This window comes from Populus trichocarpa, chromosome 11 (assembly GCF_000002775.5).
Source record: "Populus trichocarpa isolate Nisqually-1 chromosome 11, P.trichocarpa_v4.1, whole genome shotgun sequence".
Taxonomy (NCBI): domain Eukaryota; kingdom Viridiplantae; phylum Streptophyta; class Magnoliopsida; order Malpighiales; family Salicaceae; genus Populus; species Populus trichocarpa.
This window is the reverse complement of record NC_037295.2, coordinates 9748126-9820214: the sequence shown is the minus strand read 5'-3', so window position 1 is coordinate 9820214 and position 72089 is coordinate 9748126. Positions and strand designations below refer to the sequence as shown.

Genomic DNA, 72089 nt, shown 5'->3' with positions numbered 1-72089 from the left:
TCTGTGTAGATTGAAGATTTCAGCGTCAGCCGTAAAACTAGGTTTCGAGGATGAATTTTGGGACAGCAGGGGCTCAGTTTTCATCAACGGTTTGTCTGTCAGGAGTAGTCTATGTACAATGAAGATTTCAGAGTCAGCGATAGAACTGGGTTTCGAGGATGAATTTTGGAATAGCAGGGACTCAGTTTCGTGACCTATTTTTCTGTTAGGAGTAGTTTATGTGCATAGTAGATGTCAGCGTCAGCCGTATAACTCGGCTTGTTGGACGATTTTTGGGTCCCAGGGACCTAGTTTTTGTCAACGGTTTCTGAGGCAGCAGTAGTCTGTTTAGATTGAAGATTTCAGCGTCAGCCGTAGAACTGGGTTTCGAGGATGATTTTTGTGACACCAGGGACTCAGTTTTCGTCAACGGTTTGTCTGTCACGAGTATTTTATTTGCGCAAAAGATGCAGCGTCAGCCGTAGAACTGGGCTTCTTGGATGATTTTTTGGTTCCGAGGGTCCTAGTTTTCGTCAACGGTTTCTGAGGGAGCAGTAGTCTGTGTAGATTGAAGATTTCAGCGTCAGCCGTAGAACTGCGTTTTGAGGATGAATTTTGGGACACGAAGAACTCATTTTTCGTCAACGGTTTGTCTGCTAGAAGTAGTCTATATGCGCAGAAGATGTCAGCGTCAGCCATAGAACTAGGCTTCTTGGATGATTTTTTGTGTTCGATGGTCCTAGTTTTCATTAACGATTTTTGAGCATGCAGTAGCCTGTGTAGATTGAAGATTTCAGATTCAGCCGTAGAACTGGGTTTCGAGGATGATTTTTGGGACACCATGGACTCAGTTTTCATTAACGGTTTGTCTGTCAGGAGTAGTTTATTTGCGCAGAAGATAGCAGCGTCAGCCGTAGAACTGGGCTTCTTCGATGATTTTTTGGGTCCGGGTGTCCTAGTTTTCGTCAACGGTTTCTGAGCCAGCAGTAGTATATGTACAATGAAGATTTCAGCGTCAGCGATAAAACTGGGTTTCGAGGATGAATTTTGGGACTGCAGGGGCTCAGTTTTCATCAACGGTTTGCCTGTCAGGAGTAGTTTATTTTTCAGAAGATGTCAGCGTCAGCCGTAGAACTGGGCTTGTTGGATGATTTTTGGGTCCCAGGGACCTAGTTTTCGTCAACGGTTTCTGAGGCAGCAGTAGTCTGTGTAGATTGAAGATTTCAGCGTCAGCCGTAGAACAACGTTTCGAGGATGAATTTTGGGATAGCAGGGACTCAGTTTCGTGACCTATTTTTCTGTTAGGAGTAGTTTATGTGCATAGTAGATGTCAACGTCAGCCGTAGAACTGGGCTTGTTGGATGATTTTTGGGTCTCAGGGACGTAGTTTTCGTCAACGGTTTCTGAGGGAGCAGTAGTCTGTGTAGATTGAAGATTTCAGCGTCAGCCGTAAAACTGGGTTTCGAGGATGATTTTTGGGACACCAGGGACTCAGTTTTCGTCAACGGTTTGTCTGTCACGAGTATTTTATTTGCGCAATAGATGTCAGCGTCAGCCGTAGAACTGGGCTTCTTGGATGATTTTTTGGTTCCGTGGGTCCTAGTTTTTGTCAACGGTTTCTGAGGGAGCAGTAGTCTGTGTACATTGAAGATTTCAGCGTCCGCCGTAGAACTGGGTTTCGAGGATGATTTTTGGGACACCAGGGACTCAGTTTTCGTCAACGGTTTGTCTGTCACGAGTATTTTATATGCGCAATAGATGTCAGCGTCAGCCGTAGAACTGGGCTTCTTGGATGATTTTTTGGTTCCGTGGGTCCTAGTTTTTGTCAACGGTTTCTGAGGGAGCAGTAGTCTGTGTACATTGAAGATTTCAGCGTCCGCCGTAGAACTGGGTTTCGAGGATGATTTTTGGGACACCAGGGACTCAGTTTTCGTCAACGGTTTGTCTGTCACGAGTATTTTATTTGCGCAATAGATGTCAGCGTCAGCCGTAGAACTGGGCTTCTTGGATGATTTTTTGGTTCCGTGGGTCCTAGTTTTTGTCAACGGTTTCTGAGGGAGCAGTAGTCTGTGTACATTGAAGATTTCAGCGTCCGCCGTAGAACTGGGTTTCGAGGATGATTTTTGGGACACCAGGGACTCAGTTTTCGTCAACGGTTTGTCTGTCACGAGTATTTTATATGCGCAATAGATGTCAGCGTCAGCCGTAGAACTGGGCTTCTTGGATGATTTTTTGGTTCCGTGGGTCCTAGTTTTTGTCAACGGTTTCTGAGGGAGCAGTAGTCTGTGTACATTGAAGATTTCAGCGTCCGCCGTAGAACTGGGTTTCGAGGATGATTTTTGGGACACCAGGGACTCAGTTTTCATCAACGGTTTGTCTGTCAGGAGTATTTTATTTTCGCAAAAGATGGCAGCGTCAGCCGTAGGACTGGGCTTATTGGATGATTATTTGGGTCCGAGGTTCCTAGTTTTCGTCAACGGTTTCTGAGGCAGCAGTAGTCTGTGTAGATTGAAGATTTCAGCGTCAGCCGTAGAACAACGTTTCGAGGATGAATTTTGGGATAGCAGGGACTCAGTTTCGTGACCTATTTTTCTGTTGGGAGTAGTTTATGTGCATAGTAGATGTCAACGTCAGCCGTAGAACTGGGCTTGTTGGATGATTTTTGGGTCTCAGGGACCTAGTTTTCGTCAACGGTTTCTAAGGCAGCAGTAGTCTGTGTAGATTGAAGATTTCAGCGTCAGCCGTAGAACAACGTTTCGAGGATGAATTTTGGGATAGCAGGGACTCAGTTTCGTGACCTATTTTTCTGTTGGGAGTAGTTTATGTGCATAGTAGATGTCAACGTCAGCCGTAGAACTGGGCTTGTTGGATTATTTTTGGGTCTCAGGGACCTAGTTTTCGTCAACGGTTTCTGAGGGAGCAGTAGTCTGTGTAGATTGAAGATTTCAGCGTCAGCCGTAGAACTGGGTTTCGAGGATGATTTTTGGGACACCAGGGACTCAGTTTTCGTCAACGGTTTGTCTGTCACGAGTATTTTATTTGCGCAATAGATGTCAGCGTCAGCCGTAGAACTGGGCTTCTTGGATGATTTTTTGGTTCCGTGGGTCCTAGTTTTTGTCAACGGTTTCTGAGGGAGCAGTAGTCTGTGTACATTGAAGATTTCAGCGTCCGCCGTAGAACTGGGTTTCGAGGATGATTTTTGGGACACCAGGGACTCAGTTTTCGTCAACGGTTTGTCTGTCACGAGTATTTTATTTGCGCAATAGATGTCAGCGTCAGCCGTAGAACTGGGCTTCTTGGATGATTTTTTGGTTCCGTGGGTCCTAGTTTTTGTCAACGGTTTCTGAGGGAGCAGTAGTCTGTGTACATTGAAGATTTCAGCATCCGCCGTAGAACTGGGTTTCGAGGATGATTTTTGGGACACCAGGGACTCAGTTTTCATCAACGGTTTGTCTGTCAGGAGTATTTTATTTTCGCAAAAGATGGCAGCGTCAGCCGTAGGACTGGGCTTATTGGATGATTATTTGGGTCCGAGGTTCCTAGTTTTTGTCAACGGTTTCTGAGCCAGAAGTAGTCTATGTACATTGAAGATTTCAGCGTCAGCCGTAGAACTGCGTTTTGAGGATGAATTTTGAGACAGCAGGGACTCAGTTTTCATCAACGGTTTGTCTGTCAGGAGTATTTTATTTGCGCAAAAGATGTCAGCGTCAGCCGTAGAACTGGGCTTCTTGGATGATTTTTTGTGTTCGATGGTCCTAGTTTTCATTAACGATTTTTGAGCATGCAAGAGTCTGTGTAGATTGAAGATTGCAGATTCAGCCGTAGAACTGGGTTTCGAGGATGATTTTTGGGACACCAGGGACTCAGTTTTCATCAACGGTTTGTCTGTCAGGAGTATTTTATTTGCACAAAAGATGTCAGCGTCAGCCGTAGAACTGGGCTTCTTGGATGATTTTTTGTATTCGATGGTCCTAGTTTTCATTAACGATTTTTAAGCATGCAGTAGTCTGTGTACATTGAAGATTTCAGCGTCAGCCGTAGAACTGGGTTTCGAGGATGATTTTTGGGACACCAGGGACTCAGTTTTCGTCAACGGTTTGTCTGTCACGAGTATTTTATTTGCGCAATAGATGTCAGCGTCAGCCGTAGAACTGGGCTTCTTGGATTATTTTTTGGTTCCGTGGGTCCTAGTTTTTGTCAATGGTTTATGAGGGAGCAGTAGTCTGTGTACATTGAAGATTTCAGCGTCCGCCGTAGAACTGGGTTTCGTGGATGATTTTTGGGACACCAGGGACTCAGTTTTCGTCAACGGTTTGTCTGTCACGAGAATTTTATTTGCGCAATATATGTCAGCGTCAGCTGTAGAACTGGGCTTCTTGGATGATTTTTTGGTTCCGTGGGTCCTAGTTTTTGTCAACGGTTTTTGAGGGAGCAGTAGTCTGTGTACATTGAAGATTTCAGCGTCCGCCGTAGAACTGGGTTTCGAGGATGATTTTTGGGACACCAGGGACTCAGTTTTCCTCAACGGTTTGTCTGTCAGGAATAATTTATTTAAGCAGATGATGTCAGCGTCAGCCGTAGAACTGGGCTTCTTGGATGATTTTTGGGTCCCAATGACCTAGTTTTCGTCAACAGTTTCTGAGGCAGCAATAGTCTGTGTAGATTGAAGATTTTTGGGACAGAGGGACTTAGTTTTTGACAACTATTTTTCTTTTAGGGGTAGTCTATCTGCGTAGAAGATTTCAGCGTCAGCGTCAGCGGTAGAACTGGGTTTCGAGGATGATTTTTGGGACAGCAGGGACTCAGTTTTCATCAACGGTTTGTCTGTCAGGAGTATTTTATTTGCTCAGAAGACGTCAGCGTCAGCCGTAGAACTAGGCTTCTTGGATGATTTTTGGGGTCCGAGGGTCCTAGTTTTCGTCAACGGTTTCTGAGCTAGCAGTAGTCTATGTACAGTGAAGATGTCAGCGTCAGCCGTAGAATTGCGTTTCGAGGATGTATTTTGGGACAGCAGGGACTCAGTTTCATGACCTCTTTTCTGTCAGGAGTAGTCTATGTGCGTAGTAGATGTCAGCGTGAGCCGTAGAACTAGGATTTTTGGATGATTTTTGGGTCGCAGGGACCTAGATTTTGTGAACGGTTTCTGAGGCAGCAGTAGCTAGTGTAGATTGAAGATTTCAGCGTCAGCCGTAGAACTGGGTTTCGAGGATGATTTTTGGGACACCAGGGACTCAGTTTTCATCAACGGTTTGTCTGTCAGGAGTATTTTATTTGCGCAAAAGATGCCAGCGTCAGCCGTAGAACTGGGCTTCTTGGATGATTTTTTGGTTCCGAGGGTGCTAGTTTTCGTCAACGGTTTCTGAGGGAGCAGTAGTCTGTGTAGATTGAAGATTTCAGCGTCAGCCGTAGAACTGGGTTTCGAGGATGATTTTTGGGACACCAGGGACTCAGTTTTCATCAACGGTTTGTCTTTCAGGAGTATTTTATTTGCGCAAAAGATGCCAGCGTCAGCCGTAGAACTGGGCTTCTTGGATGATTTTTTGGGTGTGAGGGTCCTAGTTTTCGTCAACGGTTTCTCAACCAGCAGTAGTCTATGTATATTGAAGATTTCAGCATCAGCGATAGAACTGGGTTTCGAGGTTGATATTTGGGACAGTAGGGACTCAGTTTTCCTCAACGGTTTGTCTGTCAGGAATAATTTATTTAAGCAGATGATGTCAGCGTCAGCCGTAGAACTGGGCTTCTTGGATGATTTTTGGGTCCCAATGACCTAGTTTTCGTCAACAGTTTCTGAGGCAGCAATAGTCTGTGTAGATTGAAGATTTCAGCGTCAGCGGTAGAACTGGGTTTCGAGGACGATTTTTGGGACAGAGGGACTTAGTTTTTGACAACTATTTTTCTTTTAGGGGTAGTCTATCTGCGTAGAAGATTTCAGCGTCAGCGTCAGCGGTAGAACTGGGTTTCGAGGATGATTTTTGGGACAGCAGGGACTCAGTTTTCATCAACGGTTTGTCTGTCAGGAGTATTTTATTTGCTCAGAAGACGTCAGCGTCAGCCGTAGAACTAGGCTTCTTGGATGATTTTTGGGGTCCGAGGGTCCTAGTTTTCGTCAACGGTTTCTGAGCTAGCAGTAGTCTATGTACAGTGAAGATGTCAGCGTCAGCCGTAGAATTGCGTTTCGAGGATGTATTTTGGGACAGCAGGGACTCAGTTTCATGACCTCTTTTCTGTCAGGAGTAGTCTATGTGCGTAGTAGATGTCAGCGTGAGCCGTAGAACTAGGATTTTTGGATGATTTTTGGGTCGCAGGGACCTAGATTTTGTGAACGGTTTCTGAGGCAGCAGTAGCTAGTGTAGATTGAAGATTTCAGCGTCAGCCGTAGAACTGGGTTTCGAGGATGATTTTTGGGACACCAGGGACTCAGTTTTCATCAACGGTTTGTCTGTCAGGAGTATTTTATTTGCGCAAAAGATGCCAGCGTCAGCCGTAGAACTGGGCTTCTTGGATGATTTTTTGGTTCCGAGGGTGCTAGTTTTCGTCAACGGTTTCTGAGGGAGCAGTAGTCTGTGTAGATTGAAGATTTCAGCGTCAGCCGTAGAACTGGGTTTCGAGGATGATTTTTGGGACACCAGGGACTCAGTTTTCATCAACGGTTTGTCTTTCAGGAGTATTTTATTTGCGCAAAAGATGCCAGCGTCAGCCGTAGAACTGGGCTTCTTGGATGATTTTTTGGGTGTGAGGGTCCTAGTTTTCGTCAACGGTTTCTCAACCAGCAGTAGTCTATGTATATTGAAGATTTCAGCATCAGCGATAGAACTGGGTTTCGAGGTTGATATTTGGGACAGTAGGGACTCAGTTTTCCTCAACGGTTTGTCTGTCAGGAATAATTTATTTAAGCAGATGATGTCAGCGTCAGCCGTAGAACTGGGCTTCTTGGATGATTTTTGGGTCCCAATGACCTAGTTTTCGTCAACAGTTTCTGAGGCAGCAATAGTCTGTGTAGATTGAAGATTTCAGCGTCAGCGGTAGAACTGGGTTTCGAGGACGATTTTTGGGACAGAGGGACTCAGTTTTTGACAACTATTTTTCTTTTAGGGGTAGTCTATCTGCGTAGAAGATTTCAGCGTCAGCGTCAGCGGTAGAACTGGGTTTCGAGGATGATTTTTGGGACAGCAGGGACTCAGTTTTCATCAACGGTTTGTCTGTCAGGAGTATTTTATTTGCGCAGAAGACGTCAGCGTCAGCCGTAGAACTAGGCTTCTTGGATGATTTTTGGGGTCCGAGGGTCCTAGTTTTCGTCAACGGTTTCTGAGCTAGCAGTAGTCTATGTACAGTGAAGATGTCAGCGTCAGCCGTAGAATTGCGTTTCGAGGATGTATTTTGGGACAGCAGGGACTCAGTTTCATGACCTCTTTTCTGTCAGGAGTAGTCTATGTGCGTAGTAGATGTCAGCGTGAGCCGTAGAACTAGGATTTTTGGATGATTTTTGGGTCGCAGGGACCTAGATTTTGTGAACGGTTTCTGAGGCAGCAGTAGCTAGTGTAGATTGAAGATTTCAGCGTCAGCCGTAGAACTGGGTTTCGAGGATGATTTTTGGGACACCAGGGACTCAGTTTTCATCAACGGTTTGTCTGTCAGGAGTATTTTATTTGCGCAAAAGATGCCAGCGTCAGCCGTAGAACTGGGCTTCTTGGATGATTTTTTGGTTCCGAGGGTGCTAGTTTTCGTCAACGGTTTCTGAGGGAGCAGTAGTCTGTGTAGATTGAAGATTTCAGCGTCAGCCGTAGAACTGGGTTTCGAGGATGATTTTTGGGACACCAGGGACTCAGTTTTCATCAACGGTTTGTCTTTCAGGAGTATTTTATTTGCGCAAAAGATGCCAGCGTCAGCCGTAGAACTGGGCTTCTTGGATGATTTTTTGGGTGTGAGGGTCCTAGTTTTCGTCAACGGTTTCTCAACCAGCAGTAGTCTATGTATATTGAAGATTTCAGCATCAGCGATAGAACTGGGTTTCGAGGTTGATATTTGGGACAGTAGGGACTCAGTTTTCCTCAACGGTTTGTCTGTCAGGAATAATTTATTTAAGCAGATGATGTCAGCGTCAGCCGTAGAACTGGGCTTCTTGGATGATTTTTGGGTCCCAATGACCTAGTTTTCGTCAACAGTTTCTGAGGCAGCAATAGTCTGTGTAGATTGAAGATTTCAGCGTCAGCGGTAGAACTGGGTTTCGAGGACGATTTTTGGGACAGAGGGACTCAGTTTTTGACAACTATTTTTCTTTTAGGGGTAGTCTATCTGCGTAGAAGATTTCAGCGTCAGCGTCAGCGGTAGAACTGGGTTTCGAGGATGATTTTTGGGACAGCAGGGACTCAGTTTTCATCAACGGTTTGTCTGTCAGGAGTATTTTATTTGCGCAGAAGACGTCAGCGTCAGCCGTAGAACTAGGCTTCTTGGATGATTTTTGGGGTCCGAGGGTCCTAGTTTTCGTCAACGGTTTCTGAGCTAGCAGTAGTCTATGTACAGTGAAGATGTCAGCGTCAGCCGTAGAATTGCGTTTCGAGGATGTATTTTGGGACAGCAGGGACTCAGTTTCATGACCTCTTTTCTGTCAGGAGTAGTCTATGTGCGTAGTAGATGTCAGCGTGAGCCGTAGAACTAGGATTTTTGGATGATTTTTGGGTCGCAGGGACCTAGATTTTGTGAACGGTTTCTGAGGCAGCAGTAGCTAGTGTAGATTGAAGATTTCAGCGTCAGCCGTAGAACTGGGTTTCGAGGATGATTTTTGGGACACCAGGGACTCAGTTTTCATCAACGGTTTGTCTGTCAGGAGTATTTTATTTGCGCAAAAGATGCCAGCGTCAGCCGTAGAACTGGGCTTCTTGGATGATTTTTTGGTTCCGAGGGTGCTAGTTTTCGTCAACGGTTTCTGAGGGAGCAGTAGTCTGTGTAGATTGAAGATTTCAGCGTCAGCCGTAGAACTGGGTTTCGAGGATGATTTTTGGGACACCAGGGACTCAGTTTTCATCAACGGTTTGTCTTTCAGGAGTATTTTATTTGCGCAAAAGATGCCAGCGTCAGCCGTAGAACTGGGCTTCTTGGATGATTTTTTGGGTGTGAGGGTCCTAGTTTTCGTCAACGGTTTCTCAACCAGCAGTAGTCTATGTATATTGAAGATTTCAGCATCAGCGATAGAACTGGGTTTCGAGGTTGATATTTGGGACAGTAGGGACTCAGTTTTCCTCAACGGTTTGTCTGTCAGGAATAATTTATTTAAGCAGATGATGTCAGCGTCAGCCGTAGAACTGGGCTTCTTGGATGATTTTTGGGTCCCAATGACCTAGTTTTCGTCAACAGTTTCTGAGGCAGCAATAGTCTGTGTAGATTGAAGATTTCAGCGTCAGCGGTAGAACTGGGTTTCGAGGACGATTTTTGGGACAGAGGGACTTAGTTTTTGACAACTATTTTTCTTTTAGGGGTAGTCTATCTGCGTAGAAGATTTCAGCGTCAGCGTCAGCGGTAGAACTGGGTTTCGAGGATGATTTTTGGGACAGCAGGGACTCAGTTTTCATCAACGGTTTGTCTGTCAGGAGTATTTTATTTGCGCAGAAGACGTCAGCGTCAGCCGTAGAACTAGGCTTCTTGGATGATTTTTGGGGTCCGAGGGTCCTAGTTTTCGTCAACGGTTTCTGAGCTAGCAGTAGTCTATGTACAGTGAAGATGTCAGCGTCAGCCGTAGAATTGCGTTTCGAGGATGTATTTTGGGACAGCAGGGACTCAGTTTCATGACCTCTTTTCTGTCAGGAGTAGTCTATGTGCGTAGTAGATGTCAGCGTGAGCCGTAGAACTAGGATTTTTGGATGATTTTTGGGTCGCAGGGACCTAGATTTTGTGAACGGTTTCTGAGGCAGCAGTAGCTAGTGTAGATTGAAGATTTCAGCGTCAGCCGTAGAACTGGGTTTCGAGGATGATTTTTGGGACACCAGGGACTCAGTTTTCATCAACGGTTTGTCTGTCAGGAGTATTTTATTTGCGCAAAAGATGCCAGCGTCAGCCGTAGAACTGGGCTTCTTGGATGATTTTTTGGGTGTGAGGGTCCTAGTTTTCGTCAACGGTTTCTCAACCAGCAGTAGTCTATGTATATTGAAGATTTCAGCATCAGCGATAGAACTGGGTTTCGAGGATGATTTTTGGGACAGCAGGGACTCAGTTTTCATTAACGGTTTGTCTGTCAGTAGTATTGTAACTGCGCACAAGATGTCAGCGTCAGACGTAGAACTGGGCTTCTTGAATGATTTTTGGGGCGCAGGGACCAAGTTTTCATCAACGGTTTCTGAGGCAGCAGTAGTCTGTGTAGATTGAAGATTTCAGCGTCAGCGGTAGAACTGGGTTTCGAGGATGATTATTGGGACAGCAGGGACTCAGTTTTCGTCAACGGTTTGTCTGTTAGCAGTAGTCTATTTGCGCCGAAGATGTCAGCGTCAGCCGTAGAACTGGGCTTATTGGATGATTATTTGGGTCCGAGGTTCCTAGTTTTTGTCAACGGTTTCTGAGCCAGCAGTAGTCTATGTACATTGAAGATTTCAGCGTCAGCCGTAGAACTACGTTTTGAGGATGAATTTTGGGACACGAGGAACTCATTTTTCGTCAACGGTTTGTCTGTTAGAAGTAGTCTATATGCGCAGAAGATGTCAGCGTCAGCCATAGAACTAGGCTTCTTGGATGATTTTTTGTGTTCGATGGTCCTAGTTTTCATTAACGAGTTTTGAGCATGCAGTAGTCTGTGTAGATTGAAGATTTCAGATTCAGCCGTAGAACTGGGTTTCGAGGATGATTTTTGGGACACCAGGGACTCAGTTTTCATTAACGGTTTGTCTGTCAGGAGTAGTTTATTTGCGCAGAAGATATCAGCGTCAGCCGTAGAACTGGGCTTCTTCGATGATTTTTTGGGTCCGGGGGTCCTAGTTTTCGTCAACGGTTTTTGAGCCAGCAATAGTATATGTACAATGAAGATTTCAGCGTCAGCGATAAAACTGGGTTTCGAGGATGAATTTTGGGACTGCAGGGGCTCAGTTTTCATCAACGGTTTGTCTGTCAGGAGTAGTTTATTTTTGCAGAAGATGTCAGCGTCAGCCGTAGAACTGGGCTTGTTGGATGATTTTTGGGTCCCAGGGACCTAGTTTTCATCAACGGTTTCTGAGGCAGCAGTAGTCTGTGTAGATTGAAGATTTCAGCGTCAGCCGTAGAACAGCGTTTCGAGGATGAATTTTGGGATAGCAGGGACTTAGTTTCGTTACCTATTTTTCTGTCAGGAGTAGTCTATGTGCATAGTAGATGTCAGCGTCAGCCGTACAACCGGGCTTCTTCGATGCTTTTTTGGGTTCGGGAGTCCTAGTTTTCGTTAACGGTTTCTGAGCCAGCAGTAGTCTATGTACAATGAAGATTTCAGAGTCAGCGATAGAACTGGGTTTTGAGGATGAATTTTGGGACAGCAGGGGCTCAGTTTTCATCAACGGTTTGTCTGTCAGGAGTAGTTTATTTTTGCAGAAGATGTCAGCGTCAGCCGTAGAACTGGGCTTCTTGGATGATTTTTGGGTCCAGGGACCTAGTTTTCGTCAACGGTTTCTGAGGCAGCAGTAGTCTACGTAGAATGAAGATTTCAGCGTCAGCCGTAGAACTGGGCTTCTTGGATGATTTTTGGGTCCCAGGGACCTAATTTTCGTCAACGGTTTCTGAGGCAGTAGTAGTCTACGTAGAATGAAGATTTCAGCGTCAGCCGTAGAATTGGGTTTCGAGGATGATTTTTGGGGCACCAGGGACTCAGTTTTCGTCAACGGTTTTCGGAGCCAACACTAGTCTATAAGCCTGGAAGATTTTAGGATCAGTCGTATAACTGGGTTTCGAGGATGATTTTTGGGGCACCAGGGACTCAGTTTTCGTCAATGGTTTTTGAGCCAGCAGCAGTATATATGCCCTGAAGATTTCAGCGTCGGCCGTATAATTGGTTTCGAGGATGATTTTTGGACACCATGGACTAAGTTTTATTCTACGGTTTCTCATTCAAAGTAGTCTTTGTGCGCTGAAGATGTCAGCGTCGGCCGTAGAACTTTGCTTGTTGGATGATTTTTTTGTCCGCAGGGACTAAGTTTTCGTCTATGGTTTTCGAGTCTATAGTAGCCTATGTAAACTGAAGATTTCAGCGTCAACCGTAAAACTGGGCTTCTTGGATTAGTTTTGGGTCCGATGGACCTAGTTTTTGTCAACGGTTTCTTAGCCAGCAGTAGTCTTGTACAATGAATATTTCAGCATCAGCCGTAGAACTGGGTTCGAGGATGATTTTTGGGACACCAGGGACTCAGTTTTCATCAACGGTTTCTCTATCAAGAGTAGTCTATGTGCGTAGAAGATGTCAGCGTCAGCTGTAGAACTGGGCTTCTTGGATGATTTTTGGTTCCCAGGGACCTAGTTTTCATCAACGGTTTCTGAGGCAGCAGTAGTCTACGTAGAATGAAGATTTCAGCGTCAGCCGTAGAATTCGGTTTCGAGGATGATTTTTGGGGCACCAGGGACTCAGTTTTCGTCAACGGTTTCTGAGCCAACAGTAGTCTATAAGCCTGGAAGATTTCAGCGTCAGCCGTATAACTGGGTTTCGAGGATGATTTTTGGGACAGTAGGGATGAAGTTTTCGTCAATGGTTTTTGAGCCAGCAGTAGTATATATGCCTTGAAGATTTCAGCGTCAGCCGTATAATTGGTTTCGAGGATGATTTTTTGACACCATGGTCTAAGTTTTCTTCTACGGTTTCTCAGTCAAAAGTAGTCTTTGTGCGCTGAATATGTCAGCGTCGGCCGTAGAAATTTGCTTCTTGGATGATTTTTTTGTCCGCAGGGACTAAGTTTTCGTCTATGGTTTTCGAGTCTATAGTAGCCTATGTAAACTGAAGATTTCAGCGTCAACCGTAAAACTGGGCTTCTTGGATTAGTTTTGGGTCCGAGGGACTTAGTTTTTGTCAACGGTTTCTTAGCCAGCAGTAGTCTTGTACAATGAATATTTCAGCATCAGCCGTAGAACTGGGTTCGAGGATGATTTTTGGGACACCAGGGACTCAGTTTTCGTCAACGGTTTCTCTGTCAGGAGTAGTCTATGTGCACAGAAGATGTCAGCGTCAGCCGTAGAACTAGGCTTCTTGGATGATTTTTGGGTCCCAGGGACCTAGTTTTCGTCAACGGTTTATGAGGCAGCAGTAGTCTATGTAGAATGAAGATTTCAGCGTCAGCCGTAGAATTGGGTTTCGAGGTTGATTTTTGGGGCACCAGGGACTCAGTTTTCATCAACGGTTTCTGAGCCAACAGTAGTCTATAAGTTGGAAGATTTCAGCGTCAGCCGTATAACTGGGTTTCGAGGATGATTTTTGGGACAGGAGGGATGAAGTTTTCGTCAATGGTTTTTGAGCCAACAGCAGTATATATGCCCTGAAGATTTCAGTGTCAGCCGTATAATTGGGTTTCGAGGATATTTTTGGGACACTAGGGACTCAGTTTTCGTCTAGGTTACACAGTCAACAGTAGTCTATGTGCGCTGAAGATGTCAGCGTCAGCCGTAGATCTGGGCTTCTTGGATGATTTTTGGGTCTGAGGGTCCTAGTTTTCGTCAACAGTTTTTGAGCCAGCAGTAGTCTATGTAGGCTGAAGATTTCTGCGTCAGCCATAGAACAAGGTTTCGAGGATTATTTTTGGGGCACCAGGGACTCAGTTTTCATCAACGGTTTCTGACCCAACAGTAGTTTATAAGCCTTGCAGTTTTCAGCGTCAGCCGTATAACTGGGTTTCGAGGATGATTTTTGGGACAGCAAGGATGAAGTTTTGGTCAACGGTTTCTGAGCCAGCAGCAGTCTATATGCCCTGAAGATTTCACCGTCAGCCATATAATTAGGTTTCGAGGACGATTTTTGGACACCAGGGACTAAGTTTTCTTCTACGGTTTCTCAGTCAACAGTAGTCTATGTGCGCTGAAGATGTTAGCGTTGGCCATAGAACTTTGCTTCTTGGATGATTTTTTGGTCCACAGGGACTAAGTTTTCATCTATAGTTTTTGAGTCTTTAGTAGCCTATGTAGACTGAAGATTTCAACGTCAACCGTATGACTGGGTTTCGAGGATTATTTTTCGGGCGGCAGGGACTTAGTTTTCGTCAATGGTTTTTCAGGCAGCAGTAGGCTATGTGCCCTGAAGATTTCTACATCAGCCGTAGAACTGGAATTCAAGGATGATTTTTGGGACAGTAAGGACTTAGTTTTCATCAACGGTTTCTGAGCCAGCAGTAGTCTATATGCCCTGAAGATTTCAGAGTCAGCCGTATAAGTGGGTTTCGAGGATGATTTTTGGGACACCAGGGATTCAGTTTTCGTAACGGTTTCTGAGCCAGCAGTAGTCTATAAGCCTTGAAGATTTAAGCGTTAGCCGTATAACTGGGTTTTGAGGATCATTTTTGGAACACCAGGGATTCAGTTTTCATCAACGGTTTCTCAGTCAGCAGTAGTCTATGTGCATTGAATATGTCAGCCTCAGCCGTGGATATGGGTTCTTGGATTATTTTTTTGTCCACAGGGACGCTGTTTTTGTCATTGGTTTTTGAGTTAGTAGTGGTCTATATCCACTGAAAATTTCAGCGTCAGACGTAGAGCTAGGTTACGAGGATGATTTTTGGGACAACATGAACTCAGTTTTCGACAATGGTTTCTCAGTCAGCAGTAGTCTATATGCGCTAAAGATGTCAGCGGCAGCTGTAGAACTAGGCTTCTTCGATGATTTTTGGGTCCTAGGGACCTAGTTTTCGTCTATGGTTTCTGAGCCTGTGGTAGTCTATCTACATTGAAGATTTTAGCGTCAGCCTTAGAACTGGGTTTCGAGAATCATTTTTGGGAGGGTAGGGACTTGGTTTTTGTCAACGTTTTCTTAGTCATAGTTAGTCTATATGCGTTGTAGATGTGAGTGTCAGCAGTAGAACTGGGTTCTTGGATGATTTTTTGGTCCGCAGGGACATTGTTTTTGTCAATGGTTTTTGAGTCAGCTGCGGTCTCTATCCACTGAAGATTTCAGCGTCGGCCGTAGAACTCGGTTTCGAGGATGATTTTTGGGATAGCAGGGACTCAGTTTTCATCAACGGTTTCTCAGTCAGCTGTAGTTTGTGCCCTGAGGGTGTCAGCGTCGGCCGTAGAACTGGGCATCTTGGATGATTTTTAGGTCCGCAAGGACCCAACTTTCATCAATGGTTTTTGAACCAGCAATAGTCTATGTGCGGTGAAGATGTCAGCGTCGGTCATAGAACTGGGTATCTTGGATGATTTTAGGTTCGCAGGGACGCAATTTTTGTCAATGGTTTTTGAGTCAGCAGTAGTCTATGTAGACTAAAGATTTCAGCGTCAGCCGTGGAACTGGGTTTCGAGGATGATTTTTGGGACACTAAGGGCTCACTTTCATCAATGTTTTCTCTGTCACCAGTAGTCTATGTGCGCTGAAGATGTCAGCGTCGGCCGTAGAACTGGGCATCTTGGATGATTTTTAGGTCCGCGGGGACCCAGTTTCATCAATGGTTTCTGAGCCAGCAGTAGTCTATGTCCACAGAAGATTTCAGTGTCCGCCGTAGAAGTGGGTTTCGAGGATGATTTTTAGGTCCGCAAGGACCCAACTTTCATCAATGGTTTTTGAGCCAGCAATAGTCTATGTGCGGTGAAGATGTCAGCGTCGGTCATAGAACTGGGTATCTTGGATGATTTTTAGGTTCGCAGGGACGCAATTTTTGTCAATGGTTTTTGAGTCAGCAGTAGTCTATGTAGACTAAAGATTTCAGCGTCAGCCGTGGAACTGGGTTTCGAGGATGATTTTTGGGACACTAAGGGCTCACTTTCATCAATGTTTTCTCAGTCACCAGTAGTCTATGTGCGCTGAAGATGTCAGCGTCGGCCGTAGAACTGGGCATCTTGGATGATTTTTAGGTCCGCAGGGACCCAGTTTTCATCAACGGTTTCTGAGCCAGCAGTAGTCTATGTGCTTTAAAAATTTCAGCGTCAGCCTTAAAACTGGGTTTCGAGAATCATTTTTGGGACAGCATGGATTTAGTTTTCATCAACAGTTTCTCAGTCAGCAGTAGTCTATGTGCACAAAAGATGTCAACGTCAGTCATAGAACTGGGCTTCTTGGATTATTTTTGGGTCCTAGGGACCTAGGTTTCATCAACGGTTTATGAGCCAACGGTAGTCTATGTACATTGAAGATTTCAGCGTCAGCCTTAAAACTGGGTTTTGAGAATCATTTTTGGGAGAGTAGGGACTCAGTTTTTGTCAACGTTTTCTCAGTCAGCATTAGTCTATATGCTTTGTAGATATCAGCGTCAGCCGTAGAACTAGGTTCTTGGATATTTTTTGGTCCGCAGGGACGCTGTTTTTGTCAATGGTTTTTGAGTCAGCAGTGGTCTCTATCCACTGAAGATTTCAGCGTCGGCCGTAGAACTCGGTTTCGAGGATGATTTTTGGGACACTAAGGGCTCACTTTCATCAATGTTTTCTCAGTCACCAGTAGTCTATGTGCGCTGAAGATGTCAGCGTCGGCCGTAGAACTGGGCATCTTGGATGATTTTTAGGTCCGCGGGGACCCAGTTTCATCAATGGTTTCTGAGCCAGCAGTAGTCTATGTCCATAGAAGATTTCAGTGTCCGCCGTAGAAGTGGGTTTCGAGGATGATTTTTGGGACAGTAGGGACTCAGTTTTCGTCAACGATTTCTCAGTCAGCAATAGTCTATGTGCGCTGAAGATGTCAGTGTCGGTCATAGAACTGGGTATCTTGGATGATTTTTAGGTTCGCAGGGACACAATTTTTGTCAATGGTTTTTGAGTCAGCAGTAGTCTATGTAGACTAAAGATTTCAGCGTCAGCCGTGGAACTGGGTTTCGAGGATGATTTTTGGGACACTAAGGGCTCACTTTCATCAATGTTTTCTCAGTCACCAGTAGTCTAGGTGCGCTGAAGATGTCAGCGTCGGCCGTAGAACTGGGCATCTTGGATGATTTTTAGGTCCGCAGGGACCGAGTTTCATCAACGGTTTCTGAGCCAGCAGTAGTCTATGTACATTGAAGATTTCAGCGTCAGCCTTAAAACTGGGTTTTGAGAATCATTTTTGGGAGAGTAGGGACTCAATTTTTGTCAACATTTTCTCAGTCAGCATTAGTCTATATGTGTTGTAGATATCAGCGTCAACCGTAGAACTAGGTTCTTGGATATTTTTTGGTCCGCAGGGACCCAACTTTCATCAATGGTTTCTGAGCCAACAATAGTCTATGTCCACAGAAGATTTCATTGTCCGCCGTAGAAGTGGGTTTCGAGGATGATTTTTGGGACAGTAGGGACTCAGTTTTCATCAACGATTTCTAAGTCAACAATAGTCTATGAGCGCTGAAGATGTCAGCGTCGGTCATAGAACTGGGTATCTTGGATGATTTTTAGGTTCGCAGGGACGCAATTTTTGTCAATGGTTTTTGAGTCAGCAGTAGTCTATGTAGACTAAAGATTTCAGCGTCAGCCATGGAACTGGGTTTCGAGGATGATTTTTGGGACACTAAGGGCTCACTTTCATCAATGTTTTCTCAGTCACCAGTAGTCTATGTGCGCTGAAGATGTCAGCGTCGGCCGTAGAACTGGGCATCTTGGATGATTTTTAGGTCCGCAGGGACCCAGTTTTCATCAACGGTTTCTGAGCCAGCAGTAGTCTATGTGCTTTAAAAATTTCAGTGTCAACCGTAGAAGTGGGTTTCGAGGATGATTTTTGGGACTGCATGGATTCAGTTTTCATCAACGGTTTCTCAGTCAGCAGTAGTCTATGTGCACAGAAGATGTCAACGTCAGTCGTAGAACTGGGCTTCTTGGATTATTTTTGGGTCCTAGGGACCTAGGTTTCGTCAACGGTTTATGAGCCAATGGTAGTCTATGTACATTGAAGATTTCAGCGTCAGGCTTAAAACTGGGTTTGGAGAATCATTTTTGGGATAATAGGGACTCAGTTTTTGTCAACGTTTTCTCAGTCAGCATTAGTCTATATGTGTTGTAGATATCAGCGTCAGCTGTAGAACTAGGTTCTTTGATATTTTTTGGTCCGCAGGGATGCTGTTTTTGTCAATGGTTTTTGAGTCAGCAGTGGTCTCTATCCACTGAAGATTTCAGCGTCGGCCGTAGAACTAGGTTTTGGAGCATGATTTTTGGGACAACAAGGACTCAGTTTTCGTCAACGGTTTCTCAGTCAGCAGTAGTCTAAGTGCGCTGAAGTTGTAAGCGTCGGCCGTAGAACTGGGCATCTTGGATGATATTTAGGTCCACAGGAACCCAGTTTTCATCAACGGTTTCTCAGTCAGCATTAGTCTATATGCGCTGAAGATATCAGCGTAAGCCGTAGAACTGGGGTTCTTGGATTATTTTTTGGTCCGTAGGGACGCCCTTTTTGTCCATGATTTTTGAGTCAGCAGTGGTCTATGTCCACTGAAGATTTCAGCGTCAGCCGTAAAACTGGGTTCTTGGATGATATTTTGGTTTGCAGGGACGCCGTTTTTGTCAATGGTTTTTGAATGAACAGTGGTCTCTATCCATTGAAGATTTAAACGTCAGCCTTAGAACTGGGTTTCGAGAATCATTTTTGGGACAGTAGGAACTCAGTTTTTGTCAACGTGTTCTCAGTCAGCAGTAGTCTATGTGCGCTGAAGATGTCAGCGTCGGCCATAGAACTCGGCATCTTGGATGATTTTTAGGTCCGCAGGGTTGCTGGTGCGATGTCGCGGTCGCACAAATTAATTACCCTAGCTTAAAACACAACACACAAGATAATATAGAGCAAGTAGGGGGTCGATCCCACGAGGAAGGTTCAAGTCAGATTTTTATGCTATATGATATGCAACTTCAGGGGGTTTTGAACGTTATCTAGGCTAAAGTAAAAGAAATTAGAAAACTATCAAGCGAAATTAAATAAAATCACAAAATTATCAAGAGAACAAACCTTGGTCGCAAGTACACATCCACCTACAGAAATCAAAACTGATCATGGAAACGAAACATCAATTTATATTCTGAATATTTATCTCTTCTTAACATTGGTTAGTTAACGGATCCGCCGTATAACTAACCCTAACCATCAAACAACCACCATGTCCGCACTAGTAATTTAATTCAATGGCAGCTTTAAGAACTAGATAAGTTGATTAATCAAGAAAACATAACTGTCCGCAGTCTATGTTTGATTTGATTGAATGTTCTCCCTAAGATTAATAACGTAGATCTGCCATAATTATTAAACTCAGTTGCTTCACAAGTTCATATACCACAACTCCGGTTTTGATATCAAACTTAGCAATAGATTGTCTACAATAATAACTTAGAGTCTGCTCTAGCAATTAAAATAAACAATCATAGGAAAAATAAGCATAGGAGAACAAACATATTCATCATATAAACTGAAAAGAAAAGGTAAACTAAATCTCACAGTTCTTGAAATCTGAAGGTTTCCGTGTCCTTGCAACCAAGAAAAAGTGTTTAGCCTTGCATGTTTGTTGAACAACTAATCAAATAGAAGGAAGAATGCATAATTTCATGTTTCTTAGAGGAGGGGGGCGTTTTTCTCCTCTTGGCTGGCTGCCCCCCTTCTCTTCTCTCATTCTTTTTATATCCTAGGAAACCCTAGTCTCTATTTTACAAAATAGTCCTCCCTTAAGTAGACTGTTTACATTTAAGTACTTCAATAACTATTTTCCTAAAAAAGAAGAAATAGCCTTGCATGAAATCTTCAAGCTTTGACTTAGAGGAGCTAAATTGCTGAAATAAAAACTTGGATACCGGTTTAGGTGCTTCGGAACATAATTTGGACTCGTTTCTTCACGAAACCTGTTTGCTGGCAGAATTCAGTTGTCATCTTTGAAAAATAATTTCTCCCTCATATCACATCTGTTTTTGCTGAAATTTGTAGATTTTATAGATATTTTTGTTAGGAGTACAACAAAATTGAGTTTGCATCAATTGAACTTCTGTAGCTCCAGATATTCAAGTCGGAATGGATGAACATCAACACTGGCAGATTGCGAGATTTGACTTTGAAGGCTGCGATTTCCATGCTCTTTCTTATTTTATTTTCTTGCCTTTTATGTCCAGAAAGGTATGGATATTAGCTTTTTAATGCTACTAGAATCACTTCATTTCGATCTCTATAGCTAATGCTCTGCACAAAACATTGACTGACAGTCAAATCTGCCAATTAACTCCAATTTACTTCTTTTTTCATCTTTCATCCAAAAGTGCCTTCAAAACATAAAACAAAGAATATCAAGGTATTTTATATATAAAACATAGGCAAAACAATAGTTAAATGTGGGTGAAACTATCGAATAACATGGTTGCATCAGTTGCAATTTTTGTCAACAGTTTTTGAGTCAGGAGTAGTCGGCAGTAAAACTGGGTGTCGAGGATGATTTTTGGGACAGCAAGGGCTCACTTTCGACAACGGTTTCTCAGTCACCAGTAGTCTATGTGCGCTGAAGCTGTCAGCGTCAGCCGTAGAACTGGGCATCTTGGATGATTTTTAGGTCCGCATGGACCTAGTTTTCATCAACGGTTTCTGAGCCAGCAGTAGTCTATGTGTGTTGAAGATTTCAGCGTCAACCGTAGAAGTGGGTTTTGGGGATGATTTTTGGGACAACATGGACTCAGTTTTTGTCAACGGTTTCTCAGTCAGCAGTAGTCTATGTGCGCAGAAGATGTCAACGTCAGCCGTAGAACTGGGCTTATTGGATGATTTTTGGGTCCCAGGGACCTAGTTTTCATCAACGGTTTCTAAGCCAGCGGTAGGCTATGTACATTGAAGATTTCAGCGTCAGCCTTAGAACTGGGTTTCGAGAATCATTTTTGGGACAGTAGGGACTCAGTTTTTGTCAACGTTTTCTCAGTCGGCATTAGTCTATATTTGCTGTAGATGCCAGCGTTAGCCATAGAACTGGGTTCTTGGATGATTTTTTAGTCTGTAGGGACGCCGTTTTTTTCAATGGTTTTTGAGTCAACAGTGGTCACTATCCACTGAAAATTTAAGCGTCGGCCGTAGAACTGGGTGTCGAGGATGATTTTTGGGACAGCAAGGACTCAATTTTCGACAACGGTTTCTCAGTCAGCAGTAGTCTATGTGTGCTGAAACTGCCAGCGTCGGCCATAGAATTGGGCATCTTGGATGATTTTTAGGTTCGCAGGGACCCAGTTTTCGTCAACGATTTCTGAGCCAGCAGTAGTCTATGTGCGTTGAAGATTTCAACGTCAACCGTAGAACTGGGTTTTGAGGATGATTTTTGGGACAGCATGGACTCAGTTTTCGTCAATGGTTTCTCAGTCAGCATTAGTCTATATGCGCTGAAGATATCAGCGTAAGCCGTAGAGCTGGGGTTCTTGGATTTTTTTTGGTCCGTAGGGACGCCCTTTTTGTCAATGGTTGTTGAGTCAGCAGTGGTCTATGTCCACTGAAGATTTAAGCGCCGGCCATAGAACTGGGTTTCGAGGATGATTTTTGGGATAACAGGGACTCAGTTTTTGACAACGGTTTCTAAGTCAGCAGTAGTCTATATGCGCTGAAGATGTCAGCGGCAGCCGTAGAACTAGGCTTCTTGGATGATTTTTGTGTCCCAAGGACCCAGTTTTTGTCAACAATTTCTGAGCCAGCGGTAGTCTATGTAGACTGAAGATTTCAGTGTCAGCCGTATAACTGGGTTTCGAGGATGATTTTTTCGATAGGAGGGACTCAGTTTTCGTGAACGGTTTCTCAGCCAACTGTAGTCTATGTGCGCTAAAGATGTCAGCATTGGCCGTAGAACTGGGCATCTTGGATGATTTTTAGGTCCGCAGGCACTCAGTTTTTGTTAACTATTTTTGAGTCACAGTAGTTTATATAGACTGAAGATTTCACCGTCAACCGTAGAAATGGGTTTCGAGGATGATTTTTAGGACAGCAGGGACTCCGTTTTCGACAATAGTTTCTCAATCACCAGTAGTTTATGTGCGCTGAAGATGTCAGCGTCGGCCATAGAACTAGGCATCTTGGATGATTTTTAGGTTCACATGAACTCAGTTTTTGTCAACGGTTTTAGAGTAAGCAGTAGTTTATGTAGACTAAAGATTTCAGCGTCACCCATAGAACTGGGTTTTGAGGATGATTTTTGGAACAGCAGGGACTCTGTTTTCGTCCACGGTTTCTCAGTCATTATTAGTCTATATGCGTTGAAGATGTCAGTATAAGCCGTAGAACTGGGCTTCTTGTATTATTTTTTGGTTCGCATGGACGCCCTTTTTGTCAATGGTTTTTGAGTCAGCAGTGGTCTATATCCACTAAAGATTTCAGTATCAGCCGTAGAACTAAGTGATTAGTACTTAAAAGTACATTTTTATCAAGGTTTTATATCATCATTTTGCACTTAAAGTATCAATAACTCCTTAACTAAAGCATGTTTTATAATAATAAGTCTGATACCATAAGATACATTTAATTTATGGTAAATGTTCATCTTAAATGCAGGCCTATCACATAAATGAAAGGATTGATTGATGAGTTTAAGTACGAAAATTGAAAGGACAAATAGAGGGCCAAACTTAGAAAAGAGATGCTAGTTCAGTCCAAACTGGAACACTGTTAAGTCATTGGGTCATATCTGGAGCTGTAAATCTTGGATTTAGGTCTGCCTTATATGGATGGAAAGCTAAGACATAGGCCTAAAACTTTCATGAGGAGTCCAAGATTTAAAAAGGCTGTTTTCAAGTCCAAATTGTAGCAACAACAAAGAAGTCTGAATTTGTCCTGTAGCCCAGACACTGTTCAGTGTTCAGCCCATATCTCGAGTTCTAGAAGTCCAAATGACCTCAGCGTTTTTTACCTGGAAAGCTGAGACAATTTCCTAGCAATTTCATGATTTAAGTCTGTTCAAATTATGACGTTATCAATGACGTTTTTGGCAGACAAGAAGATAAGGATTGTCACCAAGTCAAGATGTGGCCACCCACTCAACAATTAGTCAACAAATCAATAGTTTCGAATTTTGGCCTATAAAAGGAGGCATTTGCCATGTATTTAGGCATCTTGGTTTTCAAATCAAGATCATGCTTTTGCTCTCTCTTTATATTTTGTAATGCTTAATTTTTTCTTATATTAATCTCTTACTTATGCTTTTCATTTCCTTTCCTTGTTTATTTATGTTTCTCTCTTTCATTATGTTTAGCTAAGTTTATCATGTCAAGGTGAAAAGGTTACACTAATGGTGTAAGAATAAGTATAATATAAACTCAACATGGACCTTAATGTTTGATACTAACATGTTTTATATTTGTTATCTTGTTCACTTTTAATACTTTGCTTGTTAAATGGTTAATCTAGATTTAGGTTGTATAACCCTTGGTACAACAAATACTTGGCACTTTCATAGCCCAACCGTATGGTATAACCGACACCTGTGAAAGGAACTTGATGATTTGAGCGTCTGCCGTAGAACTGGGTTGCCTTGATGATTTCTAGGTCGGCAGTGACTTAGTTTTTGTCAACGATTTCTTAGTCAGTAGTAGTTTACAAGTGCTCAAGATTTCAGCATCAACCGTAAAACTAGGTTCCATTGAGGATTTCTGGGTTGACAACGACACAGTTTTCATCAACAGTTTCTGAGTATGGAGTAGTCTATGTACGCTAAAGATTTCAGCGTCACCCGTAGAATGGGGTTGCGTTGATGATTTCTGGGTTGTCAGCGACTCTGATTCGTCAATGATTTCTAAGTCAGCTATAGTCTATGTGCGCTGAAGAGTTCAACGTCAGCCATATAATTGGGTTTTGATGATGATTTCTGCGTCAGCAGTGATTCAGTTTTTGTCAATGATTTCTGTGTCAGCATTAGTCTATGTGCGCTCAAGATTTCACTTACAGCTGTTGAAAAGGGTTTCGAGGATGATTTCTGGATCGCCACCGACTCTGTTTTTGGCAACGATTTCTAAGTCAGAAGTAGTCTATGTGCACTGAAGATTTCCGCGTCCACCGAAGAATTGGGTTCTGGTGATGATCTCTATGTCGGCACCGACTCCATTTCATCAACGATTTATGAGTCAGCAGTAGTCTAGGTGCGCTGAAAATTTCAGCGTCAGTAGTTGAAGTGGACTTCGAGGATGATTTCTTGGTCGGCAGCGACTCAGTTTTTGTCAACGATTTCTGAGTCACCAGTAGTCTAGGTGTGCTGAAGATTTCAACATCAACCGTAGAACTTGGTTCTGGTGATGATATCTGCGTCGGCAGCGACTCAGTTTTCAACAACAATTTCTGAGTCAGAAGTGGTCTACGTGTGCTGAGGACTTCAGCGTCCACCGAAGAACTGGATACTGGTGATGATATCTAGGTCGGCAGCGACTCAATTTCATCAACGATTTATGAGTCAGCAGTAGTCTAGGTGTACTAAAGATTTCATCATCAGCCGTTGAAGTGGGCTTCCAGGATGATTTCTTGGTCGGCGACGAGTCAGTTTTTTTCAACGATTTCTGAGTCAAAAGTAGCCTATGTACGCTGAAGATTTCAGTGTCAGTCGTAGAATTATGTTTCGTTGATGACTGCTGGGTCGACAACGACTCAATTTCATCAACGGTATCTGAGTCAGCAGTAGTCTAGGTGCGCTGAAGATTTCAGCGTCAGCCGTTGAAGTGGACTTCGAGGATGATTTCTTGGTCGGCAACGACTCAGTTTTTGTCAATGATTTCTGAGTCAGCAGTAGCCGATGTACGATAAAGATTTCAGCGTCAACCGTAGAACTAGGTTTCGTTGATGATTTCTGGGTCGGCAGCGACTCAATTTCAGCAACGGTTTCTGAGTCAGGAATAGTCTATGTGCATTGAAGTTTTGAGAGTCCGCCGTAGAACTGGGTTGCGTTGATGATTTCTAGGTCGGCAGCAACTCGGTTTTCGTCAATGATTTTTGAGTCAGCAGTAGTCTACGAGCGCTCAAGATTTCTGTATAAACCGAAGATTTCATCTCCAGCAGTAGCGTAGTTAGTAGAACTAGGTTCTGGTGATGATTTCGTGGTCGGCAACGACATAGTTTTCGTCAACAGTTTCTGAGTATGGAGTAGTCTATGTGCGCTGAAGATTTGAGTGTCAGCCATAGAACCGGGTTCCGTTGATGATTTCAAGGTCGGCAGCGACTCAGTTTCATCAACGATTTCTTAGTCATTAGTAGTCTATGTCTGCTGAAGATTTCAGCGTCAGTTGTAGAATTGGGTTGCGTGGATGATTTCTGGGTTGTTAGGGACTCTGTTTCGTCAATGATTTATGAGTCAGCAGTAGTCTAGGTGCGCTGAAGATTTCATCTCCAGTCTTAGAACTGGGTTCCGGTGATGATTTCTGGGTCGGCAGCGACTCAGTTTTTGTCAACGATTTCTGAGTCAGCTATAGTCTATGTGCGCTGAAGATTTCAGCATCAGCCATAGAATTGGGTTCTAATGATGATTTCTGTGTCGGCAGCAATTCAGTTTTTGTCAACGATTTCTGAGTCAGCATTAGTTTTTGTGTGCTCAAGATTTCACTACCAGCTATAGAAAAGGGTTTCAAGGATGATTTCTAGATCAGCACCGACTCAGTTTTTGGCAACGATTTCTAAGTCAGAAGTAGTATATGCGCGCTGAAGATTTCAGTGTCCACCGAAGAATTGGCTTCTGGTGATGATCTATGGGTCTGCAGCGACTCCATTTCATCAACGATTTATGAGTCAACATTAGTCTAGTTGTGCTGAAGATTTCAACGTCAATACTTGAAGTGGGCTTCGAGGATGATTTCTTGGTCACCAGCGACTCAGTTTTTGTTTACGATTTCTGAGTCAGCAATAGTCTAGTTGCGCTGAAGATTTCAGCGTCATCCGTAGAACTTGGTTTCGGTGATGATTTCTGCTTCGGCATCGACTCGGTTTTCGTCAATGATTTCTAAGTCAGTGATTAGTACTTAAAAGTGCATTTTTATCAAGGTTTTATATCATCATTTTGCACTTAAAGTATCAATAACTTCTTAACTAGAGCATGTTTTATAATATCATGTCTAATACTATAAGATACCTTTAATTTATGGTAAATGTTCATCTTAAATGCAAGCCTATCACATAAATCAAATGATTGATTGATGAGTTCAACTACTGAAATTGAGAAGACAAAGAGAGGGTTAAGCTTAGAAAAGAGATGCTGGTTCAGTCCAAACTAGAACATTGTTCAGTCATTGGGTCATATCTGGAGCTGTAGATCTTGGATTTCAATTTGGTTTATATGGCTAGAAATCTAAGATATAGGCCTAAAACACTCATGCGGAGTCCAAGACTCAATTCTGCTGTTTGGAAGTCCAAATCTTAGCAACAACGGAGAAGTCGAAATGTGTCCTACACCCCAGACACTATTAAGTGTTCAGCCCATAACTCGAGTTCTAGAAATCCAAATGCACCGATTCTTTTTTTGTTGGAAAGCTGAGACACTTTCCTAGAACTTTCATGCGGACAATCTGTTCAAATTCTAACATTAGCAATGACGTTTTGTTCAGACAAGAAGATAAGGATTGTCACCAAGTCAAGATGTGGCCACCCACTCAACAATTAGTCATCAAGTCAATAGTTCCAAATTTTGGCCTATAAAAGGAGGCATTTTCTATGCATTTAGGCATCTTGGTTTTCAGATCAAGATCATGTTCTTGCTCTCTTTCTTTATATTTTTGTAATGCTTAAGTTTTGTTTATATTAATCTCTTGTCTATGCTTTTCATTTCCTTTCCTTTACTTAGTTAACTTATATCTTATTTACGTTCTTATCTTGTTTATTTATGTTTATCTCTTTCATTATGTTTAGCTAAGTTTATTATGTCAAGGTGAAAAGGTTACACTAATGGTGTAAGAATAAGTATAGTATAAACTCTACATGGACTTTAATGTTTGATACTAACATGTTTTGTATTTGTTATCTTGTTCACTTTTAATACTTTGCTTGTTAAATGGTTAATCTAGATTTAGGTTGTATAACCCTTGGTACAACAAATACTTGGCACTTTCATAGCCCAACCGTAAGGTATAACCGACACATGTGCTATGAAAGGAACTTGATTTGTTGTTAATATAAGTTATAATCATGAATGCCTGACAACATTTACAAGTATTAGCATTATTCGAATAAGATAACTAATGTAATCATGTTAACAATTTATAATCTGATTGGAACCTCCTTTGTGTGTGGTTTCCAGTTGAGTAATAAAAAGAGTTTATACATACTTGTTTGAAATACCATTATTGGATCCTCTAACCTTGACAATTATTTTATCCTTGTTTAATCCTTATATCTATATCACATCTCAAAGCTCTCTTCAACTCATTTTCTATTATTATATATTTCTTTATTTGTAGTTTATACAGTTACCTCCCTATGGTTCGACCCTGGTCTTGCCGGGTTATTTATTACTTCGACACTCCTACACTTGGGAGAAGACATCAACTCTTTGGTCGTGTCAGTTAGCATTAGTCTACGTGCGCTGAAGATTTCAGCATCAACCGTAGAACTGGGTTCCGGTGATGATGTCTGGATCGGCACCAACTTAGTTTTTGACAACGATTTATGAGTCAAAAGTAGTCTATGTGCGTTGAAGATTTCAGCGTCCACCGAAGAATTGGATACTGATGATGATCTCTGGGTCGACAGCGACTCAATTTCATCAACGATTTATGAGTCAGCAGTAGTCTAAGTGCGCTGAAGATTTCAGCGTTAGCTGTTAAAGTGGGCTTCGAGGATGATTTCTTGGTCGGCAGCGATTCAGTTTTTGTCAACGATTTCTGAGTCAGCAGTAGCATATGTACGCTGAAGATTTCAACATCAACCATAAAACTAGATTCCGTTGATGATTTCTGGGTCGGCAACGACTCAATTTCATCAACGATTTCTGAGTCAGCAGTAGTCTATATGCGCTGAAGATTTGAGTGTTAACCGTAGAACTGGGTTCCGTTGATGATTTCTTTGTCAGAAGGGAGTCAATTTCATCAACGATTTCTTAGTCAGAAGTAGTCTATGTGCGCTGAAGATTTCAGCGTCCACCGTAGAACTAGGTTCTAGTGATGATCTCTGGGTCGGCAACGACTCAATTTCATCAACGATTTATGAGTCAGCAGTAGTCTAGGTGTGCTGAAGATTTCAGCGTCAATAGGTGAAGTGGGCTTCGAGGATGATTTCTTGGTTAGCAGCGACTCAGTTTTTGTCAACAATTTCTCAGCAGTAGCCTATGTACGCTGAAGATTTCAACATCAGTCGTAGAACTAGGTTTCGTTGATGATTTATGGGTCTGCAACGACTCAATTTCATCAACTGTTTCTGAGTCAGGATTAGTCTATGTGATTTGAAGTTTTGATTGTCCGCCATAGAACTGGGTTGCGTTGATGATTTCTGGGTTGGTAGTGACTCAGTTTTTATCAATGATTTCTGAGTCAGAAGTAGTTTTTGAGCACTAAACATTTTAGCGGCAACCGTAGAACTAGGTTTCGTTGATGATTTCTACGTCGGTAGCGATGCAGTTTTCGTCAACGATTTCTGAGTCAACAGTAGTCTAGGTGCGCTGAAGATTTCAGCGTCAACCGTAAAACTGGGTTCCGATGATGATTTCTGGATCGGCAACAACTCAGTTTTCATCAACGATTTCTTAGTCAAAAGTAATCTAGGTGCGCTGAAGATTTTAGCGTCAGCCGTAGAGCCCGATTCCGATGATGATTTCTACGTCGGCAACGAGTCATTTTTCATCATCGCGTCAACCGTTAAAACTGGGTCCGATTGATGATTTCTGGATCGGCAACAACTCAGTTTTTCATCAACGATTTCTTAGTCAAAAGTAATCTAGGTGCGCTGAAGATTTAGCGTCAGCCGTAGAGCCCGATTCCGATGATGATTTCTACGTCGGCAACGAGTCATTTTTCATCAATGATTTCTGAGTCAGCAGAAGTCTATGTGCGCTGCAGATTTGAGCGTCAGCCGTAGAACTGGGTTCTGTTGATGATTTATGGGTCGGCAACGACTCAGTTTCGTCACCGATTTCTGAGTCAGAAGTAGTCTAGGTGCGCTGAAGATTTCAGCGTCAGTTGTAGAGCTCCGTTCCGATGATGATTTCTACGTCGACATCGAGTCATTTTTCATCAACGATTTCTGAGTCAGCAGAAGTCTATGTGCGCTGAAGATTTCAGCATCAGCCGTAGAAGTTGGTTTAAAGGATGATTTCTTGGTCGGCAGCGACTCTGTTTTCGCCAACGATTTGTGAGTCAGTAGTAGTCTAGGTGCGCTGAAGATTTCAGCGTCAGCCGTAGTACTGGGTTCCGTTGATGATTTCTGCGTTGGCTGCGACCCAGTTTTCATCAACGATTTCTTATTCAGAAGTAGTCTAGGTGCGCTAAAGATTTCAGCGTCAGCCGTAGTACTGGGTTCCGTTGATGATTTCTGCGTCGGCTGCGACCTAGTTTTCATCAATGATTTCTGAGTCAGCACTAGTCTAGGTGCGCTGAAGATTTCAGCGTCAGCCGTAGAGCTCGGTTCCGATGATGATTGCTACGTCGGCAACGAGTCATTTTTCATCAACGATTTGTTTGTCAGCAGAAGTCTATGTGCGCTGAAGATTTCAGCGTCAGCCGTAGAAGTGGGTTTAAGGGATGATTTCTTGGTCAGCAGCGACTCTGTTTTCGCCAAGGATTTATGAGTCAGTAGTAGTCTAGGTGCGCTGAAGATTTCAGCGTCAGCCGTAGTACTGGGTTCCGGTGATGATTTCTTGGTCGGCTGCAACCTAGTTTTCGTCAATGATTTCTGAGTCAGCACTAGTCTAGGCGCGCTGAAGATTTCAGCATCAGCCGTAGAGCTCGGTTCCGATGTTGATTGCTACATCGGCAACGAGACATTTTTCATCAACGATTTGTGAGTCAGCAAAAGTCTATGTGCGCTGAAGATTTGAGCGTCAGCCGTAGAACTGGGTTCCGGTGATGATTTCTTGGTCAGTAGGGACCTAGTTTCGTCAACGATTTCTTAGTCAGAAGTAGTCTATGTGCGCTGAAGATTTCAGCGCCCACCGTAGAACAGGATTCTGATGATGATCTCTGGGTCGGCTGTGATGCAATTTCATCATTGATTTTTGAGTCAGCAGTAGTCTAGGTGCGCTGAAGATTTCAGTGTCAACCGTTGAAGTGGACTTCGAGGATGATTTCTTGGTCGGCAACGACTCAGTTTTTGTCAACGATTTCTGAGTCAGCAGTATCCTATGTATGCTGAATATTTCATCATCATCCGTAGAACTAGGTTCTGTTGAGGATTTCTAGGTCGGCAGCGACTCAATTTCATCAACGGTTTCTGAGTCAGGAATAGTCTATGTGCATTGAAGTTTTGAGAGTCCGGCGTAGAACTGGGTTGCGTTGGTGATTTCTGGGTCGGCAACAACTTAGGTTGTCGTCAACGATTTTTGAGTCAGTAGTAGTCTACGAGCGCTTAAGATTTCTGCATAAACCGTAGAACTAGGTTTCGTTGATCATTTATGGGCGGAAACGACACAGTTTTCGTCAATAGTTTCTGAGTATGGAGTAGTCTATGTGCGCTGAAGATTTTGAGCGTCAGCCATACAACCGGGTTCCGTTGATGATTTCAGGGTCGACAACGACTGAGTTTCGTTAATGATTTCTTAGTCATTAGTAGTCTATGTGTGCCGAAGATTTCAGCGTCAACCGTAGAACTGGGTTGCGTGGATGATTTCTGGGTCGTCAGCGACTATGTTTCGTCAACGATTTATGAGTCAGCAGTAGTCTAGGTGCGCAGAAGGTTTCAAATTCAGCCGTAGAACTGGGTTCCGATGATGATTTCTGGGTCGGCAGCGACTCAGTTTTCCTCAACGATTTCTGAGTCATTAGTAGTTTATGTGTGCCGAAGATTTCAGCGTTAGCCATAGAACTGGGTTGCGTGGATGATTTATGGGTCGTCATCGACTCTGTTTCGTCAATGATTTATGAGTCAGCAGTAGTCTAGGTGCGCTGAAGATTTCAGCGCCAGCCATTGAAGTGGACTTCGAGGATGATTTCTTGGTTAGCAGTAGCCTATGTACGTTGAAGATTTCAACTTCAGCCATAGAACTAGGTTCCGTTGATGATTTCTGGGTCGACAACTACTCAATTTCGTCAACGGTTTCTAAGTCAGCAGTAGTCTATGTGCGTTGAAGATTTGAGTGTTAGTCATAGAACTGGGTTCCGTTGATGATTTCTTGGTCGGTAGGGAGTCAGTTTCGTCAACGATTTCTTAGTCAGAAGTAGTCTATGTGCGCTGAAGATTTCAGCGCCCACCATAGAACCAGGTTCCGATGATGATCTCTATGTCGGCAACGAGTCATTTTTCATCAACGATTTCTGAGTTAGCAGAAGTCTATGTGCGCTGAAGATTTCAGCGTCAATAGTTGAAGTGGGCTTCGAGGATGATTTCTTGGTTAGCATCGACTCGGGTTTTGGCAATGATTTATGAGTCAGCAGTAGCCTATGTACGATGAAGATTTCAGCGTCAGCCGTAGAACTAGGTTCCGTTGATGATTTCTAGGTCAGCAGCGACTCAATTTCATCAACGGTTTCTGAGTCAGGAATAGTCTATGTGCATTGAAGTTTTGAGAGTCCGTCGTAGAACTGGGTTGCGTTGATGATTTCTAGGTCGGCACCGACTCGGATTTCATCAACAATTTTTGAGACAGTAGTAGTCTACGAGCGCTCAAGATTTCTGCATAAACCGTAGAACTAGGTTCCGTTGATGATTTATGGGCGGCAACGACACAGTTTTCGTCAACAGTTTCTAAGTATGGAGTAGTCTATGTGCGCTGAAGATTTGAGCGTCAACCGTAGAACTGGGTTTCAAGGATGATTTCTTGGTCGGCAGCGACTCTCTTTTCGCAAACGATTTATGAGTCATCAGTAGTCTAGATGCGCTGAAGATTTCAGTGTCAGTTGTAGTAATAGGTTCCGGTGATGATTTCTGGGTTGGCAGGGACCTAGTTTTCATCAACGATTTCTGAGTCAGCAGTAGTCTAGGTGCGCTAAAGATTTCAGTGTCAGCCGTAGAACTAGGTTCCGATGATGATTTCTACATCGGCAACGAGTCATTTTTCATCAACGATTTCTAAGTCAGCAGAAGTCTATGTGCATTAAAGATTTCAGCGTCAGCCGTAGAACTCGGTTCCGTTGATTATTTCTTGGTCGGCAGTGACACAATTTTTGTCAACGGTTTCTGAGTCAGGAGTAGTCTATGTGCGCTGAAGATTTCAGCTCCCACTGTAGAACCGGGTTCTGATGATGATCTCTGGGTCGGCAGTGAATCAATTTCATCAATGATTTATGAGTCAGCAGTAGTCTAGGTGCGCTGAAGATTTCAGCATCAGCCGTTGAAGTGGACTTCGAGGATGATTTCTTGGTTAGCAGCGACTCAGTTTTTGTCAGCGATTTCTGAGTCAGCAGTAGCCTATGTACGCTGAAGATTTCAGCGTCAACCGTAGAACTAGGTTCTATTGATGATTTTTGGGTCGGCAACTACTCAATTTTGTCAACGGTTTCTGAGTCTGTTATTGTCTATGTGCATTGAAGTTTTGAGTGTCCGCCGTAGAACTGGGTTGCGTTGATGATTTCTGGGTCGGCAGCGACTTGGTTTTCATCAACGATTTCTGAGTCACTAGTAGTCTACGAGCGCTCAAGATTTCAGCATAAACAGTAGAACTAGGTTTCGTTGATGATTTATGGGTCGACAACAACATAGTTTTCGTCAACAGTTTCTGAGCATGGAGTAGTCTATGTGCGTTGAAGATTTTTAGCGTCAGCCATAGAACCGGGTTTCATTGATGATTTCGAGGTCGGCAACGACTGAGTTTCGTCAACGATTTCTTAGTCATTAGTAGTCTATGTGGGCCGAAGATTTCAGCGTCAGCCATAGAACTGGGTTGCGTGGATGATTTTTGGGTCGTCATCGACTCTGTTTCGTCAACGATTTATGAGTCAGCAGTAGTCTAGGTGCGCTGAAGGTTTCAACTTCAGCCGTAGAAGTGGGTTCCGGTGATGATTTCTGGGTCGACAGCGACTCAGTTTTCCTCAACGATTTCTGAGTCAGCAGTAGTCTAAGTGTGCTGAAGATTTCAGCTTCAGCCATAGAATTGAGTTCCGGTGATGCTTTCTGCGTCGGCAGCGAGTCAGTTTTCGTCAACGATTTGTGAGTCAGCAGTAGTCTATGTGCGGTGAAGATTTCAGCGTCAGCCGTAGAACTGGGTTCCGGTGATGATTTCTGCGTCGGCAGCGATTCAGTTTTCGTCAATCATTTCTGAGTCAATAGTAGTCTATGTGCACTCAAGATTTCACCGTCAACCGTAGAAGTGGGTTTCGAGGATGATATCTTGGTCGGCAGCGACTCAGTTGTCGTGAAGGATTTCTCAGTCAGCAGTAGTCTATGTGCGTTGAAGATTTTTGTGTCAGCCATAGAACTAGTTTCCGTTGATGATTTTTGCATCGGCAACGACTCAGTTTTGTCAACAATTTATGAGTCAGTAGTTGTCTAGGTGCGCTGAAGATTTCAGTGTCAGCCATAGAACTAGGTTTCGAGGATGATTTCTTTATCGACAACGACTCTGTTTTCGTCAACGATTTCTGAGTCAGCAGTAGTTTATATACGCTGAAGATTTCAGCATCAACCGTAGAACTGGGTTCCGTTGATGATTTCTAGGTCGTAGTGACTTCGTCAACGGTTTCTGAGTCAGGGAACTGTCTATATGCACTGAAGATTTGAGCGTCCGCCTTAAAACTAGGTTTCGTTGATGATTTCTGGGTCGGTAGCGACTCAAGTTTTGTCAACGATTTTTGAATCAGCAGTAGTTTACGAGCGATAAAGATGTTAGCGTCAACCGTAGAACTAGGTTTCGTTGATGATTTCTGATTGTGCATCAAAAGTATCATTAAGTCTCTTATTTTACATATGTATTTATTGTTTTTATTTGGGTTTTTTATAATAATTGATGTGCTTTTTAGTAATGAAGTTTCTTTTAATGTTTCGATAGGTTTTTGGAGCTTAAATGAATTATTTCAGAAAATTCAACGTCGGAATTCGGAACAAAGAATTGAAGAGAAATTTAGTTGAAGATTGAAGCAAATCTTGGTTCAAATAAGTGCTCCAAATTTGCCCCAAAAATCAATTCTATTCCAATTCTAGAAAAGAATATCATATGATCTATTTCAAGCCCAAACTTGCCTTATGTTGTGTGCAAACTTCAACCATCAAACACTCAAGGTTTCAATGTCAATCTTAGCCCAAATAATAGGTACATTTGTATCCTTATTTGATGCTTAAGTTCAGCCCCAAATCAACCTCCAAATCAGCCCAAGCACAATCCATGATCTTACATGTCCACACAATAAATAACATTTGATTTATTTTGGGTAATTCATTGATCCAAGAGGGCAAGCACATGGATGGAAAGCTGGAGGGGACATTGTGACATTATTTTGGGTCAAAAAGAAGAAAGAGACAGCTCATAAAGGAGGAAGAAAAACGTGCACCAAAGTGTTCTCCAAGCTAGCCTGATTTGATTTTCCAAAACACCTTTTGGTGTTTTGCCCATAACTTTTGACTAAGATGTCCAAATGAGCTTTGCTTTAATTATCTGGAAAGCTAACAGAATGGCCTATAAATATGTCTGTAATAGCCATCTCCAAAAGAGGCTTCTAAGAGGGTCGAATTTCTGCCCAAAGTTAGAGTTAGATTTGTGTTAGAATTTTTACTGAAATTGTGTTGTGATCTTCTTTGAAGATTTCGGTTCTTTAGTTTGTAAAACTTATTATTTCAGTTTGATTCAAGTTATTTCATGTTTATTGAAGTGTTCTTATATATAATCATGATTGGCTAATCTCTTTCTTGGATCCAAATCAAGGATGATGGTGGTTGAGGTGAGTTCTTTAAGATATGAATGAATCTTAATGTTTATCTTCTCATTTTCTTCATGAATGTTTTATTATTGCAAAGAAATTTTAGAAATCATTTAGGTAATGTTATAATCTTGAATTTTTATGCACAAACCTTAGTTTTGGTATAGAGATTGCTTGATTCAATGTCTTACTTAATATGAAAGTACTTGTTTATTCTTAAGCAATAATCAATCTTCATCTTTTTAAACTTCATTGTAATATCTTCCGATCTAATATCACCATCGTTGATATTAGGTTGAGTTATCTTATATATGTTGAAGGAATCACCAATACATCACCATTAAAATTGATTTGGACCAAGACTTACTTTTTCTTGTCATTTAAAATCTAGTTACACTTTTTCATCTTTAAAAACAAATCCATCAATTATTTTCAACCAAGTTATTGTTAATTTAATTTCTTTTGAGTTTTTTTTTTTGTTACCTAGCTTAATTTCCAGATCTAGCTCTCTATGGATATGACCTCGATCTTATCGAGTTAATTGCTACATCGCACACTCATGCACTTGCGAGTTAAAACAAGCCGATCATAAAAAGCGGTCAAGCAATTTCTGCGTCGACAGTGATGCAGTTTTCGTTAACGGTTTTCGAGTCAGTAATTGTCTATGTGCGCTGAAGCTTTGAGCGTCAGTCGTAGAACTGGGTTCCGTTGATGATTTATGGGTCGGCAACAACTCAATTTCATCAACGATTTTTTAGGTAGAAGTAGTCTATGTGCGCTGAAGATTTTAGCGTCAGTTGTAGAACTAGGTTTTGTGGATGATTTATGGGTCCGCAAGGACCCAGTTTTCGTCAACGATTTATGAGTCAGTAGTAGTCTATGTGCTTAGAAGAAGAAAAGATAGAAGTCTTGGGAAAGTCTTGACGAGCCAACTTTCAAATTACGTTCGACAATCGAGTAGGTGTTCAAAACCTCTTTGTATCAATTTGAATAAGAGTTTAGTGATTTTAAGCTAAATTGACAAAAAAAAAATGAATTATGGTTCTTATAAATTGAGTTTCTGTGACCTATGTAGGTTGTTAAGGGAGTGAAATCATGAAAGAATGATGAAGAAAAGTGATAGGTGAGAAGCCTGTAGGGGCGGCCTTAAAGAGAATTAAATGGGAAGTTATGCATTTATGATATTGTCCATTAATTGTGCTATAAATCTGTGTGTGATTATGTGAATAATGATTTTGATTGAGTTGAAGTATTTAAATGATAAAATATTGAGTAATTGAATAATTGGGTCTAAAATGGTGAAATTGCAAAATTATAGAGAATTGTAAATTTCATGGAATTGTGTAAAATTGATAGGAGTTAAAGGAATCATGAAATTGTTTATAATTTAGTTGATTTTTGTGTGTAGTAAATGATTTGAAAATACATATGAAAAACCTGAATAAAACTATAATGAATGTTACGATGAATAAGGAGTATGTTGTTATGTGAAAATGATATTAATGGAAAAACTTGTCAATGCAGGGGAGACTATTAGGGTGATTCAGTGTTCTAGTAGAGCAGCTCTGTAACAGCCCGGTTGTACGACTTGATCAATGTTAAAAGATCCCAACATATTCTCTTAATTTGAGGGTAATTTTTTTTAAAAAAATCTACCAAAAATTCAACAGAGTTTCATTTGTATTTAGGACATCCCAAATTATCGACTACTATCAATTTATTCAATCAACTCATCATCACAAGGTCCTATAATTCCGGACCTTATATCAATCATCATAATTCAACACCTCATACAATCCACATAATATATATATATATCCTACGAGTAAGTTCAATATGAACATAACCCACATATCATATCATAAATTTTAAAAGACAAAGGAATACTAACATGCAAAGAAAGCATTACAACATAATAAGTGTTCTTAAACATTTCAAAAGGGTTAATTACAAGATAACTAAAGTACTACATGCTAAGCTGAACTTTTATAAATACATCAAGGTTTATACAAAAGCATACTACATAAACGCGTTAATTCCCTTTTGTTTAAGTTAAATATTTACATAAGTTTGACAAAGTAGAGTCCTAAACTAATGATCTCCCTGGATATTTGATGGACCTGTTACATAAATAAACATACCATTTATATTGATAAAAGAAATATATATTTGCTCATGTAATGTATATGAGTGAAGTATTAATTTTTCATCGGATTCATAGGTGACACGACCAAAAGATTGATGTCTTCTCCCAAGTGCAAGAGTGTCGAAGTAATAAATAACCCGGCAAGACCGGGGTCGAACCACAGGGAGGTTAACTATATAAATTATAAACAACAACAACAACAACAACAACAACAACAACAACAACAACAAGAAGAAGTTAAAGAGAGCTTTGAGATGTGATATTGATGTAAGGATTTAACAAGGATAAAATAATTGTCAAGGTTAGAGGATCCACTAATGGTATTTCAATCAAGTATAGTATAAACTCTTTTTATTACTCAACTGGAAACCACACACAAAGGAGGTTCCAATCGGATTATAAATTGTTAACATGATTACATTAGTTATCTTATTCGAATAATGCTAATACTTGTAAATGTTGTCAGGCATTCATGATTATAACTTATGTTAACAACAAATCAAATTCCTTTCATAGCACAGGTGTCGGTTATACCATACGGTTGGGCTATGAAAGTACCAAGTATTTATTGTACCAAGAGTTATACAACATAAATCTAGATTAACCATTTAACAAGCAAAGTATTAAAAATGAACAAGATAACAAATATAAAACATGTTAGTATCAAACATTAAGGTCCATGTTGAGTTTATATTATACTTATTCTTACACCATTAGTGTAACCTTTTCACCTTGACATGATAAACTTAGCTAAACATAATGAAAGAGAGAAGCATAAATAAACAAGGAAAGGAAATGAAAAGCATAAGCAAGAGATTAATATAAGCAAAACTTAAGCATTACAAAATAAAGAGAGAGCAAGAGCATGATCTTGATCTGAAAACCAAGATGCCTAAATACATGGCAAAAGCCTCCTTTTATAGGCCAAAATTCAGAACTATTGATTTGTTGATTAATTGTTGAGTGGGTGGCCATATCTTGACTTGGTGACAATCCTTATCTTCTTGTCTGCCAAAAACGTCATTGATAACGTCATAATTTAAACAGAGTTAAATCATAAAAGTTCTAGGAAATTGTCTCAGCTTTCCAGGAAAAAAACATTGAGGTCATTTGGACTTCTAGAACTCGAGATATGGGCTGAACACTGAATAGTGTTTGGGCTGCAGGACAAATTCGGACTTCTCCGTTGTTGCTATAATTTGGACTTGAAAATGACTTTTTTAAATCTTGGACTCCTCATGAAAGTTTTAGGCCTATGTCTTAGCTTTCCATCCATATAAGGAAGACCTAAATCGAAGATCTACAGCTCCAGATATGACCTAATGATCGAACAGTGTTCCAGTTTGGACTGAACCAGCATCTCTTTTCTAAGTTTGGCCCTCTCTTTATCCTTTCAATTTCCGTACTTAAACTCATTAATCAATCCTTTCATTTATGTGATAGGCCTGCATTTAAGATGAACATTTACCATAAATTAAAGGTATATTATGGTATCAGACTTGTTATTATAAAACATGCTTTAGTTAAGGAGTTATTGATACTTCAAGTGCAAAATGATGATATAAAACCTTGATAAAAATGCACTTTTAAGTATTAATCAATAGGAATTATAACAGACAAATTATATTTTGCTTGTAAATCTTTTAACCCAATTAACATTCATTTGCATATTCTTAATTTTAATACTCTTATTTACTTGTATGAACCGGGTGACCTTGCAAAGTCTAATCTTGTGATTCATTTCCCGGCAATCCTATCACAGATGCCATTAACCGAAGCTAATCTTGTAATTCATCTCCCGGCAATCCTATCATGGATGTCATTAGCTGAAGCTAATCTTGTAATTCGTCTCCTGGCCATTAGCCGAAGCTAATCTTGTAAATACGCTAGACTTTATTTACATCGAACACAATATTTATTGTAATTGCATTCACCAGAAGAATTTTAAATTGTATAAGTGCAAAAAGGAGGGAAAATCACGCACCTGCTCCGTTTGTCTCGTGACCTCCCCTAACAGAAGATCCAATCTTGGTTGCTCCTCCTAAATCACAAGAAAGTTTTTGGTTATGATTCCTTCAAGCCGATATTATAGAGAATCCATATTCATTCATTACTCATATGTTACTTTCTATGCATGTTCATTTCCTCGTAATAACAAACATACATATATCAGGTATATTTTCAAAGTTAGTATCTCAATGTACAAGTGTTCGTATGACTCAATTCTTTTATATTCTTACATATAATATTCACGTGAAAGTCTACTGTTACTGTCTAACTTGAACTGTTACTGTCCAACTGTTGTTGTTTGAACTGTTACTGTCCAATGGTTGCTGTCCAACCGTTGCTGTCTAGACATTATACTGTTACTGTCCAACGGTTGCTGTCCAACCGTTGTTGTTTGAACTGTTACTGTTTGAATTGTTACTGTCCAACGGTTGCTGTTTGAACTGTTAATGTCCAACGGTTGCTGTCCAACCATTGTTATCTAGACATTGAACTGTTATTGTCCAATTGTTGTTGTCCAATCGTTGTTGTTTGAACTGTTACTATCCAATGGTTGTTGTCCAACCATTGTTGTTTGAACTGTTACTGTCCAACGGTTATTGTCTGAACACTCATTAGATTTTTAACTATATCTAGAGTTCTAGAACTCTATTTTAAGTGAGATTGATCTCATTGGAAAGCTAAGACACGAGGCTACAAGTTCTCTAAAGGAAGGAAAACCCAGTTGTGCCTCCAAGATAGTCAAAATTGCTCATCAACCCATCAGTCCTACTGCCCTACAGAATCAGTCATGACTCAGTCTCGGTTGGTAACCCATAACTGGAGTTCTACATCTCCAAATTAAGCAAGACCAATTTCCTTGGTTAGCTAACATCCAAATCTACAATTTCTATGAAGGAACCCGATCCTAATTTCCTCATCCTCCTACCTGAAATCTCACCGAAAGTCGAGAGACAAGTCTATCAAGATTAATCTCCCCCTTCCCTTCACACAATACTTTCATAAACTACATACCACACATGAATTAACTTAATTTTAACAATAAGCACTTTTTCCCCAATTCATGTCTAAGAACCCTAACCAATAATTAAATATCAAGGCATCAATTCATTATCAAATTTGAAATGAATTTTTTAAGATCATGTTTAGAACACCTTACTCGGTACGAATTAAGATTTTGATCTTCAACTAGTTGAATATTTTCAACTCCCTCATTTCTTTTCTTCTTGTTCAATTTCTTGTTAATCCCTTGCTCACAAGTGTTTATCCCATCTATAAACCCTTAATCTTGGATGGGTTCTTAAAGTTTTAGTGTTTCTCTCTCTTTATTTTTTAAGAATGGGTATAAAACTCCATATTTTCTCTCCTTATGGTTCCTGCAGATTTTTGGTGAGGAGAGAGTATTTATACTCTATAATTTCCCTTATTTGCATTTAGGCCCCATTTCCTTTAAGTGTATTATTCTCTTCAATTAAATCCAACCCTCAACATTACCGGCTTATTATAATGTCTCGAATTATTTCGCCCGAAAATTATATTCAAAAATTTTTAAATTCCTGTCTTTTATTTAACCATACACATGAATTTCCTCACTTTTATTTCTCATGTAGTTAGTTTTCAATTTAAGCAACCTTTATTTTTTTTTTCCGGGGTTTACAAGCTCATAATCAAGCTGCAAGTAGGTACTTGGTGCCTTATAGAAACTCTTCTTTAAAAGCTTCATTACTTTTATTGTGGAAATTAGTTGATCTATAAAAGCATGGACAATGACATGGTTAGTAGACAAAGAAAGAGAGAGATACATGATGTTAAGATTGATTGGGAACCATGATGGGTTGAGCGGATTATTGGCTTTCAAATAAGAATGCTGGATTGATTGGTAATCAAGATGAGTTGACCGGATTATTGGTTTCCGAATGAAAATGCTAGATAAATTGGCAACAAAGATGGATTGACCGGATTATTGGCTTTCGAATAGGAATGCTAAAATATTTGAGAACCAAGATGGGTTGTCCAAATTAATGGGTATCCAAAATGGATTACCAGAGTAATTGGTGATAAAGAAAGAATATTGAAGTGTTGGTTTCCAAACAGGAATACTAGAATGACTAGATTTGTAGTGAACCTCAAGAGATTGTTTGGAAAATGAGAAAGTAAACAAAATGAGAAGATCATATGATTATAAGAGTGAAATAAAGTATCGTTTAGATGAAAACTATTAATGTTTTGACAATTTATAACTTGAAACTTAAATAATGTTATTAGTTTTTGTTACATTTCAGGAGATTTATAGGCTCCTCACAAATAGCTAATAATTGCTATTTTGGATTAGATTTAGGAAATATGAATTAACATGATGTATAATCTAGCTTTTTGGGTTTTAATTATATATTATTTTGTTATGTAATTAATTTCCCAAAACTTGTAAAATGAAAGTTGTAATATTGCATTTTGTGTAGAAACAATGTAACTAGTTTATTTTGTATAACGTAGAAGTGGACTTTATTATATTAATAATTATTGATAATGTGAATATTAATAGTTTTTAGTGGTATTATGAATTGATGAGATATAATGAAAGGAATAATATATAGTGAGTTTAACCTCCAGAATGATTGGATTAGAAATAGATGATGGGTTTGTATGAACACATGGTTTAGAAGTGTTATTGATTTAACTTGATTGATGTCTATACTTGGAATGTCTAAAATATAAAGAAAACTCTGTTAAAGTTTCAAAAGAAATAATGTTAATTTGATGTAATACCTAAAGATAGAAATCAATCAAGTTTTAAAAGTAAGATCTTATATAAGCTGGTCAATTGTTTTGTTGATAAAAAAAATTGTACTACTTGCAGATTTATTATAAAAAATTTATACCAGAAAGTTGGAGATGTTACATTTTTTATGTGATTAAAAAAAATGACCAAACATACTCTCTTTTAATCAATACAGGTCATCAAATTAAAAAATGTTTCTGAATTTAGCAAATAAATTATGAGCTAAGAATTTAATTATATTAGCATATTTTTTAGGCTAAAAAGTCATTTTCTTCAAATTCAAAATGTTTAAGTTCTTTTGTAATTGAATAAGAACTTAATAACTAATTATTTTTAATACTATCAATTATTTGGTACATTTTAAAAAAAAATCTCAATTATATTTGACGTATAATAGATGAAATTTCTAACATTTGCTGCTATATCATTTAGTACAAAAAAAAAAAAACTTGTGTAGCAATTATGCATTAGCTTTTGTGTAAGAAAAAAAATATAATTACTTTAATTAAAGCATGGTAAAATTAAACATATTTTACACGGAATGAAAGAGTCATGAGTGAAGACTATTCTTATTTTTATGTACAATTAAAATAAAAAATTACTTAGAAAGGGATATTTGAAAATACGGTAGCGATTATGGTTGAAAGTGCTTTTTATTCGGAAATATATTAAAATAAATTTTTTTATTTTTTAAAAATTATTTTTGATATCAAGACATGAAAACGATATATAAACATAAAAAAATTAATTTTAAATAAAAAAAATTTAAAATTTTAAAAAATACAATTCCAACCTCTTTCTAAACTTGATGACAATTTCGCTTTGCAACAAAATTCAAATTCATATACATATAAAAGGGGTAAAACAACTTTCCTATCTCATTTTAGGTGATCGGTAGTGGAAAACCTTAAAAAGTCCCCATTGTGGATTTTATCTCCATTAAATCCTTATCTCTCTATTAAGTCCCAAAAGTATTCAAAACCTTTTAAAATTAGTTTTTTTTTTTTTTCATTTGAACTCTCTCACAATGAAGTAGCGTTTGGATTAAAAAAAAAAATTTCGCTTTTGCATTGGTCTCAATTTGATAAACAAGCTAATTTGACAAAAAAAAAAAAAAAAAAAACTTCGTGAAGTTCACTCATTTAACCTTAAACCTAATTTTGAACTAAATCATAAGCAAACACTGAGGAATTTTTCACATAGAGACCTTATTATTTCACGATTAAGTCTAATAGAATTGAATTAAAAAACACCACAAATAAAGGATAAATTGAGTTAATTTTTTTAAAGAGTTGATTCACTAAATTCACACAAAAAGAATAAATTCTGAGATTTTCAAAAAAAGAAAGAAAATAATTCGACAATTTGTATAGATTTCATGAATGAAAACAGATAGAAAGACTGATTGGAGAATTTATGAAACTTTAAAGACCCAATTGTGATAAAAAAAAACTATTTGGGGGGTTGATGAATATAGCAAGTAGTGTTAGAAAAGTGACAGCTCATTTAAATGACACACCTTGTTGGCAAAATCTATTTGTCCGATTTTTTTTATTGAAATATTAAATAATAACCAAGTAAAAATCACTATTATTAAACTCAATTTTACTTGGTGAGTTAACTCACTAATAAATTTATTCAAGATTTAATTTAAATTAAATTTTAAAATAAATTAGGTAGGGTTGAATTAGTTGAGCTGATTAGATTTGATTTAATTTTTTTTAATCACCATAATTGATTTTTTTTCAAAATTATACATGTTTGATTTTTATTTTATAAAATTACAACCTTTTAATTTTCTTTAAATTTTAAAAAATCAATATTTTAAATTATTCAAAATTAATCTATCGATAAGTTTGCCCAAAAAAAGAAAGGATTCATTTCCCAAATTTAAGCACATGCGATTTCTTGGTCTTCATCAGTAATTTAAATAGAGTGGGACAGACAGACAAGTACAGATTAAACTCCAACTTCCAGAGCCTGCAGAGAAGAATATATCTTTTTGTTACACAGATCCCTCTCCCTCTCCTTCTCCCTCTGGTGTTTCTCATCAGTAAGTAAATAAGTAATGGCCGATGAACCTTCTCTCACTCGCTGGTCTTTTCAGGTACCCTCCTCCACCTTCGCTTTCTTCCCATTTCTATTGAAGTCTACTCTTTTTTTTAACATCGCTATTTCAGATCAAATTAATTTCAAAGTTGCAAAAATTTGATCTTAAAAAAACTCATTTATTTTTTGTTTATTTAAGTTACCAATGTGTGTATTTAGGATTTTAAAATATTTTATGATGATAAGTTTGGGAGAAAGAAGGTGGCTGCAGCAACAGCACAAACATCATCGGAGTCGCAGCAAAACGGTCAAACAACAGCAGTAGCATCGAATGGGAATGGTCATGTCAAGAACCTATCTGATATGGCCGTTTATGAGCAGTATAGAAACCAAGTATGGCTTCTACTTTTCTCTGCCTTTGTTACTTCTTCTTCTTCGCTATTTTTGCAATGTGAAAAATGAATTTGTTGTAATTTGATGTCAGGATAGGAGCTCAACATTGCACTCCAACGGAGTTTTGCCTAATGGAATTAATGAAATACCGTAAGTGAAGTATTATTTTGCATGCAAGATAACAGCTTTTTGCTCTGAGAATCCGCTGATTTTTGTTTTTCGTTTTCCAGTCAGAAGCCTTTGATTCCTGCTTTTGATTCTTCTGAAACACGCGCTTTAGCAGAGAGTTTATGCAGGTAATTGGTAATCTGAACAGATTTTTGCACCCAATGGATTACCTGTTGAAACTGTTGCTTTGGATTGTTGTTCGATGTCATATTTGTATCGTCCAAGTTCCCGGGGATTTTACATTTTGACTTAACTGCTCTGAATGTTTTGACGATGAATATTGATTTATTATGTACAGGGATATCATTCGCGGCAGTCCAAATGTGAAGTGGGAAAGCATTAAGGGGTTAGAGAATGCAAAACGTTTACTGAAAGAAGCTGTAGTCATGCCGATAAAATATCCCAAGTGGGTCATGTTAATATAAACTTGTTTACTTCATTATCTTAACGCACACATTTATTTTAAATCCCCTTCTTTTATGATGAATTTGCATATTCCATGTTAAATGTAGGAAACAAATTTGAAAAGTTTCCTTCTTAAACGTGGAGCATGTCTTGACAATTTTGTTGGAAAGGTTTTCTTTTTCCTCTCTGTTTTTGAAGATTGATATAGAAAAGCACCGAGGTCTGAGCTATTGCTAAAGTTACTTCATTCAAAGACTGACTGGATTATTTAGTTATGAAAAGTTTTCTTTAACATGCTGTAAGATTATGATTTTGATGATCTTGAGAATTAAGGAATTTTGCTGGCCACCTTTAATCATGCTTATGATGCATCTGTTTTAATGTGTCTGCCTGTTTGGCAGAGTTCCATCACAGAAACGTGTATTTGTTAACTTTACATCAATGTGCTTTACTGCTATGGTGCTCTTTGCACTCAGAAATTGCTGCATTTAGGTCTATGAAGTTTTCTTTTCACAGTTAACCTGATCCTGCCTTTTACAGATATTTCACTGGTCTTCTGTCGCCATGGAAAGGCATTCTTCTTTTTGGCCCTCCAGGGACAGGGAAGGTTTGTGAACATTGTATTCATTGTTACTAGTGTTATTTTATCTTTTATTTCCGTTATACAATTTTTTCCCGTCCCTAAAAGAACTTGTGTCTTGAACATTTTTAGAGATGTACATATTTTCTTTATGTTTTTTTTTTTGTGTGTTGGTGGGTGTTGGGTTGAGGTTTTTTCATACAAGGATGTTAATCAGATAACTATATTGAAACTTGGATTACTTTTGTAAGATTCTTTTCCCCGTATTCAAAGTTTAGCGTGGGATGTAAACTGTAATGATTTGGGTGCAGCAAAACAATCCTTCCTTTTCTTTCTTTTTTTGGTTGGAAAACTGTGAATGATTGGAAAGAGACTGTCCTTTTCTGTCATTCACCTGAAAGTCAAGGAGATACCATATTGGATAAAAGTTGGCATTTGGCATGTATGTGGTTGCACCTGTTATTTTCTATGACTGGTATCCTACTGTATTCAGAGCAATTATTTTTGTGGCATCAAAAGAATCTAGGAAAGGAATTGGGGATCATTAATTACGTGAACAAAAGTATAATAGGCAATAGCATGCAGGTCTCCCATTGACTAGAGGCAAAGTGCCCCATATGATAAGGCCAAGAGGTCATGCACGAGAAGCATGTTTTGGATTTCCATTGCATGTACTTTATATGACCGTGCTGCAATGGTGCTCCTCCCTCCGCAACCACCATGCAGCCTCTCTTATGAACTCATCTTGTTGTATGCTATTACATGTCCATGGAAATGTGTTTGTCAAAAGTTGTCTTTGGAATTGAAATGTTGTATTCTGCCCAATGGTATGTTTAAGAGTTTCTCTCAATGATTACAGGAGAAAAGTTCTAGATTAATAAAAAAAATGGTTTGCCATATCTTGCTGTTTTTTGAGCTTGCTTTCTTCTAGTGAAATTTTTATTGCTATGTAACTTTTGATATCTATGTTTCAGACAATGCTCGCAAAGGCTGTTGCTACAGAGTGCAAAACCACATTTTTCAATATCTCAGCATCTTCAGTGGTTAGCAAATGGCGGGGTATGTTTGGGAACTTTTCTAAGATCATGTTTAGAATATAAAATATATCAAGTACTTAGTATGGAGAAATAAAGCATGACTGACTTTCTTTTGATGTGATTTGTGATGATACGGGTTTCTAGGCCTAAGAGGATAAATAATATCTATGTTTGAGTGGATGTTATTCTTGTCGTGTTATGCAATACCTGTTTTGTTGAGCAATGTTATTCTTGTCATTTTATGCAATATCTGTTTGGTTGAGCAATCTGCTTTACTTAATTGGGGTTTTCTGAGTGATGGAAGGATGATCTCTTCTATCATGAATGGATATTTGTTGTGATAAATTGTTACAGCTATGGGAAATTTTTGGGCTTCAGCATCTTAGGGAATTCAGGCTTATTGTTCAGCAGTTGCATACCATCTCTATTTCCCTGCAGGTGTCAACTATATATTAAACAGCCATCGCCATGTTTTGGATTGGTTATCCTTTGGCTTGAAGAATTGTTTTGATTAGCAATACTGATTTTATTATTGACATGATAAGGGGGAAGAGTTGCTAGTTTGTGGTGAAGGGCTGATTAAGTCACCAAACTAAATAAAGTTGCGAACTTGCAAAGACATTATGGATTCTCAGCCTTCATATCCTATGAATTATGAAACAGTTTGTGAACTGTTTTATGGTGAATTTAATGAATTTCTGTTCTATATGGTGTGCTTTTCTTTCTCAACTCCTGCATGTTGTTAGAACAAATGGTCATTGGAAACTAATTAACCAAAAAAAAAAAAAAATTGAAAACAAAAGAAAAAATCCAGGTGATAGGATAAGTAGGAAGTTAGAAACTCATGTATAAAAGCCACACAATGGATTTGAATTAAGAAATTCACATAAAGTTTTCTAACTTTTATGATATGATGGTGGCAGATAACAAAGCCAAATTGTTGTCTTATTTGAAGGGTCTTTATTTTCTGACCTAGGTTTTCTCCATGCAAAAATACCTAAATTTTCCTATTTCCATTTTGTTGTAATTCTACATCATATTGAAGTGAGGCCAACTGCCACCATTATTCTGTTCTTGTACCATTGTTCTTCTTGTCATCAATCAACAAATGTTTGAGGGAAAGAAGGGAATAGAATTTTTTTTTAATATAAAGTATAGGCCTTTTCCCCTGTTTTGCAAAACCATTCCCTGTCATGGTACTGAAAGTGAATCTGACTCAAAGTTTGTGCATGCGGCAGGTGATTCAGAGAAATTAATAAAGGTTTTATTTGAGCTTGCTAGGCATCACGCACCATCAACTATATTTCTTGATGAAATTGATGCTATTATCAGTCAACGTGGTGAAGCTAGCAGTGAGCATGAAGCAAGTAGGCGTTTGAAGACTGAACTGCTCATACAGGTGATGTTTGTTTCCTTAAACCATTTTGTTTGTACATTCGCATCTGCACATGCATGCAAGTGTATGTACGCCTCTATGTGTGTGCTTGTGCATTTATGTTTCCAATCAATATACTGTTAAGTGCAAAAATATTTTCTTCCACTCCTGTTAAGACAATCATCTGTCACTTATGATCACATTTATTCTCAACTAAAGTGGTCCAACATAATTGTAATTTCAGGTTGTACTCCTTAAAAACAGGTGAAAATGCAAAAACTAACTCGAGTCAATTTACACTTCGGTGAATTTTTGCACTTGAATATCTTGCATTTTCATCCATCAGAAGGTGCTGTTGTACTTGCATCATATTTTTGGCATGGCATAAAATTTTAATTCGGGGCTTGCTTTCTCTTACTGTCAATGTGTCGACTTCTCTCCATTATGGTTTCTTTTTTAGTGTAGCTTGCATGTTTATGGTCTCCCAATTAGGATTTTTCCTCATTCTAGTGATGCTAATATCTTCTGCTGTTTGCTTATGGTGGGAAAGCAGAGCCAGTCTTGATTTTCTATGCCATGTCATGAGTTCAACTGAATTGTAATCACTTCTGCTTATGGTGCCAAACATATGACATTGAAGTGCAAAAACTTCAACCTTGATCACTGAAGTGCAAGTGGTCCGAGCCACTTAATACTTTTGTTCATTATCCATTGTTTGTATTTATATTTGTATACATCTTTTGGAGTTTTCCTTGGAAAGATCATGCATATCATTTACTGATGTGTTGTTTCTTCTAACAGGCACTGCAGAGTGTTTGCCCAACGAGTACATACATGCCATAGCAAATTCATGGAATATTTTTGTTCTCTGTTTAGGCAACACTATTTTAGTAGCATCAACTATAGTTAATGAATGAAGTTCAATGCCTTTATTCTCTGTGTTGAGCACTCTCGTACTCCAGTTCCAAGCACTGGCACCAGTATTATTGTTAATGTCATTTCATGGTGGTTTTGTCATGCATTAGTTCCCCTACCATTGTTCTGATTCTCCTGATACTTAATCATATTTACTGGTATTTTCCTGATGGATATGGTCAGGTGCCACATTTGACATTACAGCATTTCACTAGTTCCATTGCATGTCATTTCAAATTATGCGCATAATTTATATCTCAATTCGGAAATGAAATGATTTATAATTTCTTCAGCTTTTTGGCATAAATTGATCCATTTGATTAGATTGCAGATGGATGGTTTGACTCGCACAAAGGAGCTTGTTTTTGTTTTGGCGGCGACTAATCTCCCTTGGGAATTGGATGCGGCCATGCTCCGGCGTCTTGAGAAGCGAGTATCCTTTGATGTTTTCTGCTAAAGTGCTAAGCTTACTAGATAGTGAGCAGAGTTAGATCTAAACTATTTTTGGATAGCGAGTTATTTAAGGCCATACTTAATGATATTGTGCTCTTGTCAGATGAGAGATGCTCATCCTTCAATTTAAAGTGGAAGGTTGCACTTCTGTTCTTGGTTTAAAAGATTTGGGCAATTCTAGTGCAAAACAAGAGATATTTTGCAGTCTTTACATTTTATTAGCACCTCCACCTTTTGGAACTTTTTTTTTACAGTCTTAGCCTGCTAAATTATAGTTTAAATCATGCTATGTTTGGTGGACATTGCCACCAGTAACCTTTTTCCTCTTGTTCTTGTTATTTAGCTGTTGAACTTTTTTGTCTGATGTCAGTGTCACGATATTAAACAAGGGAGCAAAACATGTTGCTAATGCTTTGTGTATCATTCAAATAGTTTTCTGTTGACCATGTAAAACCAAAGATTCTTGTACCCCTTCCAGAACCAGAAGCTAGAAGAACCATGTTTGAAGAACTTCTCCCATCACAGCCTGATGAGGACATGCTTCCTTATGATTTATTAGTGGAAAGAACAGAAGGATTTTCTGGTTCAGATATCCGGCTATTATGCAAAGAGGCTGCCATGCAACCATTGAGACGCTTAATGACACTCCTTGAAGACAGAGAGGAAATAGTGCCTGATGATGGTAAGTGACTTCTATCATACATTTTCTTGAGGGAAATCCAGAAAATGCTTCTAATAAATGGAAAGTAACTATGAGATTATTCTTGTATCCCAAGGGCTCCCCCCTTCTTGAGAATGACCATCTCACCAAAATAGATCCTCCTTTATCTTCCTCTGCCGTCTATATCCCTGTCTGTATAAGCTCGCTCTAATCATCTCTTATGATGCTATCAACCTTCGCTGTCTGCTATCTTTGTGAAGCATGTCTGCCTTAAAGGTGAGTTGAGATGGAAAGTTAAGGTGTCTTTTCTTTGGCAAGTCTGTATGGAGTTCTAGTGATATTCTCATAGTAACATATCTTTTCCATGAAGGTTAAGTCCAACACTTAGAAAAAGGGATGTGGTCAACTCTTTTTTGTTTTCCTTTTTTGATTCTTAGTACTAGGTAACCTATGCATTCTCATCCATACCAGTTTCCCAGGAAGGAAGAGAGTGATGAGCGAAATGAATTGACACCTTAATTCTGTATACAGAAATGTTCAGTTGCTCCTTTTGGTTTTTCTTTCCTTGATATTACCGTGGCTGATACGAACACCTTATCTTGTTCTTATTTGGTTCCATAGCACAACATTTTCAGCCACCTTTATTGAAGAGAGCACTTCCTATACTGTCTTAATCACATTTTTGCTTGGTCAATGTGTATGTGCAATTAGTTTTTCATCATACTTGGACTGAATGTTGTGAGCCTGCAGAGTTGCCAAAAGTTGGGCCGCTCAGATCTGAGGATATAGAGACAGCTTTGAAGAACACAAGGCCATCTGCTCATCTTCACGCCCATCGCCATGAGAAATTCAATTCTGATTACGGCAGTCAGATACTCCAATGAAGGCATACAATGTCAATTATCCTTCTAAATGGGCTACCTGTAATGTTTCTGGATTTCTTGTATCCTCACAGTATATCAATACTGCAAAAATTTTGTTGTCAGGAGATAGCAGTTTTTATCAGGGGTAATTATTATTTAAGTAATTGATTTCAATAACTTCCAAATTGTTCAATAAACAATGTTGCAAGCAGCATTTGGATTTACATGAGCAGATGCTGATGCTTCTGTGATATTGTAGTTTCGTAGAGGTTTGGTTTTTGTTGACGAATCTGAGTTTTACTCTGCAGAAGTTTTTTTTTGTCAATTATCAGGGGTACATAGAAAAGTTTATCATCAAACTGCAGGAAGCAAAGTCATGCTACTCACTTCTCCTGCAGCTTTGGATGTTTAAAGCATCCTTCTTTCTTTTTTCCGAAGTAGATCGTAAAGGAGAGGTTTAATCCTCAGCTTTAGGATATAATGAAAATGGACTAGCCCCATTGAGAAGAAAGATTTCTCCAATGCTTCATGATTTGGTCTCGGACAATATTCATGGTAATTTGCCAATGTAAACTAGCAATATATAGAATGGCATAATTGGAGCCACTCGCTTTTACTAGGGGTGGAACTTGCTTCTATTTTGATGGGATAGATCTGACATGATACCGATTGATGAGGCAAATTAGCATGGATTAGCTTTTTTTCATGGAAAATTTTGGATAAATTGGATAATTAACATATAAAATGAAAAGAAATTGCAAATTAACACAGTAGAATTTCTTTTTTCGGTAAAATAACACACTTTCTAGATATTATGATTTAGAATCGTGATATTTAATTAATGTTGGGGTTAGAATCATCATATATAATTAGATATTATGATTCTAAACATTAATATCAATTAAAATTTTATATATTTAAAGTATTTTGCATTTAAAGATGACAACAGTTGGGGTGCTCATATCACTGGCTGCAAGGTTTTCAAAATGTCATTTCGCCATGGTCTCAAGACACTCAAGCAGAACATGCATGATATCAATTGCTTAAAAACGGCACGAGAGGAAGAAAGATCTTCACCTTTTTGTTGAAAGCCCAGTGAAAAGTGCGGAGTTCCTCAATAATACCATTCAGTTCGCTAAGGGCATTTCTATCAACCGGGTCCCAACCAACAAGATCTATGATTTTTTCTGAAAAAAATGTGTATTTCTCTTTGATAAAGAATTTTCACTTAAGGTTCTTTTTAGTAAAGCTTCAAACATTACAATTATAGTTAAAATTACAAGAAAAATTAAAAGTGTTGTGGAAACACTTTGTAAAGCATTGTGCATATATACTTAATACTGTGTATTATTACAATGTTTTTTACTACTGTCTATAAATATTTTTTTAATTTTATTTTTTCATATTGTATTGGATAAAAATTAAACTTGATTATTTACTTATGTAACCAAATTTGACACTAAAGAAAAAATGCAAGCTTCTTTTTCTTTATTTTTTACCATTCATGAGGAGTGGTTTTACAAATTTTGATCCCCAACATTTTGTTTTATTTTTTGTTTTTGATTCTTTTAGTTTGAGATTTTTACGTTGTGATTCAAAACTTTATCTTATTTATATTTCAATCTTAGAGTTTAGAAGAGGAGAGAGTTACTGGAAAACAAGAGAACTATAAAAAAGTTGGTGGTTATCCACATTCCACAAACTAAAAAAAATCGATTTTATATTGGTATTTCATTTGATTAAAAGAGTTCCTTTAAACCTTTATATTGCTAGAAAATTAAATTGAGGCTTGAGAATTTTTTTCATTTGGGTTGATATTTTTATTTTTTCAATCATTTATAAGTTGTTTTAAGATTAGATATAGAGTTATTGAATAAGTTGTTCATATTGTGTTTTTTATGTGTTTTCAGTTAAAAAAAGAAGTTAAAATAGGTATTTTGAACAAAAATGTTATAGCCTAATTTTTAAGCCATCTAAGGTGACCAAAGCAAAACAAATGGATGATGCATCTTCTGCAACTAGATACAGCACATTGTATGCTCTCTATTTTTTTTTAAGAAAAAAAATGAGTGGACAACATGTTTTAAAAAAACAAGAATAGACAAATATATATATATACACGTTTTAAAAAAAGAAGAAACAATGGACAGGTACATAGGCTTCTCTTACAAGCTCCTTTGGCTGACCTTCTTTTTCATAGGCCAATAACACTTGCCTACTCAAGCCTAGGTGCTACCCTTTTTTAGCCTTTGTGTTTTTTTCTTCAGTTTTAGTTATGATTCATTAAAATAAATAAATTAAAATTTATTTTGGATATTATTTAATTAAGTACCATTCATTTTTTTTACTTTGTTTACTAATAAAATTATAAGATTTCTTTTATAATATTAACAAATGTTCTTTTTTTGCAACCCTATATAATGTTTTTTTATTAAATTTTATTTGTTGACTTTTATACGCATGTCTATTTTTATTATTATATGATTAAATAAAAAATTAAATTCAAAAAATAAAGTTATTAAATCCAATTGGATCTATGATACAGGTTGTGAGCCTGGTGAGTTAACCCAAGTTGATCTTATATATATATTGAGAAACATTTTGTTTTTTAAGTCAAATTAGGTTTTGAACAGATTATGTTTGGACTTGTTAGATTAACTGGGTCACATCAGATTAGCTCCCATCTGTTTTAATTTTAAACATAAACTAGATAAGAGGCTAGTAAAGAGATTTCCAAACTAACCCGCCGAGCCACACCAAGTTTGGTAACATTGCCAAAACATTTCCTATGACAATGCATTATCGGTGTATTATTCTTATATTTTTTTAATACATTCATGCCAAAATTATCAGAATATTTTTTTTTTATAATGAAAGCTTGCTTTTATGATTATGATAGGATGTTATCTAAAAAACCAAATATTCTGATAAAAAATAAAAAAAATTGGAGGGCAATGATAAGATAAAAAAGGTTTTTATTAAAGAGATACCTTTCTTATTCTTATTGTTAGGCAGTTATTGTAATTATGATCAGTAACGAATGGTTTATTAACCTTTCTTACTAGGCCATAATTTTTGGTGTTTTATTGACGGCTCTCATCCTTGCCCCTTCCCTATGCTTTTTCCTTCTAATAAGTCTGAGTCCTCTACTTCGTCGTTGGCCAATCCTGACTATGTCTCTTGGTTTCAAACTGACCAAAGCCTGATTAGTATTCTTCGTGCTACACTGTCTGAAAGTGTTCTTTCACAAGTTATTGGGTTCTCTACCTCGAAGGACATTTGGGATTGTCTCCAATAAAATTTCTCATAGCAATCCCTTGCCAATTCTGCCCAGCTAAAATTTCGCCTCTTCTCTATTACTAAAGGTTCCAAATCCATCTCTGAATACCTTGCTCAGGCCAAGAGTTTGGCTGATGAACTCACTACGATCCACGAACATGTATCCAACTCCGATCTGGTTACTTATGTGCTTCGTGGTCTGGGTCTTGACTACCAAATGATTGTGATGCTAATTTTGAACTTTCCACCACTTCCATCCTTCTTGGACCTCCGAACTCGTCTTCTTGCTTTTGAAGGGAAACAGGCCTTAGCAGCTCAGATGGCTCTTGTGGCTTCCCCTGCCACTTTTTTTGTTGCTTGCTTCTACCGTGGCCCCCGTCACCCGTGCCTGCGTGACCAACCCTCTCGTCCCTTTGGTGGTGCATCTCAAGTTTGCCTTTCCTCTGGCCCGGGCCAGCCTTCCCACCGTGCTCCACGTCTTTCCTTATTCTCTCAAGGTCTTTTAGGTCTTTCACCCTCTCGCCAGTCAATTCAATGCTGGAATTGCCAATAATTTGGTCATGTTTGAGCCAAGTGCCCTTATCCTCGTGCTTTCGCTGGCATGCATGTTACGTCCTTTTCAGACCCTAACTAGTATTTGGACTCTGGTGCCACCAATCACATGACCCATGATGTGCAGAAATTTCACTCTGGCACTCCATATGCAGCTTTTGATCAGGTTGTTGTTGGTAATGGTGACACTCTCCCCATCACTCATTCTGGTAACCTTTCCTTTTCTTTTGGTCCCTTTGTCTTCCTCCTCTCTGATGTTCTTCATGTTCCTTCTCTTCATAAAAATCTTTTATCTGTCGCTCAATTTACTCGTGATTTTAATGTTAGTATTACCTTCTTCCCTTGGGGATATCAAATTCGTGACTTACAACGTGGTGTTGTTCTCTTTCAGGGCCTATGTAAAAATGATCTTTATCCTATCTTTCCAACGCTATCGTCCAGTTCCAAGCAAGCTTTTTCTTCTAGCCTTGCATCATCCTTTTTCTGGCATCGTCGTCTTGGTCATCCCTCTAATAAAGTTCTTCGCACACTTGTCTATCGCTCTTTATTAGGTTCTTTTTCTCGCCTATCAAATTCCCCTTGTAGCCTTGTGCGTTAGCTAAATCAATCAGACTTTCCTTTTCATCTCATGACCATTGTTCTACTGAGCCATTTGCTTTAATCCATTCAGATATGTGGATGTCTCCTGTTGTTTCTGTTTCTGGATATCGATATTATATCTTGTTTACAGATGATTACACTCGTTATTCATGGATTTTCCCTATGCGTCTCAAATCCGAAGTTTTTGGTCATTTTTCTACTTTTGCTATGTATGTTAAAACTCGATTCTCTTTGTCTATCAAATAATTTCAAAGTAATAGGGGAAGGAATATGATAACCTGCAATTTAAACAGTTTTGTGCTACTAATGGCATTGTACATCGTTTTTCTTGTCCTCATACACCCCAACAGAATGGGTTAGCAGAGCGAAAACATCGTCATATTGCTGATATGGGTCGCACTCTCTTACACACTGCTCACATGCCTCATAATCTATGGGTCGAAGCATTTTGTATGACTGTTTCTTTGATTAATCAACTTCCAACCCTTATTCTTCAAGGGACTTCCCCCTATAAGTTATTATTTGGCATTTCCCCGAATTACACATTCCTTTGTGTTTTTGGATGTATTTGTTACCCATAACTTGGAGATGATGTAACTAACAAATTACAATGTCGTTCTCTTCAGTGTGTTTTTGTTGGCTACAGTGATCGCCATTATGGTTACCGTTGCCTCCATCCTCCTACAGGTCGGCTCTACGTTTCTCGCCATGTCATTTTTCATGAAGACCAACTCTATTATGTTGTTGTTTCTAAGTCTGTTCAGCTCTCAGATCTTGCTGTAGTCCCCGTGGGCTTTCTTCCTAGTCCACCAGCTCAGTCCATTACTGCTGACAATTCCCAAGAATCAGCCCGCTCTACCTCTAGGTCAACTTCCTCTCCATCTTTTCCCGTTGACCCTAGCTCTCCACAACTAGCCCCTATAAATTCTCCACAATCGGCCGTATCATCCCCATCCTCAGACCCACGTGCTCCAACACCACCAGACTTATCTGTCTCTTCTTCAACACCTTGGTCTTTGTCTCCCCTTGTTCCTTTTAATGACCCTACCATCGAACCTCCACCACCAAGTGGCTGTCTCAGTCCTGTGCACACCCGGTCTAAATCTGGAATTGTCAAGCCCAACCTAAATATCATGCCAATTTTTCTACTTGGTACCCCGTTCCCCATGCTTTCTCTGCTTTGGTCAACACAGACATTGAACCCACATGTTACACCCAAGCCTCTCACCATCCCGAATGGAAACAGGCCATGCTAGATGAGTATCATGCCCTTCTTCAGCAGGGCACCTGGTCCTTGGTGTCGTCATCTCCTTCGCTCAATACGGTTGGTTGCAAATGGGTCTTTCGAATAAAGGGGCGCTCCGATGGAACAATTAAACGATATAAAGCACGTCTTGTTGCCAAAGGCTTCCATTAACAATCTGGTGTCGACTATTTTGATACTTTCAGTCTTGTGGTTAAGCCCACAACCATTTGCATTGTTCTCTGTCTGGCTATTTGTTTTGGATGGCCTCTTCGGCAACGCGATGTCAAAAATGCATTCTTGCACGACTCACTATCCGAAGATGTATATATGCAGCAACCACCTGGCTTTGCTAACCCTCACTGGCCCAATCATGTGTGTAAACTTCATAAGGCCATTTATGGCCTTAAGTAGGCTCCTCTGGCATGGTTTCAGCGTTTAGTTCTTTCCTTCTTCGTGTTGGCTTTACTCAAAGTAAGGCTGACAAATCTATGTTTGTTTATCATGATCACTCTTCTGTTATGATCTTGTTGCTATATCTCAATGACATCATTCCCATTGGTAGTAATTCTTCTCATCTTCTTGCCTTTCTCCGCACATTGGGTGCTGAGTTTGACATAAAAGATTTGGGGTGTTTGCATTATTTTCTTGGTGTGGAGGTCCATTATCACCTTACTTCTATCCATCTTACTAAAAACAAATACACTGTTGATCTTCTCAAAGTCAGCAATCTCTTAGACTGCAAACCTGTTTCTATACCCATAACTTCCAAAGGTACCCTTTCTCGGACCCATGGTATTGTCCTTGCGGATCCTACCCCTTATCGATAGATTGTTGGCGCCTTACAATATCTCACCATGACTCGTCCTGATATCTCCTATGTTGTTCAACATGTCTCTCAATTTATGGGATCACCCAGTTATGTTCATTTTGAAGCTGTCAAATGAATTTTACGTTATCTAAAAGGCACCCTTGGAGTTGGCCTTCCTATTTGCAGGTCTCCTAACTGTTCCTTCTTAGTAGCCTATTCTGATGCAAATTGGGCTGGATATCCTGACACTTGCAGGTCCACAACCAGGTATTGTATATTCTTGGGACCCAACCTCATTTCTTGGAGTGCCAAGAAGCAGCCCACCGTTTCTCGTTCCAGTGCCAAAACAAAATATCGCGCCCTTGCATATGCCTGTGTCGATACTCTGTGGATTCAAGGTCTCTTAACTGAGCTTCGTTGTCCGCTTACTCGTCCGGTTTTGCTTAACTGTGACAACCTGTCTGCCACATACTTAGCTGTTAATCCTATCTCTCATGCTCATACAAAACACATTGCTATTGATTATCATTTTGTTTGTGAACAGGTCACCTCTGGCAGTCACAAAGTTCAGTTCATGCCTTCTCAACTTCAGCTTGCAGATGTCTTCACAAAAGGGTTACTAGTTGACCGTTTTGAACGTCTTGTTTCCAAACTCGTCATCTATCCGGTGTCCAGTTTGCGGGGGAATGTTAGGCAATTATCCTAATTATGATTAGTAACGGATGGTTTAAAACCAATGAATGCCAGCATATAATGCTTGCAGCTGTTACGCTATTATTAGATAGTTGTTACTGATCAGTTTATGTTTATATTTCTTATGTATAAAGAGATTGTAAGATCAGTTTTGATAAATAAGAAAACTCTGTTTCTTCACTTATTTCAAATCGTTAAATTGTTTTTTATATTTGTTCCGATTGCTTTTGATTTTTATTAAATAAGAAAAATATATTTCTTTGGAGAAAAAAAAGAAAACAAAATGAGGAATTATACTATCAAATCATTTTGTTTTATCAGAATTTAAATTATCACTCTTCTTATAAAAAATAATTTTCTTATAATTAAATAAAATTTTTTTAAGGGCTCTTTATGTTACGAGATCATATATCTTAATTTATATCTATCTATTAGCTTCTTAGCTTAGTTTTTAATTAGCATTAACAATTCTTTAAAACATTTATTGATGCATATAATTCTTGATTAATTTTATTAAATGAATGTATAAAATTTTTGGTTCATAGTTAAATAAAACTTATGCTGAAAAGCACGTTAACATCACATGCACATTCTATTTTTGCATTAATTTTTTTTATTCGACCCGCCCGCAATAGAGCATCAGTCAATTGACTAGTTGATACTATATGTAATTTAAAATTATAATTATGTTACTAAAAATTGCTAATCCATAGTGACTAGCTTACATATACATGAATGATTCGATATGTATTTTATTTTTGAGAAAGTGTGTACATTGTATTGTATTATAAATTCATTATTTTTTCAAAGACTGGCATCATTCATATAAAAAATATAATGCTCACTATGTTATACTTATAAACATGAGGTTTATGAAAACAATAAGGAAGGAGGGAACAAAGTAGGTATAATACAATGAACATACTTGCATAACATAGTTTTTGAAATATTATTTTTTGTACATGAACATTTAGGTGAATGTGAAAGACATAACACACAATGGAATCAGTGCTCAATTTAATTGAATGGTTAAAACTAAAAAACCATACACTAATCCTACAGATTTAGCTAAAGGAGAAGTTAACATAAAAAAAAAAACTCGTCATCCTAAAAATATCTCACAACGAGTTACTGTAGCTTATAATCTAGGAATTCATTTTTAACAAATCCAATCAATCCATTTTACTCTAATTCTATTTGTGTGTTGGATGTGTTTAAGGAAATATAGCTATCCAAAATTTAGATAAATAACTTTAGAATGGGGGTGATAACACTCTTTTCTCCATTGATTTGATAATGAATCTTTGGAATCCATGTAGGACTGCAATTACGGTTTTGGACTATTTTCACTTATTTGGATAAAACTAACCCATTTTTGGATCTTATCTAGTCTTCAACGAACCCAACCCAAAAATATTGAATTAAATCCTGGACATGTATGCAAAGTATATGAATCTGTGGCCCAATGGTGGATGATTTCAACCGATCTATAAAACAAATGTTGTAGCTAGTTGAGTCCAAGCTCCAAAAAGTGTCCCTAGGCCTTAAGCTCAAGGATAATCATCCTACTTCATAATTTGCATAAAAATTACCTCAAACATTATTACAAAAATAATAAATCTGTCAATCATCAAGATCTTATGGTCCGAAACATTCTACAAGTTTAACTAAAGTCCTAAAACATCTTTGGTATGGGCAAATCATATATGTAAACCCCAGAAAAAATAAAGGTTGTTTAAATTTCAAACTAACTACATGGAAAATAAAAGTGAATAAAATCATGTATAGGGTTGATATGAGATTGTTGTTTAATCCCGGATATGGGGATGTTACAATATACCACTTGAATAAATGATCTTGAAAGACCTATGATTAGTACTTAAAAGTGCATTTTTATCAAGGTTTCATATCATCATTTTGCACTTGAAGTATTAATAACTCCTTAACTAGAGCATGTTTTATAATAATAGATCTGATAATATAAGATAGCTTTAATTTATGGTAAATGTTCATTTTAAATGCAGGCATATCTCACAATTCAAAGGATTGATTGATGTGATTAACTATTGAAAGTGAAAGGACAAAGAAACGGCTAAGATTAGAAAGGAGATACCGATTCAATTCAAATTGGAACACTGTTCATTTATTGGGTCATATCTGGAGCTGTAGATCTTGGATTTCAGCTTAATTTATATGGATGGAAAGCTAAGAAATAGGCCTACAATGTTCATGAATAGTGTAAGACCCAAATCTGCCGTTTTCAAATTCAAAGTTTGGCCACAAAAGAGAAGTCAGAATCTGTCCTGTAATCCAGCCCAAACACTGCTTATAAATTTACCCATATCTGGAGTTCTAGAAGGCCAAATGACGTGCAATTTGGTGGGTGGAAGGAAAAGACCATTTCCAACAACTTTCATGAAGAATATTTTCTCAAATTCGGATGGTAACAATGACATTTCGTCCAGACAAGAGCTTGAGGTCTATCCACCACGTCCACCAACAGCACTACTCAGTATTTTAGCCATATCTCGAGCTCTAGTGATCCAAATGCTCTGAAATTTTATGGGTCAAAAGATAAGATGATTGCCAACAACTTTTATGAGGAACACTTTGCCAAATTCTGAATGGATCAATGTCATTTCATCCAGCCAAAGTGCTTGAGTGCTGCTGTCCACCAAGTCCACTAAATCAATAGTTGGCCACTACATCAATAATCAATTACCAAATGAATAGTTCTGAATTTTAGCCTATAAAAGGAGGCATTTGCCATTCATTTAGAAAGCTTGGTTCTAAGATCAAGATCATGTTCTTGCTCTCTCTTTATTGTTGTAATGCTTAAGTTTTATTTTCATTAATCTCTTGTTCATGCTTTTCATTTCCTTTACTATACTTAGTTAACTTATATCATGTTTATGTTCTTATATTGTTTATTTATGTTTTTCTTCTTCATAATGTCTAGCTAAGTTAATTATGTCAAGGTGACAAGGTTTCACTAATGGTGTTAGAATAAGTATAATATGAACTCAACATGGACTTCAATGCTTAAATCCTAAACAAGTTTGCTATTAACATGTCTTATCATTTTTATCTTATTAATCCTTAATACCTTGCTTGTTAAATGGTTAATCTAGATTTGTGTTGTATAACACTTGGTACATCAAATACTTGATCCTTCATAGTCTTCGGCCGACATCGTTATTATGAGAGGAACTTGATTTGTTGTCAACATAAGTTAGCATCATGAATACCTGATAAAATTTATAAGTATGGTGTTACGTAAATAAGATGATTAATATGATTATGTTGATAATTTATAAAGAGTTTATACTTTACTTGTCTCTAATACTATTAGTGGATCCTCTAACCTTGACATTTGTTTTTATCATTGTTTAATCTTTACATTAATCTTCCATCTCAAAGTTCTCATTAATTTCTTCCTCTTCTTCTTTATTATTATTAGTACTACTACTACTACTAATATTGCTATTATTATTATTATTATTATTATTATTATTATTATTGTTATTATTAGTATTATTCGTGTTATATTTTATGTACTTTAAGTATGCTCTGTGTTTGATCAAGGATCCTGACATTTTTGGTCTTGCCTTGTTCATTCGCATCAGAAATCTGTTTATATTATATAATATATCTCTTTGATCTTTTCATAAACTCAGTATATAGGCTGGAAACCTGTGACCCGATCTTTGAGATCATTCTCAGGTATAACAACGCCACGTACTGAGTATTGTTATTATTACTATTACTATTAATTTTATTATTACTATTACTATTATTGTTGTTATTATTGTTGTTGTTTTATTAATTATAATTTATACAATTAACCTCTCTGTGATTCGACCCCGGTCTTGCTGGGTTATTTATTACTGTGACACTCCTGCACTTGGGATAAGACATCAACTCTTTGATCGTGTCAACCTATGACCATGAAACCTTACACAAAATCCAAACTCAAGAATTAATAAATGGCCAAAGAAATATGTAAATGACACCGATCAAAATTCAAATATACTTGTAATAAAATCAAGTTATTTTTTTTTAAAAAAAAGTTTAAGCACACAAAAACAAGAAACAAAATGAACAAGTTCAAGATTCTTAGTTATTTATCATAAATAAACATGATTGCGTTTTAAAGTTCAGAATAAAACTGATAATATTTTATTATGACATTGACGACCCTAGAACACCCTAGACTTTTCACCACGTAATAAGATAAAAGAAAATATATAGATATATTCAAGCTTGACATTAGAGTTGTCATACCCGGACATCGCGGCGACTGATTAAAAAAATAATCTTGGAAAAAGAACAAATATCTCACTTCTTGTTCTTTTAGAGGAAAAGATCTTGTTTAAGGAGTCGCCACCTAGTATTATGGTCACTAGGAACCCTAACTGGTCAACAGAGATTCTATGGTTCTGGACTGGTTACGCGAAAGGAAAGATGCTATCACCTCTTAAGTGTCATGCCTGAGGCAGACTGCATTGCTGGTTTTGTCTAAAATTGCTAAGAGTTTGTTTTCTTTTTTTTTGTTCTTCCTATCCTGTTCCTGACTCTGGCATCAGTGAACAATACCTATAAATATTTCCAACTCTGGCGTTGGTAAATATTAAAAAAAATATGATATTCCTGACTCTGGCGCTTGTGAATAAGTTCGCAAATTTTAGAATTTTTAATGAAGAAGAAACAATTTTTTTATGCCTTTTTCTTTTTGTTTACATTTTTTTTTATTTACTCATTTTAGATAAGAATAAAAAAGCATTGCATAACAAATTTATATTTAACAACAATGGTCCACAAATTGAGCGTATAAAAAAAAACACAGAGAAAAAAATAAAACAAAGCGCGAGGAGCCCATAAATAACTCAACAAAGATCCCCAAAATTTTTTGGAATTTTTTGGAATTTTTTGATACAAAAAAGGAGCTCATTTAACTAGATATCAAAATAAAAGGGGAATAAAATATATGGGAAAGACACAAGGATGTGTTTTGCCTAACACACCCTTGGTCAAAAGTAGCTTGGGCAGGATGGGCTAAGACCCAGACCAGACCCGCTCTCTCCTTTTTTACTGGGCTGGATCTAGCCCAGCCTGGTCGCTGGCACAATCCAATGACCCGACTGGGCAGCAGACACGCGTGAACTAACTCACTCGTGCACTACACACTGCGAATGTAATTATAATTACCTTCGCACTGTTTTGAGAAATTTGAAAATGCAAAACAAGGCAGGAGAAAGAAGACTTTTAAGATGTGTTTGGGATTGTGGTAGCAGTGACAGTTCAAAGTGTTTTTCGCTTAGAAATGCATTAAAATAAAGTTTTTTCATTGTTTAAAAATTATTTTTGACATCAGCACATCAAAACGATCCGAAAATATATAAAAAATTATTTTAAGCAAAAAACAATTTTCAAATTTTGAGGGAACACTGTTTGCACCACCTCGTTCACTCCCTTCTGGGCGTGCTGTTGAAGACGAAGATGCGAGGTGACGTGCTCCTGGGGTTTTTTTTTTGCTGTTTTTTTTCTTTCCTCCCCCCCCCCTTTTTTCTCCCCTTGGCGATGCCTGTTGGGTATTTATGGGGATTTAGTGGCAGAATTCTAGCACGCCTCTTCCATCATGGGAAGAGGATAAAGTTTGCTGGGAATTGGTGTTTGACGAGGACTCGGATTCTCGCAGTCCTGCCGTTGCAGAGGTCTTTGGTGGTGGTTTCTTCCCTAGACTTTAATCACTTGTAATTTTGATCTTAATTAGCTCAGAAATTTAATATTTTTTAATTATACCACTGATTTCATTAATTAAACTTATTCTAAGCTTAATGAAGTCTCCAATCTTATCAATTCTTCAATTAAACTCTCAATATCATTAATTAAATCGAATCAAAGTTTAATTGAAACCCTAGACTTGTTAATTTTTTCAATTCTTCCAAAATTAACTTCCAAAGTCAAAATTCCACCATGATTAAACTCTCAAAACTTCCAACTTGTGTTGTCTTGACATGAATTTCAACTTTTTTTCATTTCATTTTCTTTTTATTTATAAAATACAAATAGAAATAAAAAGTAAAAAGTAAAAAAAAATCAAAATTGAGGTTATGACAGTTGCCCCCTCTTTATAATATTTACGATGTAAAGATATTGACAAATTTTATTTTCTCTTGGCTTTGCATAATAAATTTATATAAAAAAATAGACATAAAAAAGAACTTTTGTTTCTTCGAGAGTCTAGAAAACTTTGAAAGTAGTATATTGACAGATGATCTTCACTAAGAGATGTTGAAATCGAGAAATTAGTCATTTAAAGGCAATCTAACTTGTCAATGAAAAATCCAAAAATGTTTTTTTAATTTTTAATTTTTGATTTATTTTTTGTTTTTTATTTGAAAATACAAAGGTTTTTTTAGAAATGATCTCATTGTAATGGGTAACCTACCCAAATGAAAAATAAAAAGGTGGAAAATACAAAGATTTTTCAAAAATAATCCATTATAATGGGTGACCGGCCCAAGGCAAAGATGAAAAGTCTTAAAAGGACAATATGATAGGGCTCAAAGGCATATTATCCAAGAGATGAGAGCTTAAAGGAGCATTCAAAAAAAGGTAGGGTTAGAAGACACACTATCTTAGGAATGAGGGCTCGAAGGCGCGCTCGAAAGGAGGTGAGGGCTCGAAAGCACATTCGAAAGGAGGGGAGGGCTTGAAGGCGCACTTGAAAGGAGGCGAGGGCTTGAAGGTGCGCTTGAAAGGAGGTAGGGTTAGAAAACACACTACCATAGATGATCGAGGGCTCGAAGGCGCACTCGAAAAGGAGATAAGGGCTCGAAGGCGCACTCGAAAGAAGGTAGGGTTAGGAAACACACTATCTTAGAGATGGTCGAGGGCTCAAAGGCGCACTTGAAAGGAGGTAGGGTTAGAAAACACATTACCTTAGGGGTGAGGACTTGAAGGCGCACTCAAAAGTAGGTAGGGTTAGAAAACGCATTACCTTAGAGATGAAAAATGAAAAGGTGAAAAAATACAAAGAAGGAGTCTCATTGTAATGGGTGACCTACTTAAGTGGAAAAATACAGAGATTTTTCAGAAGGGGTCTAATTGTAATGGGACCTCGGGGTAAGGGCTCGAAGGCGCACTCAAAAGAAGGTAGGGTTAGAGAACGCATTACCTTAGAGATGGAAAATGAAAAGGTGGAAAAATACAAAGAAAGAGTCTCATTGTGATGGGTGACCTACCTAAGTGGAAAAATACAGAGATTTTTCAGAATGAGTCTAATTGTAATGGGTGACCTACCCAGGTGGAAAAAAGAATGCGAAGAATTTCACAAGTTGATTCCAATTATTCTAGGCGACCTACCCGATGGTATTCAATCAAGTGTAATGATTCTTCCAGTCACTAAGATGCTTGCTTTTTTTACTGGGATGAACCAACCCGTTTGTGAAAAAAGAATGTGAAGAATTTCATAAGTGGATTCCAGGCGATCTGCCTGATGGTAAAAAATACAAAAATGTTTCAACATTGGTCTCATTATAATGAGTGACCTACCTACTGGTGAAAGGTATGAAGATTTTTTTTTTGGTGGTCTAATTCTCATAGGTGGCCTGCTCAGGTCACGAATTTCTTAAAAGTGAGAAATTTTCAAAAGCATTTTCAATTTTTAGCCATTTCTAGATGGCTTTCCTTTTAATAGATCCCATCAGGGATTTCTCTTTTGAAATTTACAAAAAAAAAACATTGTTCAATGTTTCAAAGTTTAGATAATATGCATGCATCTTTACCTGATTTGAAATATAAGTCCCCCTTTCTTCTCAATCTTCTTGTTGCTTGATTGGTGAGGGCTTGCTATTTATTGTTATTTCTAATTTGAGTCATCTTCGTCATTTGGCTTCTAGCCCACTCGAGTTGACCCATGTTGCGATGTCGCGGTCGCACAAATTAATTACCCTAGCTTCAAACACAACACACAAGATAGTATAGAGCAAGCAAGGGGTCGATCCCACAAGGAAGTTTCAAGTCAGATTTTTATGTTGTAAGTTATGTAATTGGGGGGATTTGGTTTGTGATTATCTAAACTATGGCAGCAATTAAACTAGCAAACAAAATCAATTAAAACCGAAACTTATCAAGAAAACAAACCTTGGTCGCAAGCACACATCCACCAACGGAAATTAGAACCGATCCTTGAAACAAAAATTGCAGTTTATGTTCTGAAATTTTATCTTTTCTTAACGTTGATTAATTAACGGATCCGCCGTATAACTAATCCTAACCAACAAACAATCAAAGTGTCCGCACTAATGATTCAATTTAATGGTAGCTTTAAGAACTAGATAATTTCATCAAGATTAACATACAAGCTGTCCGCAGCTTGTGTCACTTTGTTCAAATGTTCTCCCTAAGTTCAATAACGTAGTTCCACCACAATTATCAAGCTTAGTTGCTTCACAAGTTCATATATCACAACTCCGATTTTGATATTAAACTTAGCAATAGATTGTTCACAACAATAACTTAGAGTCCGCTCTAGCAATCATCAACAACAATCATAGGAAATATGCATAAGAAAACAATCGTACTCATTCATAACATAAACTGAAAATAAAAGGAAGAATAAATCTCACGGTTCTTGAAATCCGAAGGTTTGTTGTGTCCTTGCAACCAAGAAAAGAGCTTAGCCTTGCATAACTATTGAACTACTACTTCTAAAGAATGAAAAGAGCATGATTTTTGGGTTTGTAGAGGAGAGAATTTGTGTTTATTCTCTGCTGGCTGCTGCCTCCTTCTGCTCTCCCTCTTTTCTGCTGGCTGCTGCCTCCTTCTCTCTTTCTTTTTATATGCTAAGAAACCCTAGTCTCTATTTTACAAAATAGTCCTTCCTTGAGTTGACAGTTTACATTTAAGTACTTCAATAATTATTTTTCCTAAAAGGAGAAATAGTCTTGCATGAAATCTTCAAGCTCTGACTTGGAGGAGCTAAATTGCTGATATAAAAACTTGGATGTCGGTTTAGATGCTTCGGAATGTAGTTTGGACTTGTTTCTTCACGAAACCTGTTTGCTGGCAGAATTCAGTTGTCATCTTTGAAAAATCATATCGCCCTCATATGACATCGGTTTTGGCTGAAATTTGGAGCGTTGATAGGTATTTAAGTCAGGAATCCAATGCAATTGAGTTTGAATCAATTGGACTTCTGTAGCTCCAGATATTAAATTTTGAATGGCCAAAGGTCAACACTGGCAGAATGCGAGATTTGACTTTGCAGGATGTGATTTCCATGATCTTTCTCTTTTTATTTTTCTTGCATTACATTTCCAGAAAGGTATGGATGTTAGCTTTTTAGTGCCACTGGAATCACTTCATTTCGATCTCTAGAACTCACGCTCTGCACAAAACATTGACTGAACGCCAAATCTACCAATTACCTCCAATTTACTCCCTTTTGCATCTTTCATCCAAAAGTGCCTTCAAAACATAAAACAAAGAATATCAAGGCATTTTATATATAAAACATGGACAAAACATTAGGTAGATGTGGGTGAAACTATCGAATAATATGGTTACATCAAATACCCCCACACTTAGCTCTTGCTCGTCCTCGAGAAAGGATAAATAAAATTAAATTGAAAATAACTATGATCAATCTCTTAATCTCCCATCAATGTCCAAGAGTACAAGCATTATAAACAAGAATACAATCAAGAAGGATAAATGGTATAAATTTTCATGAATTTATTTACATGCAAACTTCAAAACTCAATTAATCGTCGGGATTTAAATGAAATCTATGTCATGCCAAAGTGATAGGTCCTCTCATTGATATACACTCCAACACTCATGTATTTAGGGTTTATGTGTTTAAATCTCTCAAATTCAATCAATGAATATGTTCTACCATAAGCTTGCTCTTCAATCTCATCTCCATTACTAACATATTTACAAGCAATACATGAATCAAAAGGTCTTATTTTCCGGTTGTAATGGGGCTAAGGTTAAGGTGAGGTAAAAGAGAGTAAAAGAAAAGGTTCAAACCAAAGAAAGTTGAGCATTCTGAAAAATGATATTTCAAACAAGATATTCCATCAAAACACATAAATTTTCCATCTTTAATCACCAATGCTTAACTCCTTTTGATTTCAAGCTCTCTCAACATAAAATCTTAAGAACATAAAGAAACACTTTTTTTCTTTCATTTTCTTTTTCTTCTTTTTTTTTTTTTTTTTTTTTTTTTTTTTTTTACCTTTGGCAACTTTGCCCATCTTTTCATCAAGTATCACTTCTTTTTTTTTTCACATAACTTTCAACCATAATTCCATGAGATATCACAAATATATGCTCTACTAATCCTTGGCTAGGGGAAAAGGAAAACATATAAAAAGTTAAGGCTTATACATGGATAAAGCAAAGAAAAGATAAACAAGCTCAAAAGGGGCTCACTAAGGATAATATGCTTTAGGTTGGCTTTTTGGCTCAAGTGGTTAAAATTCCTAATGCCTTTATCATCTTCATGTATATATGTAATGCGAATGTAATCTCAACAAGATATGAAGCAAGTTCTAGAGATACATATCATTGAAAGAATGCACAATCAAAGAATATAATGTTGAAGGCTCAAAAGCTTGCATTGGTATAACACTATAAAGTCAACATGGCATATTCTCAAAGTCAATCCCTAAACCAATTAAACCTAAAAATTTTGCATGCATACTCCTTCATTTGATTTATATCTTCATCTATCTCAACTAATTCTCATACATAATACTCATATTCTCAAAAACCAATGGGAGTTCAAAAGATCAAACATAATTTTTTTTTTTTTGAAAAATAACAAAGAAAACCAAAATTAGAAAACCAACATTCTCTCAATACCCCCACACTTAAAACACAACATTGTCCTCAATGTTGAAATAAAAGCAAAGGAACAGAAGAGAATGACAGAAAATAAATTAAAATGCAAAAAAATAAAAGATAAGGAAAAAGAAAGCAAATCTGATTTTTTTTTTGTGCTGGGTTGCCTCCCAGTAAGCGCTTTTGTTTTATGTCATTGGCTTGACATGTGGCATGCTCATTCTTCATAGATTGGTTCAGCTAACTCTACAGAAGCGGTGAGTTCTGCCGTCCAACCTTCATAGAAAGGTTTTAAACGATGCCCATTGACCTTGAGTACTTTGTTGGTGTCTAAACTTGTAATTTCAACTGCACCATAAGGAAAAACATTAGAAACAACAAAGGGTCCAATCCAACGAGAGCGCAATTTTCCAGGAAAAAGTTTCAAACGCGAATGATAAAGAAGGACTTTGTCTCCAACATGAAACTCCTTTCTTGTAAGCATTCGGTCATGAAGATTCTTAGTCTTTTCTTTGTAAATCCTTGCATTCTCGTAAGCATCATTTCGAATTTCTTCCAACTCTAACAGTTGTAGTTTTCTTGCAATCCCAGCAGCATCATAATCCATGTTACATTGTTTAATGGCCCAAAAAGCTTTGTGTTCAAGCTCCACCGGTAGATGACATGCTTTCCCATAAATCATTCTATAAGGTGACATTCCTATAGGTGATTTATAAGCAGTCCGATAAGCCCAAAGTGCATCTCCAAGACGTAGACTCCAATCTCGCCGGTTAGGTTGCACTGTTTTCTCCAAAATGGACTTGATTTCTCGATTTGAAATTTCAGCTTGGCCATTCGTTTGAGGATGATATGCTGTGGAAGTTCGATGAGTCACATGATATTTGCGTAGCAATGCTTCCATGGAACGATTGCAGAAATGAGTGCCACGATCACTAATGATAGCTTTAGGGATTCCAAACCTGTCAAATATATGAGTCCTGACAAAATCTAAAACAACCTTAGCATCGTTAGTTCGTGTGGCTTTCGCCTCAATCCATTTGGACACGTAATCAACAGCAAGAAGAATATAAAGATTGCCAAAAGAAGAAGGAAATGGACCCATAAAGTCAATACCCCAAACATCAAAAATTTCACTTACAAGAATATTCGTTAAAGGCATTTGATTCTTATGAGTGATATTACCTGTTCTTTGGCATTTTTCACATGATTTGCAGAAGTGATATGCATCTTTAAAAATAGAAGGCCAATAAAAACCACTTTCAAGTACCTTGTGGGCTGTTCTTTTTGCTCCAAAATGCCCACCACAAGAATGAGAATGACAAAAAGTGAGAATGGAATGAAATTCATCTTGTGGTACACACCTCCTAACTACTTGATCCGCACAAAATTTCCAAAGGTAAGGATCGTCCCAAAAATAATATTTAGCATCAGCTCGTAACTTATCTTTTTGGGGTTTAGACAAACCTGGAGGGAATTCTTTGGTGACTAAATAGTTTACCAAATCAGCATACCATGGTCTTGTAGAGGAATGCAACATATACAATTGCTCATCAGGGAATGTCTCTCTTATTGTTTCGATCTGTGTATCCTCGGTCCTCAGTCGGCTCAAGTGATCAGCCACATGGTTTTCGGCACCTTTTTTGTCTTTGATCTCAAGATCGAATTCTTGTAAAAGCAAGATCCACCTAATCAGTCTTGGTTTGGACTCCTTCTTCTTCAAAAGATACCTGAGAGCTGCATGGTCAGTAAAAACAATGACTTTTGTACCAAGTAGATATGACCTGAATTTTTCAAGAGCAAACACCACTGCAAAAAGTTCCTTTTCAGTTGTATGGTAATTGCATTGTGCTCCATCCAACATGCGAGAAGCATAGGCGATAACATGCAAATTCTTCCCAATTCTTTGCCCAAGCACAGCTCCTACCGCATAGTCACTCGCATCACACATTATCTCAAAAGGTTCATCCCAATTTGGTGGTTGGATGATAGGGGCAGATGTGACACATCTCTTAAGCTCATCATGGGCATCTTTACATGCTTGATCAAACACAAAATCCACTTCTTTGGCTAATAGTTTGCACAAGGGTGCTGTAATCTTCGAGAAATCTTTGATAAAGCGTCGATAGAAACCTGCATGGCCTAGAAAAGAACGAACTTCCCTCACGCATGAGGGGTAAGGCAATGATGAAATAACATCTATCTTAGCTTTATCAACCTCTAATCCACGCGAAGACACAACATGCCCAAGAACTATTCCTTGTTCTACCATAAAATAACACTTTTCATAGTTCAAGACAAGGTTAGTTTCAATGCACCTTTTCAAGATTAAAGATAAATTTTCTAGACATTTATCAAAAGAATCACCATACACCGTGAAATCATCCATAAAAACCTCGATTATTCTTTCAACATAGTCAGAAAAAATACTCATCATGCATCTTTGAAAAGTTGCAGGAGCATTACAGAGACCAAAAGGCATTCTCCTATATGCATATGTACCAAATGGACATGTAAATGTAGTCTTTTCTTGATCCTCAGGATTAATAACAATCTGATTGTATCCACTATATCCATCAAGAAAGCAATAAAAAGACTTACCTGCTAGGCGTTCAAGCATTTGATCCATGAATGGTAATGGGAAATGATCTTTGCGTGTAGAAAGATTGAGCTTTCTGTAATCAACACACATTCTCCATCCACTCGAGATGCGAGTAGGAATAAGCTCATCATTTTTGTTTTTCACCAACGTGATTCCGGTCTTTTTGGGCACCACATGGATTGGCGCGACCCATTTACTGTCAGTGATGGGGTAAATGACTCCTGCATCTAACAGTTTTAAAATTTCAGCTTTCACTACCTCCATCATAGGCGGGTTCAACCTCCTTTGCATTTCCCTTGTTGGTTTTACGTTGTCCTCTAATAGTATATGATGCATACACATTGAGGGACTAATGCCCTTGATGTCGGCCAAAGTCCATCCAATGGCCGTCTTGTGATCACACAACAACTTCACAAGTTTTTCCTCTTGCATACTTGTCAAACCTTTTGCTATGATAACAGGAAGTGTATTGTTGTCGCCAATGAATACATATTTCAAATTATCGGGCAAAGGTTTTAATTCTAACTCGGGGGCCTGTAAAATAGATGGCAAAAGCTTTTTATGTGAGAGTACTAAATCAACAAAGACATTACCATGGGGAACGGTTTGCAAAGCTTGTAAGGCCAATACTGATTCGTGCACGTTTTGGGGAACACACACGTGCC

The 72089-nt window shown here is 38.5% G+C and overlaps 1 protein-coding gene across 4 annotated transcripts; it reads left to right on the top strand.

The window, feature by feature from the left end:
• Window positions 1–43770: 43770 nt before the first annotated feature.
• LOC18103250 (uncharacterized) lies at window positions 43771–51115 on the top strand. 4 transcript variants are annotated; one of them, XM_006377551.3, is made up of 11 exons: window positions 43771–43998; window positions 44160–44333; window positions 44425–44483; window positions 44564–44629; window positions 44800–44907; window positions 45447–45513; window positions 46461–46545; window positions 47762–47922; window positions 49145–49246; window positions 49726–49948; window positions 50678–51115. In XM_006377551.3, exons 1-11 carry the CDS (start codon window positions 43960–43962, stop codon window positions 50809–50811), a joined length of 1218 nt encoding a protein of 405 aa, XP_006377613.1. In that variant the 5' UTR covers window positions 43771–43959; the 3' UTR covers window positions 50812–51115. The 4 variants fall into 4 exon arrangements, with proteins under 4 accessions (XP_006377613.1, XP_024467519.1, XP_024467520.1 ...); XM_024611751.2 differs by having other exon boundaries at window positions 43772–43998; window positions 44187–44333; window positions 44430–44483; XM_024611752.2 differs by having other exon boundaries at window positions 43772–43998; window positions 44430–44483.
• The last annotated feature ends 20974 nt before the right edge of the window (window positions 51116–72089 follow it).

What these genes read in the sequence shown, in the direction of transcription:
- LOC18103250 (XM_006377551.3), top strand. Translation starts at nt 43,960, where the DNA reads ATGGCCGATGAACCTTCTCTCACTCGCTGGTCTTTTCAG. An exon ending in TCACTCGCTGGTCTTTTCAG is followed by an intron (nt 43,999 to 44,159) that starts GTACCCTCCTCC and finishes GTGTGTATTTAG; the next exon opens with GATTTTAAAATATTTTATGA. An exon ending in TCCGGCGTCTTGAGAAGCGA is followed by an intron (nt 49,247 to 49,725) that starts GTATCCTTTGAT and finishes GTAAAACCAAAG; the next exon opens with ATTCTTGTACCCCTTCCAGA.